Genomic DNA, 72,089 nt, shown 5'->3' with positions numbered 1-72,089 from the left:
AGTTGACTTAGTTTGACTTCTAGAGTTCAGTTTGGAACTAAGTGTTTTATTGATATTAGTAGCTCGGGGAGCTAGTGGAGCAGCGGTTCAGAGAGTGGTCGGACAACAGCCAGAGGTTTATTAGCAAAGTTCAGCAGTACGAGGTGAGTTTCCTCATTGTTTGTATGGGTCTACGGCCACAATGCCGACCCATTTAGTTTATGTATGGTAGGAAGACCCGGGGGTTAGCTCTAGGCATTATGCATGAAAGACCAGGAGGAGGCTCCTGGCACACAGTATGTTATTATGTATGGTAGGAAGACCCGGGGGTTAGCCCTTGGCATTATGCATGAAAGACCAGGAGGAGGCTCCTGGCATACAGTATGTTATTATGTATGGTAGGAAGACCCGGGGGCTAGCCCTAGGCATTATGCATGAAAGACCAGGAGGAGGCTCCTGGCACACAGTTCGTTATTATGTATGGTAGGAAGACCCGGGGGTTAGCCCTAGGCAACATGTATGAAAGACCAGGAGGTGGCTCCTGGCACACTGTATACTATTATGAATGAAAGACCAGGAGGTGGCTCCTGGCACACTGTATGCTGAGTAGCCTAGTAGAGTAGTATGTATAGTTGTCTTTGTGATGCTTGCATGGAAGACCAGGGGGTGGCCCTTGGCACTTGTCTGTAAGACCCAGGGAGTGGCCCCAAGACTTGACAAGCAAGACCATGTGCGGCCCGTGGCAATACAGCAAGACTATGTTTGGCACATAGCACTTTACTTGATTATGGATATGTTTGTTATGTATGGCTCATGGTTACGTATGGCATGTATGGATCAGTTGGTTTGTATGGTGTGCGGTATCTGGGGAACTCACTAAGCTTAGTGCTTACGGTTTTCAGTTTTGGTTTCAGGTACTTTGTTTTCAAGGAAAGGAGTCGGCTCGATCGCAGTGCATCACACTATGTTTTCTGCACATGAGATCTTTGGGATCACACTCTGATATGGTTTTATGATAATATGTTTTGATTACTGACACTTTGGCTTAACACGAGATTTTATTATGAATGTTTTTATACTGATGGTTTATGTAATAACTTATTTAAAAATGAAATTTTTGGCCTTGAATTTTGGGATGTTAAAAGTTGGTATCAGAGCCTTGGTTTGAGGGATTCGGACATACTCTTAGGTGTGTCTGAACTCAAACTAAGGGCTTGGTATGAAAATTTTCAAAAGGAAAACCATTTTTATAAAAAAAATGAGTTTGAAAAGAATTTGAAAGGAGAAAAGAACTTTGAGAAGATCAAAGTGTGTGATGCGTGCAATCAGCCGAGCTCAAGTAAGTTTACCCCAAGATACCCATACAAGTTTATATTATGTTTATCAGTTTCAGTAGAACAGCATGCTAGAATAGGACTACGGATCTAGGAATGATGCCTTATGTGACTGCTTTATGTGCTTCAGCTTATGAGGATTGCATGCTAGTATTGAGTAGACAGTAATAAGATAGCCTGTTTAGGTTATGCTTGATTATATGAGCTTAGCATCGCATGCTAGTATAGATTCTTGTTTTGTGGATACAATTGCTTGATTATGTTCTGGTTAGATTTCCCCTTTTGTCTGAATGCTACTTGCTTTGTGCTTTGTGGGACTCTGAGTGATGAGAGTTAGCCATTAGGTGAATACGCCAAGTCACATGTGATCAGGGTTGAATAATCTCAGAGTGTTGGATTTGGCCCTATTTCGCAGCTCTCGTGTGAGTCTAACCGTTGTAGGGACGAGTCCTTTACCCGAAGGATTATCTGAGCTTCGTCACATGTGATGGTATCCAGGTAGTGGCTAATTGGAATTATAAAGATGCCTTCAGTAGCTGAGGACTGGGTGCGGGTCGGGGGTTACCCTAGGGCAATCCTAGGATGAGAGTAGTGCTGGGAGCTGTGTTAGTAGTAGTGAAAGGGACTTGGTGAAGTTGAAGCAACCCTTGAGGAAAGTACGGATAGATGTGGAAGGTAGTATGGGCCCGTACTACTGGAAGCAGAGGATCCGTACTCGAGTCAAGGAGGGCCGAGATGGAACCAGGAATCTTGGATAATGTGTGAGACCTCTCGGGGTATGTTTTGATCCGGACATTTATGTGTTTATCTCCAGTATGGTGACCACGCGACATGGAGCAGGAGGCTCAGGATCTGGATCAGGATCGGGTTGGGGCGCGGGATCCGAGCAAGTTGATGATGGGCTACGCGAGTTCATCGCGTCCGAGATTACGAGAGGCATCCTTGAGGCGACCCCGGTCATTTCGGGTCGATCAAGGAGGGGATCATTGAGCTGATGGAGGATTGTCTCCGAGCTTTCAGGAGTGATTTGGCGTCTGGCCAGGTGAGTACGCGCACACTGTCCTTCAAGGACTTCAAAGGGAGTGGTGCACCGGATTTTCACGGGGTGAAGGACCCCATTGCTGCCAGGAGATGGATCGCAGACATTGAGTCTGCGCAGTTGACGAGCTTCTGCCCGGAGGGGTCGAAGGTCCGCTTTGCGGCGGGATGTTTGAGAGACAGAGCTAGAGATTGGTGGGAGGTGGTTGGTGACTCATTGGGAGCCTCGGTCGTCGAGGCTATGACCTGGTCAGACTTTGTGACCAACTTTAGGGCGGAGTTTGCGCCGGCGGTGGAGCTTCAGCAGCTGGCCAGAGAGATCCTAGACATGAGACAGACGACAGAGTCGGTGGTGGAGATTACCGCCAAGTTTTGGGAGAGGGCCTTATTGGTGCCTCAGTATGCAGGGGATGATGAGATGCAGAGGACCCGCTATCATGACATGTTGAGAGCTGATATTCTGGAGCATGTCAGCTTCTCGGCATGCCCAACCCTGGACTCTATGATTGCCAGGGCACGGGAAAGGGATATTGATTTGGAGCACATTGCGAAGAGGAGGTCGGATCAGACGTATACTTTGGAGGGTCCCGGGAAGAGACCCAAGACTTCAGATCAGCGATTAGTAGGTCGGCAGGTCCGAAGTCAGTGCAGCACATGCGGGAAACCATACGAGGGAGTTTGTCGTTCCAGGGGTTCAGGCTGCTACAAGTGTGGCAGTGATGGTCACGTTAGCAGGGACTGCCCACAGGGGGCAAGCCCATTATGTTTTCACTACAATCAGGTGGGACACAAGAAGGCCGACTGCCCAACGGTGAGGGGAGGAGCAGGGAGTGCGTCTGCCCCGACAACTTCGAGGATTACGGATGGGTGAGAGGGTAGGGCCTTGCAGTGACAGATGAGGGAGATCTGGATTACAGCAGGGAATGTTGCAGGTACGTATCTATGGCTATTTTCGATTCTATGTGTACTAGGGTTGTTCTTACCCCGGACTCAGGTAATAGTATGTACGAGTTGTCTCTCTGCTTGTATTCGGATTGTACTTTCAGAATTGTCATATGCCAATTGCATACCGGGAACTATTAGTAGCTAGTGTAGGGTCATCCATCACTTCGGGTTCGAAGTGTCCAGTATTATCTCGATTATGACCAAAGCGGTTCAGGAGCGTTGCATGGAGGTTGGTGGACAGAGTCCATGGAGTAGCCCCCCACCATCATTAGGGTTTGGTGGTTCTAGTCTTGGTACTTGGGATAGCTTTTGCAAGCATCAAGGGAAGTGGTCTATCACTGATAGGGTTGCTCTGAGCATTAGTTATTCGGACCTTAAGGGCATTAGTTGGAGCTCAGGGGATTATCAGTATCGGGGATGCAGGAGGTGTTCATCTAGTATTCGGTAATCGTACGGTATTTGGAGCGGACTAGTGATGGATCGCTAGCAGCATCAAGGCGATGATAGTTATCATGCCTTTTGTGCAAGGGGTGAAGGAATGGAAATCCTCGGGTTTTCGCGTGCAGGAAAGACTTAGCTGAAGCTAAGTGGGGGAGAAACAATCATGTTATGGGAGCAGAAGCGGTTTTGAAACTAGGATAAGTTTCGCTCTCCTGTCAGGAAGGAAGACGGCCCAGGTGGTTGTATGAATTGAGGACAGTGTGAATTGGAAGTTTGGAAAAACTTGCCAATTGTGAGACCTCATTCTCGAGATGTCTGGTAGCAGATCACAGAGGAATCGGTTGGGAGTCCCAGTTGGGAGATGAGTACCACTTGGGGGGTACTAGATTGTGCTTGTATGCTCGACTATGGGTTAGTCGTAGCATCCACTAGCAGCCAGTCGGTGTGGAAAGGTGTTATCAGACTACTGGATGGCCGTAGCATTCACCAGTGGTCAGATAGTAAGAAGAGTGTGGTAAGACTGCAGGGCAGTCCGTAGCACTGGTTAGCAGATAGCGTCGAAGTGTGGTGCGACTGCGGTGTGGCCCGTAGCAATCGTATGTGAGGATAGTAGACTGCGGTGTGGCCCATAGCATTCGTTTAGTAAGACTGCGGTGTGGCCCGTAGCATTAGTTTAGTAAGACTGCGGTGTGGCCCGTAGCAATCGTATGTGAGGATAGTTAGACTGCGGTGTGGCCCGTAGCATTAGTTTAGTAAGACTGCGATGTGGCCCATAGCATTAGTTTAGTAAGACTGCGGTGTGGCCCGTAGCAATCGTATGTGAGTATAGTTAGGCTGCGGTGTGGCCCGTAGCACTGGTTTAGCAAGACTGCGGGGTGGCCCGTAGCTTTAGTTGGCTGGCAGCGCAGAAGTGCTGTAAGACTATGTGAGTGGCCGTAACATTCACTAGTTGATAGAGCGAGTATAGTAAGACTACAGGGTGGCCCGTAGCATTCGTCGGTCCCTATTCGCTAGTGCGAATGTATCAGGTGTGGGATTCAGTGGCAGGGTTTTTCAGATAGTTAAGTTCAGGACGGGGCAGCCGCCCGGATGTGAGTGGGCCACATTATGGTTGGGTCCGGAAGACGGTAGGTCATTGGAGACCAAGAGTGGCATAAGACTGCGGGTAAGCCGTGACATTCATTAGTAGCTTAGTTCGCGGAGTGTGGGCGGGGGCCCGTATCTCCGAGGTAGCATGGGGGAAACCGGTATTCCGGGTAATGGTAGATCAGTTGGGACCAGGGCGGTCTCGGTTCACCCGGTAGGCGGATGGGAGTCAACAGGACTACAGGCAGGAATGATGGTAAGGGTTTCGGTGTGAAAGGCCGTGAGCTGATCGGATGATGCTAAGCTGCTCATCGCGGGATCGAATGATCTCAGAGTAAAGGATTTGGCTCGGTGACGCCGTTCTCGTCTGAGCCTTAAACGTAGCAGAGAGGGATCTGCTACCCGAAGGATTGTCTGAATTCTCACAATTGGGTGGAGTTTTCAGTATTGGAGCATGGTATGGGGGTTATTCCGTAAGTATTGGTATGATGGCCGGCACTGGGAGTGGCCGGGATTGCGGTTTCAACAGAGGATCGGTCCTCGAAGGAAATTGGGAAGGTTGTTGCTTGTGGAAAGTGCCTTAGAAAGGCCAGTGACAGTGTAGGGTAAAAGGGTAAATCCCTTACGAATCAAGGGTAAGTGTATCAGGAGTATCGGTATGATTACCGGCTGGATAAAAGCGTTGTACTCGAAGGTAGTAAGTAATGGGTTATTCTGAAGATGACATCTTCAAGGTTTGGATCGGATAGGCGGAGTTTGTACCTAGTGGTAAAGTGGCGACCAGATGATAAGGTAGTTGGCCGTGGCAGACTTCGAGGACGAAGTCTGGTTTAAGTGGGGGAGTGTTGTAACACCCAGAATCAGAAAGACCAAGAAAAGAAAGGAAAGACTCTAAGTCAAGAGTCAACTCGTCGAGTCCAGGGAGGAACTCGACGAGTCGGAGCGGGATCCGGGGCATAGAGTAAGTGACCGACTCGGCGAGTCGGCTAGTGGACTCGGCTAGTCTAGTCTGGACGAGAAAAACCCTAATCCCGAGGGTTGTGCCCTATTTAAAGAACATTACATCCCTTCCCTGGCCTCTTTGCTACCCTTGTGAGATCCAGAAACCCTAAATCGTGAGTGAGAGTCCTTGGAAGCAATTTGGAGCTTAGATAAGTGGTTTTGTGAAGAGATCTTGAAGATCAAGACGCTTGGATCAAGGGGGTTTGCAGAGATTTGGATTAATCTTCAGTGGGAGGTCATCTTGGAGGTAATAAGCTGTTACCTTCACCCTTTTTGCATCTAGATCTATTCTTGAATGAGATTTAAGGTCTATTTCGGGTTTGGGGCTTAGATATGAGGTTGCTACTTCAGATCTAGGGTTGTGATGGTCCAGAATGTCTTAAAGCAGCAGTCAATGAGTCATTGGTGAAGCCCCTTTGTCTTAAACCCGAGCCCTAGAGTGTTTTGGGCCTATATCTCCTTGGTTTCACGTAAAGTTTGCAACTTTATGTGGGGGATAGACTGTAGAAGAGTGGATCTATGGATTGGAGCCCCTGCATGGTTCGAAAAGCCACTGTTTGGATTGAGAACTGGAGAGACTCGGCGAGTCACATGGGTGTACTCGACGAGTTGTATGAATATGTGCATGGAATCGGCGAGTTGGAAGAACAACTCAGCGAGTCTGTTGAAGATTGCCTAGGACTCGGCGAGTCTGTTCTTGGACTCGACGAGTCAGGTCGCAGAACCCCCAACCTCTTCTGGTTAAGACGCAGATCAGTGAGTTGAGTGGTGACTCAGTGAGTTGGACAGGATGGGACTCAGAGATCGTTGAACTCGACGAGTCCTGGGGTGACTCGGCGAGTTGGGTCGTATTTTGAGAGCTTCTGAGTTTAAGGACTCGGCGAGTCTACGGGTTGACTCGGCGAGTCGAGTCAACTGGAAGGTTGACTTTGACCAGGACTTTGACTTTAACCAGAGTTGACTTAGTTTGACTTCTAGAGTTTAGTTTGGAACTAAGTGTTTTATTGATATTTGTAGCTCGGGGAGCTAGTGGAGCAGCGGTTCAGAGAGTGGTCGGACAACAGCCAGAGGGTTATTAGCAAAGTTCAGTAGTGCGAGGTGAGTCTCCTCACTGTTTGTATGGGTCTACGGCCACAATGCCGACCCATTTAGTTTATGTATGGTAGGAAGACCCGGGGGTTAGCCCTAGGCATTATGTATGAAAGACCAGGAGGAGGCTCCTGGCACACAATATGTTATTACATATGGCAGGAAGACCCGGGGGTTAGCCCTAGGCATTATGCATGAAAGACCAGGAGGAGGCTCCTGGCACACAGTATGTTATTATGTATGGTAGGAAGACCCGGGGGTTAGCCCTAGGCATTATGCATGAAAGACCAGGAGGAGGCTCCTGGCACACAGTATGTTATTATATATGGTAGGAAGACCCGGGGGTTAGCCCTAGGCATTATGCATGAAAGACCAGGAGGAGGCTCCTGGTTATTATGTATGGTAGGAAGACCCGGGGGTTAGCCCTAGGCAACATGTATGAAAGACCAGGAGGTGGCTCCTGGCACACTGTATACTATTATGAATGAAAGACCAGGAGGTGGCTCCTGGCACACTGTATGCTGAGTAGCCTAGTAGAGTAGTATGTATAGTTGTCTTTGTGATGCTTGCATGGAAGAAGAGGGGGTGGCCCTTGGCACTTGTCTGTAAGACCCAGGGAGTGGCCCCCAAACTTGACAAGCAAGACCACGTGCGGCCCGTGGCAATACAACAAGACTATGTTTGGCACATAACACTTTACTTGATTATGGATATGTTTGTTATGTATGGGTCATGGTTACGTATGGCATGTATGGATCAATTGGTTTGTATGGTGTGCGGTATCTGGGGAACTCACTAAGCTTCTTGCTTACGGTTTTCAGTTTTGGTTTCAGGTACTTTGTTTTCAAGGAAAGGATCCGGCTCGATCGCAGCGTATCACACTATGTTTTCCGCACATGAGATCTTTGGGATCACACTCTGATATGGTTTTATGATAATATGTTTTGATTACTGACACTTTGGCTTAACACGAGATATTATTATGAATGTTTTTATACTGATGGTTTATGTAATAACTTATTTAAAAATGAAATTTTTGGCCTTGAATTTTGGGATGTTACACTCCCACTAGCCTTGACATATACACAAGATTCATCTTCGCTCCTCGAGAAGCCAAACTCTTTGACTTTCTCATCGAAACAAAGATTCCATCTGCGAGGTGCTTGTTTTAATCCATAGATGGATTTCTCAAGCTTACACACTCTATTAGGGTATTCTGTGCTGACAAAACCCTCCGGCTAACTCATGTAAACATCTTCAGCCAAGCTCCCATTAAGGAAAGCGGTTTTTGACATCCATTTGCCATATTTCATAATCATGAAATGCAGCAATGGCTAACAGGACCTTAATAGACTTAATCTTTGCTACTGGTGAGAAGGTCTCATCATAATCAACTCCCGGAGTTTGAGAGTAGCCCTTCGCAACCAGACGCGCCTTATAAGTGTGTACATTACCATCCGTGTTGGTCTACTTCTTGAAGATCCATTTGCACCCTATTGTCTTACGACCTGGTACATTGTCAACCAAGTTCCAAACTTGATTGTCATACATGGATTGTATCTCACTATCCATAGCCTCTTTCCACTTGGCTGACTCAGGGCCTGTCATGGCTTCCGTGTAGCTGTTAGGTTCATCCACACTTACCAGTGTGTTATCATTGATAAGTGTATCACCTTCTGCAGTAATATGGAAACCATAGTAATGCTCAGGTGCATTCCTAACTCTAGTGGAACGCCTCAGAGGTATAGATTCTTCTGTCGGATCAACAGGAGTTTCCTCCTCAGGTTGATTGCTAGGGTTTGAGGTTCCTTCACCACTTGACTCTTGAATTTCTTCAAGGTCAATTTGCCTCCCACTGTTTCCTTGGCTTATAAACTCTCTTTCTCGAAAGACTCCTCTCCTTTCTACAAAGACCACATTGTCACTGGGTCTGTAGAAGAGGTAACCAAAGGATTTCTGTGGGTAGCCGATGAAAATACACCTTTCACTTCGGGTTCAAGCTTATCGTGAGTCTCGCGCCTCACGAAAGCCTTATAACCCCAAATCTTGATGTGGTCTAGATTTGGTACTTTTCCAGTCCACATCTCGTGAGGTGTTTTGGCAACCTTTTTAGTGGGGATGAGATTAAGGATATGGGCGACAGTCTCTAGGGCATACCTCCAAAAAGAGATTAGTAGCGAAGCTCGACTCATCATGGAACGAACCATGTCCAACAAGGTTCGATTGCGCCCCTCAGCTACACCATTAAGTTGTGGTGGCCTAGGAGGTGTCAATTGTGATACACTCTCACATTCCTTAAGATAATCAAGGAACTCAGTACTAAGATACTCACCACCTCGATCGGATCGAATCATCTTAATGTTCCTGCCCAATTGATTCTCTACTTCTTGCTTAAACTCTTTGAACTTTTCAAAGGTTTCTGACTTATGCTTGATTAAGTAGATATATCCATATCTACTGTAATCATCAATAAAAGTCACATAGAAGCGGTTAGCATCTCTTGTGGCTGTTCTAAAGGGCCCACACACATCAGAATGTATGAGGTCCAACAGACCCTCACCCCTGACACAAGTACCAGTGAAGGGTGACTTTGTCATTTTTCCAAGCAAACAAGATTCACAATTATCATCTGACTTTAGGTCAAATGATTCCAAGACTCCATCCTTTTGGAGTTGGCCTATGCGTTTCATGCTTACATGTCCAAGACGACAATGCCATAATGATGCTTTATCCAAGTTAGTGGAAGAATCAACACACAATACATTATTTCCTAAATTATTTACAACAAATACAGTTTCATACACACACCATCACAAGGTAATGCTTTAAAATAAAGAACATTATTAAAGAAAGCATTAATACCACCATTTTCATTATCAAAAGAAAATGTAAAACCTTGTTTGTACAAACTGTGAAAGGAAATAATATTTCTTGCCATTTCAGGCGAGTAATAACATTTATTTAAATCTAAACTAAACCCACTACTTAGCAGCAAAGTATAAACTCCAATCTTGGTGACAGGTGAAGCTTTCATATTCCCCATGATCAAGTTTATCTTTCCATGCTCCACATTCTCACTTCTTCTTAGTCCTTGCAAATCAGAACATATATGAATACCACAACCGGTATCAAGGACCCAATACTTAGAATGGGGTGAGTTATTAGACAAAATAGTGTAAATACCTGCATGGTTGGGTTTGACTTTCCCATCCTTCACATCTTGCAGATACTTTGGGCAGTTTCGCTTCCAGCGTGATTTTTCATGGCAATAGAAGCATTCAGCCTCATTAGGGTTAGCAGAAGGAGTGACAAAGCCTTTCTTGGCTTTGTTTGAAGAGGAGCCTTCAAGGGACTTTCCCTTAGTACCCTTCGAAGGGCTCTTCCTCTTCTTTCCTTTGCCTTGCCTAATTGCCAAGACAGGGGCGGCGGTAGGAGTAGGATTTGTAACAACCGACTTACCCTTGAGACCACTTTCTGCGGTTTTCAAGAGTCCTTGAAGTTTGCTGAGTGTAACTTTCTCCTTATTCATGTGGTATGTCATTCTGAATTGATCATAACATGAAGGCAAGGAGTGCAAAATAATATCTATTGCCAACTCCTCGGGGAAGTTCACATTTAGTTTCACCAAACAGTCCACGAATCTTTGTATTTTCTGGATGCGGCCCGTGATGGGTTCACCATCCTTCATTCGGCTTGTTATCATGGAGGAGATTATTTCATACCTTTCTTGACGAGCACTTTGATGGTATCGGTCCATAAAATCTTGGTACATCTCGAAAGGATAATAGTCCTCATAGGACTTTTGGAGTTCAGCGGTCATTGTGGCCATCATGATGCATGCTACCTTGGTAGCATCCCTTTCATGTGCCTGAAATGCAGCGATCTCATCAGGAGTAGCAGTGGTCTCATCAATCTCCTTAAGGTCCTTGTCAAGGACATACTCTTTGTCCTCGTAACGAGTGACCATCCTGATGTTTCTGATCCAGTCCATAAAGTTGGATCCATCAAAGATGACTCTCCCACAAAGGTTCATGAGAGAGAAGGAGGCAGAAGGGTTTGAGTCAGAAGCAGCATTGTTAGAAGACATCTGAAACAAATGACAAGTTTAAATTAGATATAGGATAGTCCTTAATAAAACACCCAAATGTAATATTAAGGCTAGGACCCAACACAATATTTTATAACTTAGAAGAGGGATGCCGTAATCCAAGCTATAAAATATTTGAAGGTAGGTGAATGACGATTCACCAATTTCCACCAATAAATGAAATGAATTATTAGGTTTTTAATTGGTTTTTGAAACTCCTATATTCTTTTGAGATTCATTGAACTTTTCAATGGCATGTTTCAATCTCGAGTATGCCCTTTAGGTTTTGTGACTAGGATGCCGAGGATCACAAAACAAGGTGTGAAGTAACAATGCAAATTACTTGGTACTCTTAAATGTTTATCACTCACCCGATGTGTCGGTTAACCACACAGGCTCCACCGGCCTATGATAAAATTTAAGAAACCCTTTCCCTACTTTGTTAAAACCAATTAGTGTGCCGGTTAACCACACACGCTCCACTAACGCTTAAACAAAGTGCAAAGTGTAATTTCATGGATTAGCACCTTATTTACATTTTCCTAAAGTAACTAAGAATGGGAATTTATAAAAGTTTTAGTTACTTTATAATATTCATCATACTTTTAATAAGAATTATAGTCCTTGTCCTACCCGTTTGGCTAATGACCATCCACCAGTCAAGGAAGCGGTGGGTGAGAATGGACACCCATTAAGTTTCCATTTTATAGGCAACAACCTTATACCCCCTTATAGACCGGCTTCGTGAATGAGGCCTACTAATGGTAAGACGACTTGATCTTATATATATATATATATATATATATATATATATATATATATATATATATATATTATTAACTTATAATATTATAAAGTATAAGGGTTGAATTTTAACTTTCAAAATTCTAGGGATTGGAACTAAAGTTTTAAGGTGACTTTACATGTTCCAAAACTTGAGGGCAAGTTTTGTAACTTTCAAAACTTTTCATCTTTCATAACTTATGAGTTATTGTTTATTAAAAATGAAGGCTCTATTTTTTGTAACTTATGTGTTCTTTAAATGGAATTCTTAAAGTGTGACTTTTGGTTATCCATAACTTAAGAACTAGTTATGGACTCCACTAAAACACATCAATGATCAAGAATTAAACTACCAAGTAATAGCACATAATTCCTATGATCTTCTAAACTCATATGTTTATGAATGTTCATATCAAGAATTTCAAGAATCATAAACAACACATATAAAACTTGAAATTTTGATAATAGCTATTGTAAATGGATTAGAATAACCATTACACAATCAAAAACAAGTTTTACATGTCCAAAACAGTTTAGGGTAATGATTCTAGTTCATTTACAGCAGCAAAAATCAAAAATCTGGTCACAGGGGCTTCTACTTGTCGAGTGCATGAGCTGACTCGACGAGTAACATGCTTTTCTTCATGGACTCGTCGAGTCTCCCCATGGAATCGGCGAGTTCATACGTGTTGTGACCAAAAAACTTTGATTTTCAAGCATTTTGCATCAAGTATGTAACACCCATAAAATTCAAGACAATTTAAAACTTTTCAAAACATTTAAAACCATTAAGTTATTACAGTTTGTTTTCAAAATAGTTCGAACATCAGAGTATCCCCAGAACCAAATTACAAAATCTTGAAATATGAGGAGCTGTACGATCACGCCTTTGCCTTCCTGCGATCATCAGAAGTACCTGAAATAGTAATCGATAAATGTAAGCTCGAAGGCTTAGTGAGTTACCCCCAAAATACCAACCTCATAGTACTATAACCATATCATATATCAAATACAGAACAGCCATGCATATCGAGTCTACAGTGTGACTGGACCGCCCTCACCGGGCCTTCAGTCTATCTGGCCCACTCTCTGAGCCTCGGCACATCTGGACCGCCCTCTCGGGCCTTCAGCCTATCCGGACCGCTCGCTGGGCCTTCGACCTGACTATGTGCCCTTCCGGGTCTGCAGTCTATCCGGTCCGCCCTGGGTATGTTGGCCTGCAGCACGAAGCAGGACCCACCTCAACCCAACCGCCATACCAACAATCATGTGCACATAAACAAATAATCACATAACAGTCCATATATAAACAAACCGATCTAGCAGATCATATAACATAACAACATCCTAACCAGGATACTGACCTAACCAGGTCACTAAACATAGCATCATCCTATATACCAGGATACCGACCTAAACCAGCTCACAAAGCATAGTACCATCCTAACTACCAGGATGCCGATCTAACAGATCAATAAGCATATCAAGCCAAAACTAGCATACAATGTGAGAAAGGGCCGGCCTTGGTGCCTTAAACCCTGTTGATATAGTGAGGATAACTCACCTAGCAACTGTCGAATTGAACCACGAAATTACACTCCCAAAGCACTGCCCGAGACTCCAACACCTATAACCATCAATGGTCCATTGACATAAATATCCAAATTACCAAAATGCCCCTCAAAAGTCAAACTCAGTCAACCTCGGTCAAGGTCACGGTCAATGGTCAAGGTCAACAGTACATGTTGACCTCAACTCGTCGAGTACCCTCAGCTACTCGCCGAGTTTCTTGCATAACTCATCAACTCGCCGAGTCACTAGAGTGACTCGTCGAGTTCCTAATGTCAGTGGCTGCCACTCCTTGGCCAACTCGCCGAGTTTTCCCCTTTACCACTCGATGTGTTCTTACATGACCATAGGTTGGGAAAACCCCAACCGACTCGCCGCGCCACTCACCCGACTCGCCGAGCTCATGGCAATCTTCATCGGACTCGCCGAGTTGTTCATCCAACTCGTCGAGTTCATGTCCATTTTCATTTGACTCGCCGAGTCGACCATGCGACTCGTCGAGTCCCTTCAGTCCTTTATCCATACAGAGACTTTTTAAGCCATGCTAAGGCTCCAAATTGTAGATCCAGCTTCCCAATACATGTTTATCACGTAAAGTTGCAAGATTTACATGTATGCAAGGCTCTAGAGGCTCTAAATGACAAATCCAAGCTTGTTATGGGGTTTAACTCCTTAAGAAGGGTTCATTCTATGCAAAGGCTCAGACTTTATGATCTTGTAACCCAAGAAGGGTCCAGATCTGAAGTTGCAACTTTCAGATCTAGCCTATACACCAAGAAATAGCTCCATAATCAATGTAAAAACCCTAACTTCACCCAAGAGAGATCTAGAAGGAAAATAGAGCTAGGATCACGAATTGATACCTCAAAACGAAGCTAGAGGAGGCAAGTTTATAGATCCACACGAGTTTCTTGCTGCTAGCTTCTTGATCTTCAAGCCAACTTCACCTTCCAAAGCTCAAACACACTCAAATGAAGTTCTCACACGAAACTAGGGTTTTCTGGCTCTCAAGGGGCTGCAAGGGAGGTTAAGGGGTCTTATGATCCTTTAAATAGGATGCAAAAACCCTGAAGATTAGGGTTTCATCCTCCAGCTCCTACTCGTCGAGTCCCCTCTTGGACTCGACGAGTAGGTCACTTAAACTCGTGGACCAACCCGTTGCTACTCGGCGAGTCAGGCGACCAATTCGTCGAGTAGCCCTGAACTCATGGTAATTTATATCCATAAATTGATCCTCGGGGAATCGAGGCGTTACAATTCTCCCCCACTTGAACTAGACTTTGTCCTCGAAGTCTGCTGCAGTGAACATCCTCGGATAGTGCCCCCGCATCTCTGCCCCCGGCTCCCGCGTCCGCTCTTATCGTCAATGGTGCTTCCACCGTACCTTTACTAAAGGTACCTCCTCGTTCCGCAGAACCTTTACCTTTTACTTTCGGTATGGCCACAGGCCTCTCAACAGATTCCAGGCGCTCATCGATCTGAACATCATCCAACGACACTATTGCTTCCTGTTCCATGATGCACTTTGGCAACTACGAAACTTGAAAGGTGATGTAATCCCAATCGAACCTTTCCTTGAGATCTACCCCTCCTGCTACTTTGCCATCTTGACAATGACTTGATGATCCATCGTATCCAAAATCCGTCTTTTCCTCTTCCTGAGGCGAACCCCTTGCGGACAAGACACTGGTCCCACAATATCATAAAATCAATCTACTAGAACACAAATACTCATGCTTGGCCCATTCAGCCTCGGGCTGGAATACCAAACATGCCTATGACACATTTAAACATCCTTAGGATGGAATACCGTCGCATTCTTCACACCAATCCCAAACCATACCCGATTTCATCCTTTCATACTATAAAATGATGTTTCCCAGACGAAGCCCAAATCCCTCTGGTCTCAACTTGTCTGTCCACCACCGGAAACGCCGCACGCCTCACCGATTACTGAACCCAAAGGTCCACACATCAGCAGAACCTGCGCTACCTGCTGCTAACATAATGAGTCCTACCTGTCCCAAGGCAGCCTCACTTCCTACCGAGCCCTTGAGCTTTCGTGCCTACGACTTACAGTCGGCCCGCACGGGGTATCTTGGCCTACTGCATAGAGCAGGACCGCCTCAACCGTACCCACATGAAATATGTTGCCATGAATAACCAGGAGAAGATCTAATCTGAACGCGCTCCCATAAAGTACATAACCAACAAAATCTCTATGCCCACAACCTATGACTGGGATGCTCCCGATAAACTGTCGACACGACTGTTGTCCCAATGCTCCATCCTTGAGATCCTCACTTCCTCCATTTGCCCAAAGGGCCTAATCATAGTCCTTCACAACACAAACCAGCGTCACAGCACTGAAACCTCATACTATCCACTTGTAGAACAAGTTGCTACCTAGTAACACCTATAAACTCAAAACCTGATTACCTAGCTATCAAACCCACACAATGCCTTCAACATATCTTACTAACATGTGTTGGATATAGTGTCTAAGTCCATAACTTTATTTGGTATGTACTTGACCCGACCCGGCATGGTCCATTTGGGTTGCATGGCATTGCAATACTTGGATAGACTAAATGAGAGAATAAGGCACTTATGATTATTAATATATTATAAGTTCTAATATATTAATAATAATATTATTTAATTAGTATTGATCAAGTATTAATCTAGTATTAATTTGGTGATCAAAGTGAGACTAATTAAATATATAGGGTTGATTATGACAATCATCAATTCTTTTATGGTGGATTAATGATCCATGGTTTATGGGTTATGGATGTAACCATTTGGAGCTCCATGGATAGTCCATGGGAGTTACAAACCCATGGGTCATGAGAAATCAAGAGTCATGACAATTAAGGGCATTCATGTGTAAACCCTAATTGTGACAACACTATAAAAGGAACCCTATGGCTAGCAAAATAGTGACCTAGTGTTACTAGAGAGGGCATAACCGATTTTGAGTGCTAGAAGTATTCTCTCAAGTTATTCCAAGTCTTGTGGTGTTGTGTGAAGCATTTGAGGCACAACATTTGGGGTGCTAGGCTCACAAAGTCTTGAAGGAATCCAAGCAACAACAAGGTATGTATTTCTACTAGTTTTTATGTTTTATGTAATCCCCATGCCATGCTAGTTAGGAGGAAATAACCTTGAAAAAGAAATTTGCATGTATATAGAGAAAACATAGATTCAAGGTTATTAGGGTTGCATGTACACTTAGGAAGTGTTAGAATGCTCAAAACACATCAGTGGTATCAGAGCCTAGGATTGTTTTCTATATACTTGATGCAAAACTGCTTAAAAATCGAAAATTCTGCACTCTGACGACTGGACTCGCCGAGTCCATGGGGAGGACTCGCCGAGTCCATGAACAAATTCATTCTACTCGCCGACTAGAATAATGCACTCGGCGAGTAGGTGCGTGCTGGGCAGTTTTTTTTCGAGTTTTGTTGCTGGAAATGGATTAAGATCATTATCCCAATCTGTTTTGGACTTGTAAAATCTATTTTTCAAAAATGATAATGATTATGTTAACCCATTTTACATGACTTTTATCAATTTTCAAGTATTGTATATGTTTATATGATTTTCTTGAAATTGCTTGACATGAATTTGTGTTCTTATGAGTTTTAGAAGATCATAGGAATTATGTGTAACCTCCATGTGTGTTTAATTCATGATCTTAATGGCTATGATGGTGTCCATAACTTGTCCTCAAGTTATGGATAACCAAAAGTCACTTCTTTTAATTATGATTAAAGAACTAAAGAGGTTTCATAAAATGAAGAGTCTTCATTTTTATGAACCATTGAAACTCATAAGTTACAAATTGAAGAGACTTGGAATAGTTTCAAATCTTTCCCTCAAGTTTTGGAATTTGAAAAGTCTTACACTTTAATACTTTAATTCCAAATTAAACCTTAGATTTTTAAAAAGTTTAAAAATCAACACTTATACTATTATTATAATTTTATTATATAGATATGTATAAGAATATGTCATTCTTACCGTTAGTAGGCCTCATTCACGAAGCCGGTCTATAAGGGGGGTATAAGGTTGTTGCCTATAAAATGGTGACTTAATGGGTGTCCACTCTCACCCACCGCTTCCTTGATCGGTGGAGGGTCGTTAGCCGAACGGGTAGGATACGACTTTAAATACTCGTTCAAAGTATAATGAATTAAAAAGTAACTATACATTATAAATTCCCAATCTTAGTTACTTTAGGAAAATGTGAAATTGGTGCTAGCCCATAAAATTACACTTTGTACCTTACCAAGTCGTTAGTGGAGCGTGTGTGGTTAACCGGCACACTAACATGGACTAGTAAGAGTGGCAAAGGGTAACTTGACTTTATTATAGATCGGTGGAGCGTGTGTGGTTAACCGGCACATCGATTAGGTAATATTGTTAAGGGTACCAAGTCAATTTGTATGGTTATTCACACCTTGTTTGTGATCCTCGGCATCCCAGTCACAAACTTGAGAGGGCACAATCGAGATTCAAACATGCCATTGAAAAGTTCAATGTATCTCAAAAGATCTAGGAGTTTCAAAAACAATAAAACCTAATAATAAAATATTTCGTTCTTATGGTGGAAATTGGTAAATCGTCATTTACCTACCTTCAAATATTTTATAGTATGGATTACGGCATCCCTCTTCCAACTATAAATAGTTTGTTGGATCCTAGCCTTAATATTTCATTTGGGTGAATTATTAAGGATTCCTAATCTAATGAAACTTGTCTTTGTTTCCTTTCAGATGTCTTCCAACAATGCTTCTGGCTCAAACCCAACAGGCTCCTTTTCCCTTATGAACTTGTGTGGTAAGGTCATCTTTGATGGATCCAATTTCAATGAGTGGATCAGAAACATCAGAATGATTACCCGCTATGAGGACAAATAATATGTCCTCGATAGGGAGCTTAAGGTTGTGAATGAAGCCACTGCTACTCCTGAAGAGTTTGCGGAGTTTGTTGCACATGAAAAGGATGCTACTAAAGTAGCATGCATCATGATGGCCACCATGACTCCTGAACTTCAAAAATCCTATGAAGATTTCTACCCCTATGAGATGCACCTGGATCTGATGGAAAGGTACCATCAGAGCGCGCGTCAGGAAAGGTATGAAATCATCTCCTCCATGATAACCGCAAGAATGAAGGATGGTGAACCCATCACCGGTCACTTGCAGAAGATGCAAAGGTTCGTTGACCGGTTGCTGAAGCTAAATGTTGACTTTCCTGAGGAAATGGCGATTGACATCATTCTCCATTCCTTACCTCCAAGTTATGATCAGTTTCGTATGACTTATCATATGAACAAGGAGGAAGTCACACTTAGCAAACTTCAAGGACTCTTAAGGACAGCTGAAAATGGCCTTAAGGGTAAAGCGGTTGCTACTTCTACTCCGTCAATAGCCCCTGTTCTGGCTATTGGGCAGGGAAAGGGTAAGAAGAGGAAAAGCCCTTCGAAGGGTACCAAGGGTAAGACTCTTGATGGTTCCTCTTCAAGTGGGACAAAGAAAGGTCCCATTACTCATTCTTCAAACCCAAAGGAAGCACAGTGCTTCTATTGCCAGGATAAGGGACACTTCAAGCGAAGCTGCCCTAAATATCTGCAAGATGTAAAGGATGGGAAGGTTAAACCCACCCATGCAGGTATTTACACAATATTGTCTAATAACTCATCTAATGCTAATTCTTGGGTGCTTGATACAGGTTGTGGTATTCACATCTGTACTGATTTGCATGCACTAAGAAGAAGTGAGCAAGTGGAGCACGGGAAGATAAACTTAGTCATGGGCAACAGGAAAGCATCACCTGTTACCAAGACAGGAGTTTATCCTTTATTGCTTAATAATGGGTTAATGTTAGATTTGAATAAGTGTTGTTACTCGCCCGAAATGGCGAGAAATATTATTTCTTTTCATGGCTTGTACAAACAAGGTTTTTCATTTTCATTTGATAATAAAAATGGTGCTATTAATGTTTATTACAATGATGTATTTTACTTTAAAGCATTACCTTGTGATGGTGTATATGAAGCCGTGAATGTTGTAGACAATCTAGGAAATAATGTGTTGTATATTGATTCTTCAGATAGCTTGGATAAAGCATCCTTGTGGCATTGTCGTCTTGTACATGTTAACAAGAAGCGCATAGGCCAACTCCAAAAGGCTGGAGTCTTGGAATCATTTGACCTCAAGTCAGATGATAGTTGCGAGTCTTGTTTACTTGGAAAAATGACAAAGTCACCCTTCACAGGTACTTGTGATAGGGGTGAAGGTTTGTTGGACCTTGTACACACGGATGTGTGTGGGCCCTTCAGAGTTGCTACAAGGGATGCTAATCGCTATTATGTGACTTTTACTGATGATTACAGTAGATATGGATATATTTACTTAATCAAGCATAAGTCAGAAACCTTTGAAAAGTTCAAAGAGTTTAAGCAGGAAGTGGAGAATCAATTGGGCAGGAACATCAAGATGCTCCAATCCGATCGGGGAGGAGAGTATCTTAGCATTGAGTTCCTTGACTATCTTAAGGAATGTGGGATTGTCTCACAATTGACACCTCCCAGAACACCACAGTTGAATGGTGTAGCTGAGAGGCGCAATCGAACCTTGTTGGATATGGTTCGTTCCATGATGAGTCGAGCTTCGTTACCAATCTCTTTCTGAGGGTATGCCTTAGAGACTGCCGCCCATATCCTTAATCTAGTCCCTACTAAAAAGGTTGCCAAAACACCTCACGAGATGTGGACTGGGAAAGTTCCCAATTTGGACCACATCAAGATTTGGGGTTGTGAAGCTTTCGTGAGGCGTGAGACTCATGATAAGCTTGAACCTCGAAGTGAGAGGTGTATTTTCATCGGCTACCCACAGAGATCCTTTGGTTACCTCTTCTTCAGACCCAGTGATAATGTAGTTTTTGTAGCAAGAAGAGGAGTTTTTCGTGAGAGAGAATTCATAAGCCAAGGGGACAGTGGGAGGCAAATTGACCTTGAAGAGCTTCAAGAGTCAAGTGGTGAAGGAACCTCAAACGCTATCGAACAACCTGAGGAGGAAACTCCTGTTGATCCGATAAGATGAGTCTGTACCTCCGAGACGTTCCACTAGGGTGAGGAACACACCTGATTTTTATTATGGTTATCACATCACCACTGAAGGTGATACATTTATTAGTGACAGTACACTAATAGATTTGGATGAACCTAATAATTACAGGGAAGCCATGGCAGGCCCTGAGTCTGCTAAGTGGAAGGAGGCTATGGACAGCGAGACTCAGTCCATGTATGACAATCAAGTTTGGAACTTGGTTGACAATGTACCAGGTCGTAAGACAGTTGGGTGCAAATGGATCTTCAAGAAGAAGACCGACATGGATGGGAAGGTACATACTTACAAAGCGCGACTGGTTGCGAAGGGCTTTACTCAAACTCCGGGAGTTGACTATGATGAGACCTTCTCACCAGTAGCTAAAGAACATTCTCAAGTCTGGAACCCTAGCAAGGCACACTGGACAGCGGTAAAGAACATTCTCAAGTATCTGCGGAGGACTAAGGATTGGGTCCTTACCCTCGGAGGCAGTGATGACTTGAGAGTGGAAGGATATAGCGATGCTAGCTTCCAGACTGATAGGGATAATTTCCGCTCTCACTCAGGCTGGGTCTTTATCCTAAATGGAGGGGCAATTACTTGGAAAAGTTCCAAGCAGGAGACAGTAGCTGATTCTATTTGTGAATCAGAGTACATAGCAGCAAGTGAAGCAGCTAAGGAGGCGATATGGCTAAAGAACTTCATTGGAGACCTTGGAGTTGTACCAGCTATAAAAGAGCCAATGGAAATTTTCTGTGACAATAAAAGTGCGGTTGCTTTGGCTAAGGAACCGAGAGATCACGGGAGATCTAGACACATTGACAGAAAATACCATTTCATCAGACATCGAATAGAAGAAGGACTCCTCGTGGCTAAGAGGGTATCATCAGATGAGAACCCGGCAGATCCCCTCACGAAGGGACTGAGCAGGGTTAAGCATTTACAGCATGCGAGGCGCATTAGGCTGAAGGATGATATTAGTTTCAATAATTAGATTCCTGAAACTTGTAAAATGTAATTGACATTTGATGATAAATAAAAGCTGTTATTTATTTATGAGTAGGGTGTTACTATCTTATGTTGATTGTTTACTATGTTTCAATTTTGCATGTTTTTACTTCCAGAATAATTATGTTATTATTCAAACCATCCACAGTCAGTCAAACTTTGGAAGTAAGTATTGATTTAAGACTGTCAAGAATTTGGCTTGTATGATTTGTCTAAAAGTGCTTTGGACAATGCAATGGTTGCTACAACATTCATGAGTACTCATAAGGGCTGAGTATTGGATCCAACCCACGCTCACTTGCATCACATCATGGAATTTATCTCGAGTGATCGTGAGACGGTAATATCATATAAATCTTCAAACCTAGAGATATGAGTTGTTGACTATGAGTTGGTTATTCATTGATTGTACGAAAACGCATTGGTAACTCGATGTTATAAAACGTGCCTTTGTGAATAATTCAACAAGTAGTTAGTACAAGCATATCAGTCGAAGTTTATTTGTTCCTTCTAGAAATAGAAGCGATATCTGGGCCCCTCGATGATTTGGTTTTGACCTATATACCGGGCCCGGTCAGAACCTAATTGATGTGTTCAATTTAGTTCTATGTCGAAACAAATCAGAGATCGAGAAACAAATGCTGGACAATAAGTAAGACCATGTTCCATGTGTTTGTCCGGCTGATATCATGAGAACAGAGGATTATATGATCACTTATCTTAAATGGCGTATCATCATCATCTCAGTTCCGAGAGACTTTGAAAGAGCTACGATTGCTAGTCGGATTTTGAAGTCATATTTGCAAATATAGTTATTAGACTTATCCAAGTGGGAGACTGTTGGATATAGTGTCTAAGTCCATAACTTTATTTGGTATGTACTTGACCCGACCCGGCATGGTCCATTTGGGTTGCATGGCATTGCAATACTTGGATAGACTAAATGAGAGAATAAGGCACTTATGATTATTAATATATTATAAGTTCTAATATATTAATAATAGTATTATTTAATTAGTATTGATCAAGTATTAATCTAGTATTAATTTGGTGATCAAAGTGAGACTAATTAAATATATAGGGTTGATTATGACAATCATCAATTCTTTTATGGTGGATTAATGATCCATGGTTTATGGGTTATGGATGTAACCATTTGGAGCTCCATGGATAGTCCATGGGAGTTACAAACCCATGGGTCATGAGAAATCAAGAGTCATGACAATTAAGGGCATTCATGTGTAAACCCTAATTGTGACAACACTATAAAAGGAACCCTATGGCTAGCAAAATCGTGACCTAGTATTACTAGAGAGGGCATAACCGATTTTGAGTGCTAGAAGTATTCTCTCAAGTTATTCCAAGTCTTGTGGTGTTGTGTGAAGCATTTGAGGCACAACATTTGGGGTGCTAGGCTCACAAAGTCTTGAAGGAATCCAAGCAACAACAAGGTATGTATTTCTACTAGTTTTTATGTTTTATGTAATCCCCATGCCATGCTAGTTAGGAAATAACCTTGAAAAAGAAATTTGCATGTATATAGAGAAAACATAGATTCAAGGTTATTAGGGTTGCATGTACACTTAGGAAGTGTTAGAATGCTCAAAACCCATCAACATGTTCAATACTTGGGGCCAGACCTACTGATTTCTATCGCATAGCAAGATTCTCAATACTCGAACATAGATCTATAGCACATACAGTGTCTTCAGCATGACTGGACCGCCTCACCAGGCCTTCAGTCCATCTGGACCACTCCCTGAACCTTAAACATGCCTGTCTAGACCGTTCTCTGAGCCTTCGGCCTGACTGGTACGCCCTACTGGCCTTCAGCCTATCCGGACCGCCCAAATTTGTTGAGCATCACCCTGGACCTATCCCAGTGCTTTCTCCCATATAGCCGGTTCTCACCCACTTGGGGTTTCGAACTCCCGATCCCTCCTGTAGACTATAAAGCCAGTCTAAACCTAGGCCTCATTCCGATTGTTCACCCTTTCGAAAACCCGTGGTCTGATCCCTGACCCGCGTATCTACCACGTACGCTAAATTCCCGCATACACATGCTGGGGTACTGCCTGACCGTGGCAGTTAATCGAATCCCTCAATGATTGATGCTCCATCTGAGAATTTCCAATTCTCCCCCACTTGGGACACTAGCTACTACCTGCTGATGGCGAGAACGACACAGCTTATCTGTCCGTACTGGATATTATCATCCTTATCTATGGATCGATTAACCCTGGAGTGCACAACCTTCGCAAAACAACCTTTCCATCATGATGCAACCGAACTTCAGAAGGACCCACATCTCATCTGAACACTTATGTATCTTCGATTTATGACTACTAGCCTTGGAAAAGAGTTCTTAACTTCCGATTACCAACACCCTTGGATACTAACTGCCTAAAATCCCTCGGAACTAATTTCCTCATCTCTCCTATGTTGTTATGACTTATGCATAAAGGGATGGAAGGGAATTCACAATATCATCATAATCGATAAGATAAAAGATAGAAACATACCAGCAACCACATCTGGTGTTGTCCTGGTCTCCACTGCTGTAAGCTGGAAGGCACGTCCATGAGCCCTCGGAGGCTCTGCTCCACCCTGACCCCCCGCCAGTAATCCTCAATGTAGCCGGCGCTGGAGCCTGCACCGGTCTTGCAACCAGCTGAGGGCAGTTGGTCCTTACATGACCAACCTGATGGCAATGATAACAAATCCTCATGTCCTGCACCGGGGCCAACTGGCGACAATCCCTCGCATAGTGCCCCTCCTTTCCGCACTTGCAGCACGCACCGCCGGACTTACAAACTCCGGTATGACCCTTCCCACACTTCTCACAAGTGTGGCCGCTCTGCCCTCCAACCCTAGAATCCACGGTCTTGGACCACTTTGGCGCCGGCTGCGACTGCACCAGTGCCTGCCTCTACTCTCGCAACTGCAACTCAATCTCAAGCTCACGCCGCCTGGCGGCCTCCTGCAACTCCAGCAAGGTATCACATCTCTGCCTGGACACGAACTGCCTGATATCTGTCTTGAGCATACTCAGGTATCGGGTCATCTGAGCCTGCTCTGAAGCAAACTCGGGGCAAAACATCGCCCTCTTAGTAAACATGCGAGTGATCTCCGTGACCGACTCTGAATCCTAGCGCATATCCAAGAACTCCTGCGCTAGCCTCTCCCGCTCAACTCGCGAGACGTAACGGGTACGGAACATATCCCAAAATCGATCCCAAGTAACCGCAGCACGCTGCTCATCCGAATATGATCTAGTAATCAACCTCCACCAATCCTTTGCTCCGGACCTCAGCAGGTTCAGAGCACATCTGACCTTCTGGTCAGCAGGACAAGAACATGTGAAGAAACATCCCTCCACGTCAGATAGCCACCTCATGGCTACGATCGGATCCTGGGTACCATCAAATGTCGGGGGCTTCGTATTGTCGAAGTCCCAATACTGAAAAGCTCAACCAGCTCCCACCCCTGCCGCTGATACAACTGTTGTGGGTGCTGCGACAGCCGCCTCAGTAAGGGCTGCATAACGATCATCGAAATACTCCACCATAGCGGTCTTGATAGACCCAAACATCTCTGGCAAATGAGCCCGGAACATAGTTGCAACCTCATCATGCAGGATCTCCCGGATCCTGTCATCCATCTCATCTGGCTGATAGTCTCGGGCGCTGTCGATGCCTCCTGTCCGCCCTCTCCTGATCCTGACCCGGATCCAGTCACGAATCGTCGTGTAACCACCATGCTGAAAACATACCGAAAAACATCAGATACTCCTCATAACCATCCGGGAACCAACTCCCAACCAAAAACCCCAGGGGTTGTGATTTCCTTGCTACGCGTATGGGTCTTGTACTTTCAGTAGTACGGGCCCATACTACCTTCCACACCTACCCATATTTGTCTCAAGTATCACCACAACACCCTAACCATATACAAGACACTGCGAGCGCTCATTCCTTACTCCTAGAGGAATACTATATATCACATATCTGGCCTCCCGGCCACTCACTACCCACCCATCCATGAAACTTCCACCAACCCTGCAGCACTAGTGTATGCTAGCCATACATGATGTTGGACCCTATAGACTTTCGAATATCCAATCCTACCCTAAGCCCTAATCAATAAGAACAGAACATAAGGCCGGATCAAACATTCTCAGGCTATACGATCTTAATTATATACAGCTGTGATGCATACACAAGTAACTACAGTAATGATGTCAATTTCATATAAAGGAGACCCTAGGCTAGCAGGCATCATGTAATCAGGCAATTCTATCATGCAATTCCTGAAGATCCCTAGCCTAGTACTAGCATGCTGTTCTAACATATCACATAATCAAATAACTTGTATGGTATTTTGGGGCCTACTTACTGGCTCCGGCTGATCGTACACTCTGCATCCTCCTTTGCTTACTTTGAAAACCATTTTGAAATCATTTTAAAAATCTTTTTCCTTGATTTGAGACTGGATTCACACGAGTGTTCCTCCAATTCACTCAAACCAAGGCTCTGATACCAACTTGTAACACCCATAAAATTCAAGACAATTTAAAACTTTTCAAAACATTTAAAACCATTAAGTTATTACAGTTTGTTTTCAAAATAGTTCGAACATCAGAGTATCCCCAGAACCAAATTACAAAATCATGAAATATGAGGAGCTGTACGATCACGCCTTTGCCTTCCCACAATCATCAGAAGTACCTGAAACAGTAATTGATAAATGTAAGATCGAAGGCTTAGTGAGTTACCCCCAAAATACCAACCACATAGTACTATAACCATATCATATATCAAATACAGAACAACCATGCATATCGAGTCTACAGTGTGACTGAACCGCCCTCACCGGGCCTTCAGTCTATCTGGCCCACTCTCCGAGCCTCGGCACGTCTGGACCGCCCTCTCGGGCCTTCAGCCTATCCGAACCGCTCGCTGGGCCTTCGGCCTGACTATGTGTCCTTCCGGGTCTGCAGTCTATCCGGTCCGCCCTGGGTATGTTGGCCTACAGCACGAAGCAGGACCCACCTCAACCCAACCCCCATACCAACAATCATGTGCACATAAACAAATAATCACATAACAATCCATATATAAACAAACCGATCTAGCAGATCATATAGCATAACAACATCCTAACCACGATACTGACCTAACCAGGTCACTAAACATAGCATCATCCTATATACCAGGATACCGACCTAAACCAGGTCACTAAGCATAGTACCATCCTAACTACCAGGATGCCGATCTAACAGATCAATAAGCATATCAAGCCAAAACTAGCATACAATGTGAGAAAGGGTCGGCCTTGGTGCCTTAGAACCCGTTGATATAGTGAGGATAACTCACCTTGCAACTGTCGAATTTAACCACGAAATTACACTCCCGAAGCACTGCCCGAGACTCCAACACCTATAACCATCAATGGTCCATTGACATAAATATCCGAATTACCAAAATGCCCCTCAGAAGTCAAACTCAGTCAACCTCGGTCAAGGTAACGGTCAATGGTCAAGCTCAACAGTCCATGTTGACCTCAACTCGTCGAGTACCCTCAGCTACTCGCCGAGTTTCTTGCATAACTCATCAACTCGCCGAGTCACTAGAGTGACTCGTCGAGTTCCTAATGTCAGTGGCTGCCACTCCTTGGCCAACTCGCCGAGTTTTCCCCTTTACCACTCGATGTGTTCTTACATGACCATAGGTTGGGAAAACCCCAACCGACTCGCCGCGCCACTCACCCGACTCGCCGAGCTCATGGCAATCTTCATCGGACTCGCCGAGTTGTTCATCCAACTCGTCGAGTTCATGTCCATTTTCATATGACTCGCCGAGTCGACCATGCGACTCACCGAGTCCCTTCAGTCCTTTATCCATACAGAGGCTTTTTAAGCCATGCTAAGGCTCCAAATTGTAGATCCAGCTTCCCAATACATGTTTATCACGTAAAGTTGCAACCTTTACGTGCATGCAAGGCTCTAGAGGCTCTAAATGACAAATTCAAGCTTGTTATGGGGTTTAACTCCTTAAGAAGGGTTCATTCAATGCAAAGGCTCAGACTTTATGAACTTGTAACCCAAGAAGGGTCCAGATCTGAAGTTGCAACTTCAGATCTAGCTTACACACCAAGAAATAGCTCCATAATCAATGTAAAAACCCTAACTTCACCCAAGAGAGATCTAGAAGGAAAATAGAGCTAGGATCACGAATTGATACCTCAAAACGAAGCTAGAGGAGGCAAGTTTATAGATCCACACGAGTTTCTTGCTGCTAGCTTCTTGATCTTCAAGCCAACTTCACATTCCAAAGCTCAAACACACTCAAATGAAGTTCTCACAAGAAACTAGGGTTTTCTGGCTCTCAAGGGGCTGCAAGGGAGGTTAAGGGGTCTTATGATCCTTTAAATAGGATGCAAAAAACCCGAAGATTAGGGTTTCATCCTCCAGCTCCTACTCGTCGAGTCCCCTCTTGGACTCGACGAGTAGGTCACTTAAACTCGTGGACCAACCCGCTGCTACTCGTCGAGTATCCCTGAACTCATGGTAATTTATACCCATAAATTGATCCTCGGGAAATCGGGGCGTTAGAAAGTATCAAGAAAACATGCCTAGGCTCTGATACCACTGAAGGGTTTTGAGCATTCTAACACTCCTATGGTGTACATGCAACCCTAGAAACCTTGGATCTATGTTTTACTAAGATACATGGAAATTTGTTTTTCCAAGGTTCTTATCCTAACTAGCATGGCATAGGGAACATTAAAACATAAAGCTAGTAGAAGAACATACCTTTTTTTGTTGCTTGGAATCTTTGAGAACTTTGTGAGCCTAGCACCCCAAGTGTGATGCCTCAAATGTTTCACACAACACCAATAACTTTGGAATAACTATTTGAGAGAAATACTGCTCTTGCAAAATCGGCTAGTCCTCTATTCTCTTCTTAGTGCACGATTTTGATAGCCAAGGGGTTCCTTTTATAGTGTTTTCAATTATAGGTTACATAATGTAAACCCTAATTGACATGGCTTTTCATAATCCATGATCCATGGGTTTATAACCTCCATGAACTATCCATGGAGCACCTTATTGGGTTTAGCCCAATCTAATAAACTATGGATCATTAGCCCACTGTTTAAGAATATATGATTTACATAATCAACCCCAAATATTTAATCAGTCTCTTTTTGATCACATAATTAATTCTAAATTAATTATTGACCAATACCAATTAAATATTATTATTAATATATTAGAACTTATAATATATTAATAACCTTAAGTGTTATTTCTCTCAATTAGTCTATCCAAATGTTATGATGCCATGCAACCCAAATGGACCATGCCGGGTCGGGCCAAGTACATACCAAATATAGTTATGGACTTAGACATCTAATCCAACAATTACCTATTCCACCCCTTTTTAGTAAAACTTCTAGAGCCATCACAAAAGATTGGAGTTAGGATCCATCAGTCCCCAAAGTTCATTTTTTTATTCTATTATGTCCTTGATTTTTCCCTTGACTTGATGTTGATTCAAACTAGGGTGAAAATCGTCATTTTCACTGACCGGTCAGATATTAGCTTCATTGATACCCCATTTTGTAAAATCCATAGTAAATTGTAGAAAAATCGTATGGACCTGTACAAGTAGTCCTTAGAAAGCTAAAACACTATACTACTGGAATATTGACACATATTGTAAGTTATTCAAGCTTTAGTGGTGTTAAAGTGGCATTGAAAAGGATGTTGTTTCGGGTCTAAATTTGGAAATTTAGTCTAGTAGTTCGTTTAAATGTTTGGGGAATAGAGTAGCCTTTTTAATCTTGAAAATGTCTAGTAATGTACTTGTTTGTTTGGTATTAGGGGAGATTGTGATACCTCAAGTGCTTACGATATTTGAAGTGGGGAAAGAGCATTTCTTAACAAAGGTGAGTCAATCTTTGCGGAAATTTAAGTACTTTTTTAAGGAATTCCTTATCTTAGAGGAATTTAAATTAACCCACGTTTTATAGGTTCCATGTACCCCTATTATGAATGATATGTTATTGGTAATGACGATTACTTTCTGTGTATGAGAATTTAGGGTGCATTATATTCTAGATTCTTATTTTTGATGTGAGATGTGTGTTAAGTCCATGATAAGAAGATGGTTTTGTGTTGATTATGTGTATTGTAATGCATGGTATGATTTCTTGCAAAAACTTTTCAGTAATGATTAAGACAAAGCATGCTAGTGATGTGATATGCCATAATGGACTTTTAATGATATGTGCATGATATTTTATGTTGATGTGAAATGGTTAACTTGTAATAAATAATTTGCATGCCTACATAATGAGTAACTTGAGAAGTAATTTGCTCTTAGAAGATGATAATAATTATGCATTCATAGTTAGTGAGGTTTAAAATGTATTTCTTTGAGTGACCAATTAATAATTTATTAATAAAAAGGGGAATACACTTAGCGGAGTTAAGGGTACATATAGGATAAGAGCTTAAACCAAAAAGTCATCAGGTGGTTTTTCTAGATAACTACTTAGGGCATAGTCTAGGTTAGCCAGGACTAGAGTGATTTTAAAAATTAATGGAACATCGGTGGAAACATCACAAGGGATTTGGGAGGTGTAACCTGATGCAATTGGCATCGTTTGTACCGATCCTTAAAAAGAACGGGTGTACTAGTATATGAACATCGGAGTAACAAATGCAGCAACAACCTAGGACAATATTACGGATGTGATTCGCACCTCACTTAGTGCATTTGGTCATGTCGGTCATGTTAGTAGCAAACATGATACTTAACTTAGGGTTTGAGGGATATATAGACGTGTAAATAGGATGTATTATGATAACAATTACAAATATGACTAAGAGGAGAGTAAATGTTAATGATGATAATAAAGATTAATAGTATAGTGATGTATGAAGTACTAATTAGTTACAAAGATATAATGAAGTGTAACTAAATGTAAAAGCTGTAAAGAAGAATAATATTATTTGAGCATTATTATGTTGTTTATGTGATGCATCTGATAACATCGTACTTATGATTGTCTCATTTAGCGTATGTTGACACTTGTTTCTTTGCTTTTTGCTTTTGCCCTACATCAGTACAAGTAGCATGATATGGTGGCTTGGTGAGGATGAGGACTTTTGGGTAGTTACATTTAGTATAGCTTAGTAATGATACCATTATGGACATGCCGTTGAGTTTTCATTAACGTTTGGTTTTCAGAACTTTTATTTTGATGGAACTTGTTTTGGTAATAAAGTAAAATTGGTGATGTTTTCGTAATTAATTAAAATAATTCTCCCGATAATGTATTCAGGTTAAATAGTTTTTAAGAAAAGAAAATTTTAAATGAAAAATAATGGTGTTACATTGAATCTAAAAAATATTAGAGCTTACAACTGAGAAGTAAATGTTGGAAATATTAAATGTCTTAAGTAAATGCAGGAAAATTGAAACATTGTAGTTGTTATGAAGACATGTCAAGAGAATTATTATTTTTCTGAGTAAACTTTGAATCAATCTTCAACATTAGTATTATCGATGTTAAACAAAAAACAAATGTTGAAAGCATTTTGAGCTAAAGGTGCAAAGTAATGCATTCACAATTTAAATAGATCTCCAACAATAGCTTTATGTAACAATTGATAAAAATTGGTCAGAGTTCGCGGTCAAACCACCGCAAACCGCTAGGTATTCATGACCTACTATGTGTAACTTTATGTTTATAATGTATATTTAATATATTATATTTATAATTACCTTTTAGAACATCCTAAACTGCTTAAACGATTGAATAAAAAAATTTAACAAAAATTAAATATGTTTGTGGTGTTAAAAATAAATTTTTGCATTAAATATATTTGAGAATTATGGATAAGAAATTTGAGTAGATTACGTTCTCCTGATTTCGTGGATATAAAGAACGTCGAAAATGAAGATCGTATGAAGAAGTTACGTCCATTTTAAGTTACGAAAATCAGTATTCATACTGTTTCGTTTGGAATAGCTACGAGTATGTAAACTGTTTTTGAACACGTTTTTAAATACAAATTATGGTATATTAGTTTATTATATTTTTATAATATTTTTAACTTTGACCAAATCAGATTCGAAAAATCTATAGAATCCGAAGCGATTAATCGCCAAAGTTTAAACATTGATTTTCAAAGTTTAGTATGTCGGAATGTAAACCGTCAGCGTTTTTGAAATCACCACGATTAGGACTATCAGCAGACGATTTCATGAAAATATTATGGAATCGGATCAATGGCACAAAAATCGAGAATCGGAGATTTGTATCACCAAATAAATAAATAAATAAATAAAATACCTATCATTCGGTTTACATTAAAATATCTCTCAAAAATATGATTTTTGCACAGCAAATCAATCAAAATATCTCTCACATTCGACTTTCCACCACCGAACTAAAATTCACCACCTCTGCCTTCGATTTTCTTCCTCTTTCCTGGATCGAACTCCTTAGAAGCACCCCTCATTTGTTGTTGTTCGATTTTCGATCGACCTTCCTTCCCCTTTGACGTTTTGCTGCCGATCGGAATAGACAATCAGGAGACCGTCGGAGCAGCTCTTACTACCGTGGTGGTCAGCAACAGTTGATCGCCTTCGACATTTCCATTCTTCTCCGATCAGCAGAAGAGTCGGAGCTCCCCATCAATTCGACTGCCGGTCCCTTTCTCGATCTGGTGGAGACGAAGACGCAACCCACTTATACATTGGGTGATTTTGACCAAAAATGTTCCGTGTAATTGTAGCCTTAATTTAAAAATCAGCCTTTGACCTATATCGTCACAAAGCAAGTCCAATTTGATTAAATCATTTCAAAAATGGTACCTACCTTGTTTTAAAAGAGCAAAATGGTTCCTTTTTTATATGATTTATTACAAAAACAATCATTGTGTTAGATATATTACAAAACAACAGTTTTTAAATGTAAAATATTTTAAAAAAAGTCCTTTTGATTTAAAATATTATAAAAATAGTTTCGGCTTTTGTTTTAACTCAAGGACGCCAAGATGCGGTTATTCATGAAAAGCTTCACAAAAAAGAACCGGGATCGAATATGAGTTTCTACGGCCCCTTTTTTACCGTTTTAATAAAAAAAAATTTTGGGGGGGGGGGGGGGGGCGGGGGGGACATAGCCCCCTAGACTATTGAGGGTTACACACTTTATTCATATCCTAGACCCTACTTTATATCACATTTTCTACCGACAATAATAATTATACAAAGACAAATTACAAATAATTATAATGACAAATAATTACAATTCCTTCCACAATGAAAGGACGCGTGTTTTCAATAATGTCTTCAATACGTCATTGCTTTCGTCATTCCTTCCGCCACCGAAAGGACAATTATTTCTGAATGATGTGTGCTTTGGTCATGGCTGACGTTAGTCTTCCATGAACAGTGTTTCTTCCATATTTGAGTAAGGATGTTTTTAGTTGTTGCGCTATGATGGCTTCCATTCTCTTGTCAATGTGTCTGCTATATGATTGTTGGCGCTTTTGATATACTTGAGGTATGGATGAAATTGATGTAATTGTAATTGCCAACGAATCAATCGTCCTCGACAATAATCTTCTTGTAATTTATATCGCCAAAAGCCAAGTAGATACTTAGAATCTGTGCGTAATTCGAATCTGGTTTGAAGTAGCTCGATTTTCCATTTTTTCAATGTTCTGAGACATGCTAGTGTTTCTCGTTCATGCGTGCTATAATTTTGCTCCGTTTGGGAGAATGTTCCCGATATATACTTGCATAGTTTTTGCTCATATTTATCTGTTTTTAATACTTCAGATGATACATCCGTATCAGTGTATGCTTTTGGTGATATTTTCATATCACTATATACTTTATCATTGTTTACTTCGAATGTTATTTTCATACCAATGTATGCTTTATCATTGTATACTTTTGATGAGTTAGATATGAGGTTTCCCTCACTATCTAATCTCAATAATACTTTTCCACGTATAATTGCTTTTAGGCATCCTGCCCAAGTGTCTTGTGATGCATCTGTCTCCACAATTAGAAAATCGTCGATTTTTGCATTATATAAAGTGGGGAGAACTTGTATTTTTTGTTTTATACTTTGTACCAAAATAGTATCTGTATTGGTCCAAGACCAATGTATTTTTTTCTGATATTTTCTTTTGTAAAACTTTTCTTACTTTTGCTAAATTTTTCAGAAACCCTTTGTTCTGCAATATAGTTTAAACAACCAAGAAATCGTTGTATTTGTTTTCTATTTTCAAGTTTATCAGGAAACATATTTAATTTTTCTCGTATATTGTCTGTTAACGATAATTGACCATTTTCTCCAATTTTTAATCCGAGATATTGAACTGTAGATTGAAAAAGTTTTGATTTCTTTTTTGATAAAACTAAACCCTTTTCTTTAATTCTTTGTAAAACCTCGATGACTGCATGAATGTGTGTTTGTTCATTTCCTTTTGTAAAAACAATTATATCATCAATATATGCAAGACAAATATGATCTAAACCATTTAAAGTTTCATCCATGAATCGCTGATATATTGCTGGTGCCTGTTTTAAACCGAATGGAAGGACATTCCATTCATAGTGCTTCTGAGGAGGACATGAAAAAGTTTCATCCATTCTTCGTAGAAAATGTGATATAAAGTAGGGTCTAGGATATGAAATAAAGTGTGTAACCCTTAATAGTCTAGGGGGCTATATTGTAAATATGTATGTCGTATTGCAATCAAACGATTGCAACTCAATTATGTAACCGGCTCTCTTGAGCCTATAAATAGGGCCTTTGCTCGTATGAATAAACAAGTTAAGTTTGAGTGTCTAAGACTTGAGTTGATCTCAAAGTTCTTCCTCTGTTGAAATAGTTGTTCTATTTCTGAATAGCAGAGCCCCATCCAAACATACCGAAGATTATCCATATAATCATTCTTATAATTTAAACAATCCATCTCGACGCATCATTCAGGTATAATCATATCCTAACTTTCTATTGATTCCGTCATGTCTTTAATTTTGTTTTTATGCACAAAATATCATCATACTTTATTATTGGTCAAAAGTATATGAATTATGAATCTAAATTGTATAAATCATATAAGTTAAACTAGAATACTATAAATGATATAAGTACACCTTATCGTGAAATATTAATTAATATTAATAAAAATCAAAAGATTATATGTAGATTATTATAATAACACAAGTTGATATTATAAATCACAAAAATGATGATTCAATATGTATAAGTTAAGTATCGACCGGAAGTATGAAACGATATACAACTGACCAAAAATATTATTCGATTATAAAACGAAAGTAAATTGTCATAAATTGTGGAAAGACTAAGTTTATGAAATTGTGTGATTATTATTTAAAATTATCAAATTTAACTTTTAATATATAAGATTGTGTAACAAAGAATGAGAAATGTATTAATATATTTTTTTATTAATTATAAAAATATAACTCAATTTACTAATTTATGGATTGTTATTGCAATAAAAAACATGATCGATGTCATTACTTAAGGGTTGTTATTTGCGACATATTTACATTAGATTAATCGTGTGAATCATAAATATTATGGAATTTTTGGTTTCACGTTGACTAAAACCTGGAAAATATTATAAAAGCAGCTATTATAATGCCCAAATTCCATCGTGACAAATAATAAAATCTGGAAATATGTTAAGTTTTACGAATCTCAAATACCATAAGACTTCAATCAATAATAAATCCTAAACATCAAAGAATTATAGGTGTCTGGTATACTTATAATGGAGAGTTAGGATTAGGATACCTAGACTCATTGTTAGGATCCGTCACATGCACGGGACGTTCTATATGAGCTACGTTTATTTCTAAAAGCTTTATGAGTTAGGATCATTTCTTAAGCTGCATGGGCTATGTTTGTCATAATTCTAAGACCGTACATCTTAGAGGAAATTCCTATGTGTCATAACCATTTATTCGTATAGAACGAGGAACGCCCAGTATAAGTTCAATATTAGAGACTTATATGGGTTGACATCTCGCCTTCAGTTGCTAGCTACAACCATCGGATGACAAGTCGAAACGAGTGTTGGCATTTCCTAAACAATGAAGTCCACCAGAATGAACAAACTTGGTTGTGGACTTTCAGCACTAAAACTTGTAAGTGCTGGTGCATAGGTGTTCGTCACAATTCAGTTATGACCTCATTATATATCCCAGGTTTGCCTTGTTACCGTATAGAATCGACATTGGGTTATACGGGATTTTGTTCAGCGATACTAGTGGAAAGAGATTGTATGTAGTGGGATAGCTATCTATTGAGTTTTGTATACTACAACATCCTATGGTGCACATACAACCCTAAATGCTTTGGATCTATGTTTTCTCTAATTATACATGCAATATTGTTTCCAAAGTATGAAGCCTACAACTAGCATACAATTGACATAAACAACATAAAAATGAGTTATTGAATTTCCTCTCGTTGTAGCTTCTTGTGTTTGGCCTATAAGAACTTAGTGATGGGTTTTGAGCATTCTAACACTCCTATGGTGTACATGCAACCCTAGAAACCTTGGATCTATGTTTGACTAAGATACATGCAAATAATTATTTTTCCAAGGTTCTTATCCTAACTAGCATGGGATGGGGTACTTGAATCAAATAAAACTAGTAGAATTACTTACCTTGTAGTAGTAGTTGATTGCTTGGAGTTTGAGAGCCTAGCACCAATAATGCGGATGCCTCAAATGGAAGTCACAAATCACCACAAACTTGGAAACTTGAGAGAATAGTCACAAACTTCTTGAAATCGGCCCTCTTAGTTTACACACATCAACTAACTGTAATTTCAAGAACCAAAGCCTCCTTTATATAGTGTGGTGGATTAGGGTTACATCCATGTAAACCCTAATACCCATGTCTTTTTATTTCCATGAGATCCATGGGTTAAAGCTCCATGGACTTTCCATGCAAGCCTAGCCCATTCCAAATAAGCATTAGCCCACACTATATAAATACAAGAGCCCATATTTAATTAGTCATACTTTTGATATCTAAATTAATTCTAAATTAATTATAGATCAATACTAATTAAATAATATGATTTTATATTAATATATTAGGACTTATAATATATTAATAAATCATAACTTATACTATTCACAAACGATTATCCATAAATTGTTCGGGTGAAGTGCAACCCAAATGGACCATGCCGGGTCGGGTCAAGTACATACCAAATATAGTTATGGACTTTGACACTATATCCAACAGTCTCCAACTTGGATAAGTCTAATAACTATAGTTGCAAGTATGACTTCAGGAACCGATCAGCAATCGTAGCTCTTTAAACTCTGTTGAACTATGAAGCGCCATTTTAGATAAGTGATCATATAATCCTCTGTTCTAGATATCAGCCGGACAAATACATGGAACATGGTCTTGCTTATTGTCCAGCATTTGTTTCCCGATTTCCGATTTGTTTGACATAGAACTTAACTGAACACATCAATTTAGCTCTGACCGGGCCCGGTACATAGGTCAAAACAAAATCATCGAGGGGCCTAGATATCGCTTCTAATCCTAGAAGGAACAGATAAACTTCGACTCATATGTTTGCTCTACTACTTGTTGAATTACGCACAAAAGCACGGTTTATAACATCGAGTTACTAATGCGTTTTCGTGCAATCAATGCATAACCAACTCATAGGCAAAAAATCATATCTCTACGTTTGAAGACTTATATGATATTACCGTCTCACGATCACTCGAGATAAATTCCATGAAGTGATACAAGTGAGCGTGGGTTGAATCCAATACTCAGAACTTATGAGCACTCATGAGTGTTGTAGCCCCGCTTTGACTAACATCTTAGACCTCTACAAGCCAACCCATGACAGTCTTGATTCATATCTACTTCCAACATATGACCGACTGTGGAGAGTTTGAATAATATGATATAAACCATAACATAATTATTCTGGAAGTCAAAACATGCAAAAAGAAATAATAGTAAACGATTGACAAGAGATAGCAACACTTACTCATAAATAACAGCTTTTATTTATCATCAAATGTCAATTACATTTTACAAATTTCAAGATTATCTAACTACTAAAACTAATATCATCCTTCAGCCCTATGCTCCGAGCATGCTGGAGATGCTTAGCCCGAGTCAGTCCCTTCGTGAGGGGATCTGCTGGGTTCTCATCCGATGATACCCTCTTTGCCACGAGGATTCCTTCTTCTATTTGATGTCTGATGAAGTGATATTTTCTGTCAATGTGTCTGGATCTCCCATGATCTCTTGGTTCCTTGGCTAAGGCAACCGCACTATTGCTGTCACAGAAAATCTCCATTGGCTCCTTTATAGATGGTACAACTCCAAGGTCTCCGATGAAGTTCGTTAGCCATATAGCCTCCTTTGCTGCCTCGCTTGCTGCTATATACTCTGATTCACAAGTGGAATCAGCCACTGTCTCCTGCTTGGAACTTTTCCAAGTAGTTGCCCCTCCGTTTAGAGTAAAGACCCAGCCCGACTGAGAGCGGAAATTATCCATGTCAGTCTGAAAGCTAGCATCACTGTACCCTACAACTCTCAAGTCCTCACTGCCACCGAGGGTAAGGACCCAGTCCTTAGTCCTCCGTAGGTACTTGAGGATATTCTTTACCACAGTCCAGTGTGCCTTTCCAGGGTTCCCCTGATACCCGCTAACCATGCTCAAAGCAAAGGCTACATCAGGTCGAGTACACGTCATATCATACATGATCGATCCTACAGCTGAAGCATAAGGTATTCGACTCATTTATGCTATCTCAGCCTCAGTACTAGGGCTTTGTGTCTTACTCAATCTGGCGTTACTCTGGATGGGTAACTCTCCTTTCTTGGAGTTATGCATGTTGAACCTTTTCAACACTTTGTCCACATAGGTGCTTTGACTAAGTCCAATTAGTCTTTTACTCCTGTTTCTCAAAATCCTTATCCCTAGGATATAGGCAGCTTCTCCAAGGTCCTTCATAGCGAAACACTTCCCAAGCCAGGACTTTACTTCCTGCAGGGTTGGGATGTCATTTCCTATGAGTAGTATGTCATCCACATACAGTACCAAAAGGTGACTATACTCCCACTAGCCTTGATATAGACACAAGATTCATCTTCACTCCTTGAAAAGCCAAATTCTTTGACCTTCTCATCAAAGCAAAGATTCCATCTGCGAGGTGCCTGTTTTAATCCATAAATGGATTTCTCGAGCTTACACACTCTACTGGGGTACTCTGTACTAACAAAACCCTCTGGCTGAACCATGTAAACATCTTCAGCCAAGTTTCCATTAAGGAAAGTGGTTTTGACATCCATTTGCCATATTTCATAATCATGAAATGCAGCAATGGCTAACAGAACCCTAATAGACTTAATCTTGGCCACTGGTGAAAAGGTCTCATCATAATCAACTCCCGGAGTTTGAGAATAACCCTTTGCAACCAGTCGTGCCTTATAAGTGTGTGCATTACCATCCATGTCGGTCTTCTTCTTGAAGATCCATTTGCACCCAACTATCTTACGATGAGGTACATTGTCAACCAAGTTCCAAACTTGATTGTCATACATGGACTGTATCTCGCTATCCATAGCCTCTTTCCATTTAGCAGCCTCAGGGCCTGCCATGGCTTCTGTGTAGCTATTAGGCTCATCCAGATTTACCAGTGTGTTATCACTGATAAGTGTCTCACCTTCTGCAGTAATATGAAAACCATAATAATGCTCAGGTGCATTCCTAACTCTGGTGGAACGCCTCAGAGGTATAGATTCTTCAGTCGGCTCAACAGGAGTTTCCTCCTCAGGTTGAGGGCTAGGGTTTGAGGTTCCTTCACCACTTGACTCTTGAATTTCCTCAAGGTCAATTTCCCTCCCACTGTCTCCTTGGCTCATGAATTCTCTCTCTCGAAAGAATCCTCTTCTTGCTACAAAGACCACATTATCACTGGGTCTGTAGAAGATGTAACCAAAGGATTTCTGTGGGTAGCCGATGAAAATACACCTTTCGCTTCGGGGTTCGAGCTTATCATGAGTCTCGCGTCTCACGAAAGCCTCGCAACCCCAAATCTTGATGTGGTCTAGATTGAGAACTTTTCCAGTCCACACCTCGTGAGGTGTTTTGACAACCTTCTTTGTAGGGACTAGATTAAGGATATGGGCGGTAGTCTCTAAGGCATACCCCCAAAATGAGATTGGTAGCGAAGCTCGACTCATCATGGAACGAACCATGTCCAACAAGGTCTGATTGCGCCTCTCAGCTACACCATTCAACTGTGGTGTCCCAGGAGGTGTCAATTGTGAGACAATCCCACATTCCTTAAGATAGTCAAGGAACTCAGTACTAAGATACTCACCACCACGATCGGATCGAAGCATCTTAATGTTCCTGCCCAACTGATTCTCCACTTCTTGCTTAAACTCTTTGAATTTCTCAAAGGTTTCTGACTTATACTTGATTAGGTAGACATATCCATATCTACTACAATCATCAGTAAAATTCACATAGAACCGATTAGCATCTCTTGTGGCGGTTCTGAAGGGTCCACACACATCCGTGTGTATGAGGTCCAACAAACCTTCACCCCTAGCACAAGTTCCAGTAAAAGGTGACTTTGTCATTTTACCAAGCAAACAAGATTCACAACTATCCTCTGACTTTCGGTTAAATGACTCCAAGACTCCATCCTTTTGGAGTTGGCCTATGCGTTTCTTGCTTACATGTCCAAGACGACAATGCCATAAGGATGCTTTATCTAAGCTAGTGGAAGAGTTAATACACAATACATTATTTCCCAGACTATCTACAACAGATACAGTTTCATACACGCCATCACAAGGTAATGCTTTAAAATAAAGAACATTATTAAAGAAAGCATCAATACTACCATTATTATTATCAAAATAAAAGGTAAAACCTTGTCTATACAATGCATGAAAGGAAATAACATTTCTTGCCATTTCTGGCGAATAATAACATTTATTCAAATCTAATGTAAACCCACTATTTAGCACTAAGGAATAAACTCCTATCTTGGTGACAGGTGAAGCTTTCCTGTTTCCCATGATCAAGTTTATCTTTCCCTGCTCCACATTCTCACTTCTTTTTAGTCCCTGCAAATCACAACATATGTGAATACCACAACCTGTATCAAGGACCCAAGACTTAGAATGAGGTGAGTTATTAGACAATATAGTGTATATACCTGCATGGTTGGGTTTTACTTTCCCATCCTTCAAATCTTGCTGGTACTTTGGGCAGTTTCGCTTCCAGTGCGACTTTTCATGGCAATAGAAGCATTCAACCTCATTAGGGTTAGCAGAAGGAGTGATAAAACCTTTCTTGGTTTTGCTTGAAGAGGAGCCTTCAAGGGTCTTACCCTTGGTACCCTTAGAAGGGTTCTTTCTCTTCTTCCCTTTGCCATGCCCGATTGCCAAGACATTGGCCGCAGTTGGAGTAGGAGTAGGAGTAGTAACAACCGACTTACCCTTTAGACCACTTTCGGCGGTCTTCAAGAGTCCTTGAAGTTTGTTGAGGGTGACTTCTTCCTTGTTCATGTGATATGTCATGCGGAATTGATCATAACACGATGGCAAGGAGTGCAAAATGATGTCTATTGCTAACTCCTCAGGGAAGTTCACATTCAGCTTCAGTAAACGGTCCACATACCTTTGCATTTTCTGCATGTGGCCCGTGATGGGTTCACCATCCTTCATTCGGGTTGTTATCATGGAGGAGATTATTTCATATCGCTCTTGACGAGCACTTTGATGGTAGCGGTCCATCAAGTCCTGGTGCATCTCAAAAGGATAATAGTCCTCATAGGACTTTTGGAGCTCGGCTGTCATGGTGGCCATCATGATGCATGCCACTTTTGTAGCATCTCTTTCATGTACCTCATATTCAGCAAGCTCTTCAGGGGTAGCAGTTGGCTCGGGTACCTTCAGCTCCTTGTCGAGAACATATTCTTTGTTCTCATACCGAGTGACCATCCTGATGTTTCTGATCCAATCTGTAAAGTTAGACCCATCAAAGATGACTCTCCCACAAAGATTCATGAGAGAGAAGGAGCTAGTAGGGTTTGAGCCAGAAGCATTGTTATTGGAAGATATCTGAAGAGAAGAGGGAATAGATTAGATTAGATATAGAGATAGTCCTTAACAAAACACCCAAATGTAATATTAAGGCTAGGACCCAACACAATATTTTATAACTTAGAAGAGGGATGCCGTAATCTAAGCTATAAGATATTTGAAGGTAGGTGAATGACGATTCACGAATTTCCACCATGGAAAACGAAATATTTAATTAGGTTTTAATTAGTTTAGAAACTCCTAGATTCTTTGAGATTCATTGAACTTTCTTCAATGGCATGTTTCAATCTCGAGTGTGCCCTTCAAGTTTTGTGACTGGGATGCCGAGGATCACAAAACAAGGTGTGAAGTAACCATGCAAATTATTTGGTACCCTTAATGTATTACCCCTCAATCGATGTGCCGGTTAACCACACACGCTCCATCGATTCTATGATAAACATTAAGTCACCCTTTACCTACCTTGTTAAGTTCAAGTTAGTGTGCCGGTTAACCACACACGCTCCACTAACGACTTAAACAAAGTGTAAAGTGTAATTTCATGGATTAGCACCTTATTCACATTTTCCTAAAATAACTAAGATTGGGAATTCAATAAAGTTTAGTTACTTTAGTATTATCATTATACTTTTAATGAGAATTTATAAGTCCTTGTCCTACCCGTTCGGCTAACGACCCTCCACCGATCAAGGAAGCGGTGAGTGAGAGTGGACACCCACTAAGTTGCCATTTTATATGCAACAACCATATACCCCCTTATAGACCGGCTTCGTGAATGAGGCGTACTAGCGGTAAGACGACTTGATCTTATACATATATAAATATTATTAAACTTATAATATTATAAAGTATAAGGGTTGAATTTTAACTTTTAAAATTCTAGGGGTTGGAACTAAAGTTTTTAATATGACTTTACATGTTCCAAAACTTGAGGGCAAGTTTTGTAAACTTTCAAAACTTTTCATTTCTCATAACTTATGAGTTAATGGTTATTAAAAATGAAGACTCTTCATTTTTTGTAACCTATGTGTTCTTTTAATGGTTATTTATAAATGTGACTTTTGGTTATCCATAACTTAAGAACTAGTTATGGACTCCATTAAAACACATAAAGATCAAGAATTAATCTAATCAATTATTAGAACATAATTTCTATGATCTTCTAAACTCATATGTTTATGAATGTTAATATCAAAAATTTCAAGAATCGTAAGTACATATACAAAACTTGAAATTTTGATACGAGCTTTTGAACAAAACTTCGATTTTCAAGTTTTTTTTTTTATTTATTTATTTATTTTTTTTTTTGCATCAAGTATCAAATAAACAAACCAGGCTCTGATACCACTGATGGGTTTTGAGCATTCTAACACTCCTATGGTGTACATGCAACCCTAGACACCTTGGATCTATGTTTGACTAAGATACATGCAAATAATTATTTTTCCAAGGTTCTTATCCTAACTAGCATGGGATGGGGTACTTGAATCAAATAAAACTAGTAGAATTACTTACCTTGTAGTAGTAGTTGATTGCTTGGAGTTTGAGAGCCTAGCACCAATAATGCGGATGCCTCAAATGGAAGTCACAAATCACCACAAACTTGGAAACTTGAGAGAATAGTCACAAACTTCTTGAAATCGGCCCTCTTAGTTTACACACATCAACTAACTGTAATTTCAAGAACCAAAGCCTCCTTTATATAGTGTGGTGGATTAGGGTTACATCCATGTAAACCCTAATACCCATGTCTTTTCATTTCCATGAGATCCATGGGTTAAAGCTCCATGGAGTATCCATGGATTTTCCATGCAAGCCTAGCCCATTCCAAATAAGCATTAGCCCACACTATATAAATACAAGAGCCCATATTTAATTAGTCAAACTTTTGATCTCTAAATTAATTCTAAATTAATTATAGGTCAATACTAATTAAATAATATGATTTTATATTAATATATTAGGACTTATAATATATTAATAAATCATAACTTATACTATTCTCAAACGATTATCCATAAATTGTTCGGGTGAAGTGCAACCCAAATGGACCATGCCGGGTCGGGTCAAGTACATACCAAATATAGTTATGGACTTAGACACTATATCCAACACTTAGCACCTCAAGTGTGATGCCTCAAATGGTTCACAAACACCATGAACAAAGGAGGACTTGAGAGAGAGTATTCTAGCACTCAAAATCGGTTCTATGATCTCTAAGAACACTAGGGTTAACCGATTTTAGGCTATAGGGTGTCATATAGTGTAGGAATCCAAGGGTCATGGGTAAACCCTAATCCATTCACTTGGGTTATGATCCATATTTCATGTGGGCTAACTCTTCATGGATACTTACATAAAATTAGCCCATCGTGGATCAATAGCCCAAACAATATATATATCACTGATTTACATAATCAGTCCCCGTTAATTTAATTAGTCTCTTTTGATCACTAAATTAATTCTTAATCAATAATAATTAAATAACATGATTTCATATTAAATATATTATACTTGTAATATATTGATAAATCATAAATAACCTCTTCTCAAAAGTCCACTCTATCAAATTGCGCTGGTGAAGGCAACCCAAATGGATAATGCTACCCTCGGGTCAAGTACATACCAATTATAGTTATGGGCTTAGACACCTAATCCTACAGTCTCCCACTTGGATAAGTCTAATAACTATTATTGCAAGTACGACTCCACAACCCGACTAGCAATCGTAGCTCTTAAAAGCCATTGTCGAAGTCTGACCTAGTCAATGACGCATCCATTAAATAAGGGATCATATATTCCTCCATTATACAAGATATCATATGGACTGAGACATGGATTATAACCATTCTCTCTGTCTATCAGTTGTTTCCCGATTTCCGATTTATGACGACTGACTAATTAAACAAATCAAATTAGTCCAGGCTTGACCAAGTGCTTAGGGTTGTCATCACTAAATTATCGAGGGGCCCACAGATATCGCTTTTATCCACATTGGGTAAAAGGAACGGATAAACTTCGACTCAAATGCTTACTTGTAAATTACAACTTGTAGAGTCGAAATGTTGTAAAAAGTCGAAGTGTGTATTTTGATGTTTTGTTTGTTTTATGAATTTGCTAAGTCACTTTGTTTACGGAGCGTAATGTCTAGACTTAGTATTTTTTGTACTTCCAGCCTCCTATAAATAGGTGTGGAACCTAGAGTTAGATAGAGAGTTCTTCCAACTTCTTTGTCTAAATTTTGTACTCTGTGTTCTTGGAAGTAAATGAGCTAAACAGAATTATTTACTTCTTGTGTTCATCACTTACTTTACTCTGATTCTATTCGATTTCTCGTTACAATTCTACTACAATTGGTATCAGAGCAGGATTCAAACTGCAATGATCTGATTTTCTTCTGAATCATCTGTTTTTGAGTCATAACTGTGTCTCAAAAGTTTCCACACAATTCGATTCTGAAAATCATCATAGATCTACAGTTTTGATTTGATTCTGCGTTCGAATTGTATAATCGAGTAATCGATTAAGTGATTCTGATCAATTCAACTGTTCAATTTTCAAATTCTTCAAGTTTTTTTTTTAAATTCTCATCCGTACAACAATGGAGAACTTCAACATGAACACAATGACTTCATACTCTCATCTGCTTGGATCATCAACAAAAATACCGATGCTGATTCCTGACTACTACGATCAATGGGCGGATCGTATGGAAGACTATCTCAACGGGTTGGATGAAGAACTATGGAGCTGCATCACTGGAAATGTTCAGCCTCCACCAAATGTTCAAAGCATTGGATCATCTGGATCTGCAGCTGCTGTTTCTGATCAATCTTCTAGGATGAAAACTAATGAAAATCGTTGTATGAGAGAATTAAGAGGTGCTTTTGCCACCTGTTGTTTACAATTGCGTTCGTGGTTGTGAAACAGCAAAGGAAATCTGGAACACTCTTAAGGAAAAGTATAAGGGGAGTGAGAAAACGAAGATAAACTCTATTCAGCAATGTCTTTTGGAGCTGAAAGAGTTCAGACAAAAGGAGAGTGAATCGATTGAGGTTTACTATGATCGTCTTAATGAGCTGATCTATAGGTGCAATCGATATGGGATCATCAGGTCAACTATGGAGTTCAATCTCACTTTTGTGATGGGACTTCGTAAGGAATGGAGAAGTGTCAGTATGATGGTGAAGAATCAACAAAGCTTTGATAGTTCATCTCTGAATGATGTGTATAATCTGTTGAAAACTCACGAAATTGAAGTAAATGAGATAGCTGAAGAGAAGAAACTAAGTTTGGGTGGGTCGTTAGCTCTAGTTTTGAAAGTGTCTGAGAAAGAAGCAGTTGAGAAAGAGGATTCAGATGAAGAAGGTTTTATTATGAATTCTGATGATGAGGCGGTTGCTTTTTACTCTAACAACCGAGTTAAAAAGTTCTTTAAGAAACCGTTTAATCCCAAGGTGAAGCAGAACGAAATAAAGGGAAGTTTCGTTAATAAGTCTGGTGTTGAAGAGAAGAATAAATTTTAGAAGAGTGATGAGAAGGCAAGAGAGTCGAAGAATGAAAAGAAGCTCAAGGGAGATTCAGGAATCGACTGTCATTATTGCAACGGAGCAAATCATTTAGCCAATGATTGCATGCTTTATAAGAAAGAAGAGAAGAAGAATAAGATCATGGACGAAGCTTATTATGTGGAAAAGTTAGAGGAAGTTCGTGCAAAGGCAAAAGGGATGTCTTTGGTTGCGCAAGGTGAAGCTGAAGAGGATGGGACTTATCAAATCTGGTCCTCAGGTTCTGATGATGAAGAAATGCGAAATCAAACACATGGAGCAATGTTCACACAGTTTGAGGAGGACGAGGACGAAATGGTGTCTGGTCGTTGTTTTATGACGAAATCAGGCGATAAATCACCAATGACAACAAAGGTACGTTCTATTCTTCAATCTTTTAACATTCCTTTACAAGCTTATGATTCTGAGATAATTGCATTTGACGATACTGTTGCTTACTTTGATACTATTGTTGTGTCTGCTAGTAACGAAGCCAAGAAATTAAATACTCAACTGCTAGAGACCCAAAAACTTCTAGATTCGAAACGTAGCAGGGTAGAGTATTTAGAATTACAATTGAACAATGTAAATAATGATAGAGAAAATCTTGATAGAGATGTAAGAATGTTATTTGCTCAAAGGAATATATACTGTAATTCAGCAAAACGTCTCTATGCTAAATTGACTACATTGCATCACTCATCTGATATTAGTAAAGATCAACATAGGAAATTGTTGCCTTTTCTTATTTTTGAACGAGAGAAGGTTGACATTTTGTCCTATGATTGTGAGCAAACAATAGCTGATTTTGACAAAGTGCCTGATGATAGATTTGCATATGGCATTGTTAAAATAGATGAATATTTGAATGCTGATGAATTGGTAGAAATAGTGAATGATACTTTGATGAAAAGTGAACAAATCAAAATTTTGAAAAGAACTAAGAATTCGAAACTTGACTCTCAATCCAATTTTGCTGATATCGAAGATAATTCTGATATTTTTAGCGAAATCAGTGAAATTGAGGAGGAAGAAAGTGTCGATTATTCTCAGTTATCTGTCATTAATGTCACATCTAAGTCAAAAGGTAAAGAAATTTGTGATGATTCGATGGTTGAGGATGACACTAATAAACCCTCTACTTCGAAAGTTTGTGATTTTGACGATGTGGATGTAAGAGACAGTCAAACAGATAGTAGTGATGATGAGGATGAAGAAGAAGTTTTGAACAATTTTGAGTCAGAAAAGCATGTTTCGAACGAAACATCCATTCCACGAGTTGTTATGGATCAAGTGTTTGGAGACACTGAAAATTTCGATAAAGTGTTATCTGAAAAAGGTGCTCATTATCTGGAAACGAACAGTGTTGTGTATCCAAATTTTATGTGCACAGATGATGTTGTGTTCCCGAATCAAGTGTTTGTCACTGCTGGGAATGTCGAAAACATCAAACCAGAGTTCAACAAAATGGTTGAAGAAGATAACAAGAAGACAACAGACGAAGGATTCTTTTCAAACCAAAGCACTGTCGAAAATAATCTAACCAAAAATTCGTATGTTTTCCAAAGACAAAAACCACAACGAAAATGGGTTGAAAAACAAGAAAAGTCAAAAGAGATTTTAAAAGAGGATTTTGTTGAAATAAATCAAACTATAAAACTACATTCACAAGATTTTAAAGATCTTGTTGAAAAATTTTCGAAAGAAAAAGGGATTTCGAAAAGACAGGCACGAAAGAAATTTTTTTGGCAAGTTGTGACAAATGAAAAGCAATCAAATGAACCAACAAAGAAAAAGTCTGAAAATATTTTGTCTAAATCTGCTCAGACAAAGTTTTCAATTCATTCAGACAAAAAGAAAAATCCCGCTCAATCAATTTCGTCTGATTCTCAAAAATCAAAACTAAAAGATATTTCAACGAAGTTTTCAAAACCAACATCCTCAAGGACTTTTCAAACAAATAATAATCAAAAGAATTTCAATCCTAAAAATCAACAAAGATTTTCAAATACAAAATTCTTTAATCATACACCAACAAATGTACAAAACAAATTTTCTTCAAACCGACATGTTCATGCAACAAATCAAAAATTTGAAAATGTTTGTCAATTTGCGAATACTCGAAAATTTGACAATGTTCGAAAATTTGACAATATTCGAAAATTTGAGAATGTTTGAAAATTTGAAAATGTTCAAAAATATACGAACAATCAAATATTTGTGAATAATAAATCCAAACAATCTGCGAAATTTACTCCACAAAAACCGAATTTTCCAAATCCATCTGTGAATAAAGTCACTAAAGTTTCGTACACAAAAGGTTCTTCTGAGGTGCAAACAATCAATCATTGGCTTGAGGGAAAAGGGAAAAAGTACCAATCAAGAAAGTTTTCTCAACATCAGATCAAAAATGCTTATGAACAATATTTGAATGAATCTTCATCTGGAAGTTCATCTTCGAAAGAATCAAATACTCCAGTTCATAAATGGCAACCGATCACCAAAGTAAAACAAATTGAGAAGCCTGAGGTGAAATCTAGTGAAAGTCCTAAACTATCGAAAAATTATGTTTTGATATCTCTAACAGATGATGTCGACTTAATTGATACTTTCAAAACAAAAGTTCAAAATTGGGCGTTAAGTTCTAAATTTCACTCATTGTTTCAAGCTAATAACCAAGGACCCAAACAGCCTTGGGTACCTAAATTCTTTAATTGATTGTAGGTACTATGTGACGAGCAATATGATGAGAAGTGGTACATTGATAGTGGTTGCTCACGTCACACGACTGGAAGAAAGGAGAATTTGCAAGATTTTAGAAGTTTGGAAAATGCTGGAGTTGTGAAGTTCGGGAATAATCACAAATGTCAAGTCGAAGGATATGGGAAAGTAACGAATGGATAGTTTACTGTTAATCGTGTTGCTTATGTCGAAGGTCTTCAACATAATTTCTTAAGTGTTTCGCAACTTGTTGTGGGTACTGGCAATCAAGTTGTGTTTAACGAAAAAGGAAGCATCATTTCCAATGTCCAAACGAAGGAAGTCTTGTTGAAATCAAAAAGATATGGCGATATGTTTACCCTCGACATCAAACCCATTGTTGGGAAACCCTCAGTTTGTCTACTTTCAAAAGCTCCAACTGATGTTAGCTGGTTATCGCATCGACGTCTATCTCATTTAAACTTTCGGAATCTGAATAAGTTGGTTGTAGAGGATCTTGTTCAAGGCTTACCTGTGTTAAAGTTTGAAAATGATACTCTATGTGCAGCTTGCGAACAAGGAAAACATCATCGTAAAGGGCATCCAATTGTCATAGATTCGAAAATTGTTGAACCGTTGGAACTTCTTCATATTGACCTTTGTGGACCATCAACTGTTGAAACACTCAACAAGAAATGATACATTTTGGTTATTGTTGATGATTTTTCACGATTCACTTGGGTGTATTTTCTCAGGTTAAAATCTGAAGTCGCTCAAACAATGATCGAATTTATCAATAAAATTGAAATGAGCCTAAAGAAGAAAGTTCGAAAAATCAAGAGTGATAATGGTTCAGAGTTTAAAAATTGTGTCCTAGATTCGTGTTTAACTGAAAAAGGAATTTCGCATAATTTCTCTTCACCATATACACCACAACAAAATGGTGTGGTCGAAAGGAGGAATATGTCTCTTTGCGAAGCAGCACGTACCATGTTGACATATGCGAATCTTCCTCAATATCTCTGAGCAGAAGTAGTTTCGACCGCATGTTTTACTCAACATCGATCATTTATTCATCGACGTTTCAATATTACTCCGTATGAAATCATAAATAACCGAAAATCTAATGTCAAATTCTTTCATGTTTTTGGCTGCAGGTGTTTTATCATGAATCTCAAAGATCATCTTTCGAAATTTCAAGCTAAGGCAGATGAAGAAATCTTTTTGGGATATTCACAAAATTCGGTTGCATACAGAGTATTGAACAAACGAACACAAAGAGTTGAAGAAACGTTTAATCTAACTTTTGATGATTATCATGTTAAACAAGTTGAAAAATCTTTTGATCAAAGGCCAATTATTAATGAATCAAAAGTTGAGTCTGAAAGTTGTAATTCATTTGATTTTGATTATGATTTAATTTTTGGTGTTCCAGATAGGGCTACTGATGCTGAAGTTAATGCTTCTGATTATCAAACATCTGAATCTTCGAAACACACTGATGATTCGACAATCACATCAGATTTAACTGCTAATGGCGAAAGTATGCTAGATGCACAAGTAGAGGGGGAGCACTTGAATACACCTTCAAATGTTGAGGGGGAGCATCCTTTCGAGGGGGAGAAGGGCAGTATGAATGATGATTTCGAGGGGGAGCATGAAAATGATAATTATGTTGAGGGGGAGCATAATGATACTGATACGATAAGTCTTAATCAAAATGATGAATTTCACGAACTTAGTGATAATATTTCTATTGCCGGTTCCGAAAATGAAGAAATGTACGAAGATGCACCATTGGAGTTTGATCCAACATATCCTCCAATGGAAAAATGGACTAGAGATCACCAGAAAGAACAAATCATTGGAAATCCACAAGATGGAGTGTTGACAAGAGCTCAGATTCGTGTAAAGAATGAGGTACTTAATGCTCATCAAGAGTTTTTCATGTTTAATGTTTTCATTTAAAAAATAGAGCCAAAAACAGTTAAGGTTGCAATGGAACACTCATATTGGGTTGTGGCTATGCAATCTGAACTAGCTGAGTTCGAACGAAATGAGGTTTGGAGATTAATTCCTAAACCTAAAATATGTTTCGATTGTTGGATTAAAATGGATTTTTAAAAACAAAACCGACAAAGATGGCAATATTATTCGAAACAAAGCTAGGCTTGTTGTTAAAGGATATTCGCAACAAGAAGCTATTGATTACGAAGAAGCCTTTGCCCCTGTCGCAAGACTCGAGGCTGTTCGAATATTTCTGGCCTATGCAGCTCATAAAGATTTCGATGTTTATCAAATGGATGTGAAGCGTGCTTTTCTCAATGGTGAACTCCAAGAAACAGTTTATGTAGAACAACCTCTAGGTTTCGTAGATGAAAAATATCCTGATCATGTTTACATTTTAGATAAAGCAGTATATGGGTTAAAACAAGCACCAAGAGCCTGGTATGCAACTCCTACAAATTTCTTAAAACAGTCGAAATTTAAATAAGGATCAGTTGACCCCACATTATTTCGAAAGAAAGTTAGGAATCATCTAATGCTTGTTCAAATTTATGTCGATGATATTATTTTTGGCTCTACTGACCCTGCTTTGTCTAGTGAATTCGAAAGTCTGATGAAAAGCCAATTTGAAATGAGTATGATGGGCAAAATAAATAACTTTTTGGGCCTAAATATTCATCAAAGCAGAGAAGGAATTTTCATCAATCAAGAAAAGTATACGAAGAATTTTCATCAATGGCGGTTGGAACAAGGCTAACACCTTCGTTAGATAAACCGACTGTTGATCTTACTTTGTATAGGAGCATGATAGGTTCGTTACTTTATCTTACAACAAGTTGACCTGATATCATGTTTTCTGTATGTAATTGTGCTAGGTATCAAGCAAATCCAAGAGAACCACACTTAACTGCAGTAAAAAATATTTTTCGTTATCTCAAGGGAACAATTTTGTTAGGATTATGGTATCCTTCGAAATAAGGATTTTTCATACAAGATTTTTCAGATGCGGATCTTGGAGGATGTACTCTTGATAGGAAAAGTACAAGTGGAGGATGTCAATTGTTGGATGGGAAGCTTGTAAGTTGGAAATCGAAAAAGCAAACTTGTGTTGCAATTTCAACTGCTGAAGCTGAGTATGTTGCAGCTGTTGCTTGCACTTCGCAAATTATCTGTATCCAAAGCCAATTGCGTGATTATGCAATTAACATGAAAAAGTTACCATTGTATTGTGATTCGCAAAGTGCTATACGCATTTGTCATAATCCAGTACAACATTCAAAAACAAAACACATCGCACTTCGTTATCATTTTATTAAGGATCATGTGGAAGATGGAAATATCGAAGTTCATTTTGTGAAAACAACTGATCAGCTTGCTGATATTTTCACAAAACCATTGGACGAAAAATCGTTTATTAGAATTTTGACAGGGTTGGGAATGATTGAATCAAGTTCTGTTCCAGGACTACTTTTGAAAGAATAACAAGGAAAGAAGAAGAAAAAGTGTCGATTCAGAGGCATTAGTGTATGATTCAGAGGCGTATAGTATTAACCATTCAGAGGTTACTGTTCACGTTTAGCGCTTCGATACACTTCGTTTTCGACAATTGGGAAAGAAACTTTTCATTAGTTTGGTACACTCTTAAATTTTCGTCTGTTTTTAGTTTTCGAAAATTTTGAAAAACCCAAAAATATTTTCGTTCATTTACGTTCTTTTTCAAAAAATTTAAAATCACACAAATATTTTTCTTCTTTTTCAAAAACATAAAATCCAAAAAGATTTTTGTTATTTTGTACTTCGTCTTTTCTTTCTTAGTGCAGATTCTAAGGAAGTTTTACAAGGATCATGCTTGCATTTCTAGGGAAAGGTATACTATCGAAACTTTGTACTAGTTAGAATGTCCCTAGAAGCATGCTGCAGCATGTCGACCTAAGCCTCCACTGACTCAATGTGTGATTTCAAAAGCCTTAATGAAAATTTTCATCATGAAAATTTCTTCCCAATCAGGCTTACATTCACATTAGTCTACTGATCTACCTAACTCTTTTCAACTGAGTTAAGAGTTTTCTGTTTGGCCCAATCATAACAGAGGTACAATTGGATTCATAAACCAATCTTTTTCATCTCAAAATTCTAACACATTTCACACACAATGACATATGTCCAAGAGGTCTCTGATCAAACCAATCGACACTTAGACATATCAAAACTCTGTTTTAATGATCTTGATTCATGAGGCCGTGGAGAAAGTGAAACCCAATTTTCTAACCAATTAAGGAATTGACGGGGAACTATGTTCCAGATTTTAACGAAACATTTGTTTTAGTACCAATTTTTCGATACTCCAAATCATATTCTTTCGGTATGAGTAATCTTGATCAAATGTTCGAAGCCCACGACATTTGTTTCCCAACAGGATCCAGCTGAAATATATTTTTTTTAATATGATTTACGTGTGAGTATCAATTCTTATCTTTCGTCACTGTCAAATTAATCCAAAGCAAACTTGTCCCTGACCACACTGGCCAAACAAGTAACTTCTGTTGCAATTACTCACCTTATGTTTAGGTTGATATGTAACGAAATTCTTAAGCCACTCACGAAGCCTTGAAAAAGAGGCCCTTCGATACTTCTCTATAAGTATTCGATTGTAATTCACGGGAAACCACACAAGCAGCTGATTATCTCTTTTGATAATTAGTGAAGCAACCTTTTCCCGGGGTTTAACTGCTTTTGTGTCGAAATTTTAATTTTCGACATCACAGAATCCAAATTTTTGTTAATTTGCATCTTATCTCATGTTATTGGCACACTGCACTCACGAAATCCTTGAGGTTCTGAGTAATACCAACTCAAGCTGAAGATTTCGCAAGTCTGGCGTATGACTTCGTTTATAAGCCCAAAAACGAAAGAGCCTTGCCTCCATGCCGAAGGTTTTCATTCTTATCCAAAAAGGGGTACTCACGAACAGTTTTGATGTAACCGTTTGGCAACTTGATTCGAGTTTCAAGGTACTTTATCTGACATGGCGTGTTTAACGGCTAGTGGCATAAATTTCAAGGAGAGACATGGCCTACTCATTAATGACAACGTTTGAAATTCAATTAGGGTTACATATAAAAGGAAATTATTTTTCCTTTGTTCATTACGCATTCAAAAACTCTTAGACGACCAAAAAGCCCTAATTTCCAGTTTTCAAAATTTCCTTCAAGACTTCATCAATGGCTGTTGTTCTTAACTCCAACACTGAAGAAGTCGCATCACAACCACTTATGAAGATCCATAGCACAAACTATCAGGTTGAGGGTGATGTTACTTTATACCCTGAGGAGTTGAAGATGTTGATCGTCGCGCTTCAACATTCTGGATTGGCTACTGCTATGTTCAATTCTTTTGCAGTTCCGTTGTCTTGGCTATCCATGGCTGCCTCTTGGCTATACGGGAAAGCCACAAACATCATTACTTTCAATCTCGTCAATGAGAAGAGGATTCGACTTACCAAGAAGATGTTTACTCAAATCTTGGAAATCCCTAATTTCCTACCATTCTTCAAGCCCTCAAATGATCAAATCATGTTCATGTTCAATGAGATGGGTCATCAGCCCCCACTCACCAAAATCAGCGACTTCAAGAAGTATGGTTTACCCTGCATATGGAACTTCTTCTTTGGAATTTATCTTCGTTGCCTAACTGGTCAAAGTGTTGGTCTCAAAAAAGGAAGGATTGAAGTGTATGCAATGGTATGGGCTTGTACTATGATCTGAGTGTAGACTACACAACTCAAATGTGGAAGGAGTTTGTGAAAATCTTGGAAAATACTAACATGGTGAAGGGTATTTCTTGTGCAATATATTGGAGTCTCATTCTTGAGAAGATCTACGAAAAGGAAGGAATTCAAGTTCCTGCCGATGAAGTCAAGGAAGAATTTACAAAGTATCATTTTCCGAAGTTTGTTGAAGATGATTCGAAAATCTTTCCCAATGTTGCTCGAATTCCTGATGGGATGTTGAAGAAGGTTGCTCCAACAAACAAAGTCATGATTTATTACTTGAAAACTGTGAATTCTACGGTCCAAACTGGAGTGTTATTGGTTGATGATAGATCTTTAAAGAAAGTCAAGAAGTCGAAGAAGAACACTGTTGAAGTTGTTGTTCATGAAAGCACTAAAAAGGTTGAGATTCCTAAGAAAGAATGATGGTGATCAGGAGAAGGCTACAAAGAAAGTTGAAAAGCCTAAGGAGATTATTATTGAAGAATCTTCGAAGGAATTGATTCCTTCGAAATCTGGTGTACTTAAGAAATTAAGGAAGTTATCTCACACGACACGAACTTCATTAGATGATCAATCTCCAATCGTTCATAAAGCTCAACTGAATAGAAAGGGGGTAAAAGTTCGTGAGATTCCAGCACCAGTCTCACCATTGTCAAAGAAACGAAGAGCTGAGGAGATGGCCAAACATATAGCTAAGAAGACAAAGAAACGAAAGTTGATTGTTCGTGAAGGGTCATCCGAAAGTAAAATCGTTCTAGAAACTCCTTTGGGATTGACTTCTTCAAAGGTATCCACTCCAATTATTACTTCGACAGTTCCACCAACTGCAACCACTATTCCACTCGAAATTGGTGTAATCAAATCAGCTACTGAGGAGATTCCCATTTCTGACTTTCGTACAAACGTATCTGATACGGGCGTTGAAGTCAACATGAGTGTTGATCATACGAAGTCTGTTTCAGAAGGTATTCCTATTTTTTCCTCATCTATAGTGACTTCGACTGTAGATACATCTTTACCTCATTTCGTTACTCAAACAAAAACCATCACCACATCACCAACATTCGAAAATATCCTACAACAACCTATCACAACCCTCTTTCACTCACAATCCACCGACTCACCAAAGCCAAATTCCGATGATGAAACAGACGGAGGGGGTTTCGGAGGAACTCTTGAAGAATTACATTTTGATTTGGAAGAAGAGGATATTCCTGATCATATGCTAATGTCAGGAAAACAATTCAAGATTCTGAATAGAAAACTCAACTCTATTCTACAATCTCAAGCTGATTCTGGAGCTAAGAATTCGGTTTCAGGAATAGAGGTTGATGTAATACTAAAAGATGTTGAGCTTAAATTACAGAAGCAATTAGATATGGTCGATAAAAACAATGAGCTTCGGGTCAAAGCTGAAGGAGAGTTGTTTAATTCTGAAGTTAAAGAACTTAAAAATACTACAAAAGAACGTCATGTTCTTTTTGTACAAGACGTAAAGAAAGTTTGTGAAGATGTGAACTTGAAGTTAGAAGATATGAAGGTAAATGTTACGAAAGAAATTCAAGAACTTCATTCAAACTATTCTTCTCTTCAAGACAAGGTTGATACCATAGCTGCTGCGGTGACCAAGGTTGTCGAATGTTATCAATCATTGGTACCCAAAGTTGAAGCCAAGTCAAGTTCGGATGTTTTAGAGTTTGAGAAGCTGGGAGGTTTGCTAGATGAAGTGAAGGAAATTGTTTCGAAAGCCACTCCAACGTCTTTGCTTACACCTGAGTTTTTAACTCAGAAACTTCACGTCTTGGATCAAGCGATACAGAAAGCTGTGGCTCCAATCACAAAATTTGCTCAGATGTTGCCTACAAGTGCCCCACCTGCTGTCACAGGGATGCAAGGGGGAGAAAAGAAAGTTGGTGAAGGCAAAAGAAAATTTTCGGATGTCACGAAAGCAGCTGATAAGTTGAAGAAGGATGAAAAGGTTGTAACTACTAATATTCCAGCGAAAGTTGTTTCTACTTAAATTCCTACTCCCATAATTTCGAAAGTCACAATAGAAGCAATCAAAACAACACCAAGACCCATTGTAAAGGGAATTATTATTGGTTCTTCTATAGAAGGAGGAAGTTCAAGTTCGTTAAAACCAAAACATTCTAATGTTGGTAAAGGGAAGGGAATTGCTGTTGAAAAATCGAAGGAGGAGAAGAAAGTTGAGATAGAAGCAGAATTGGAGAAACAAAGACAAATCCAAAGCATACTTAGACTTCGTGAAAGTGATCCACCTGAGATGGAAAAGGGAGATCCGAAGAAGCTTTACAGTTACGAAAGTATTGAATCTAGGGTTGCGTTTAATCACATGCATGCTTTTGAGAAGAAGCCCAAGAAAAGTTATTCGATTGCAAACACTGATATGAGCCAACTTGATTTTCCTGTAAATGAGATGAGGTTCATCATGGCTCAGTACAAAATAATAGAGAAGTTCGACAACTAAGATGATTATATCCACATGAAGATCTGATTTCATGTTGTCGTTGGAAAAGAACCTGATGAGATTTGGTCACTTGTGAAGATAAAGAAAGTTGTTGGCATAACGAAGGATGTTTTATTCGAGAACATAATCCAAAACTTTCGATATCATGTTGTTCGTGCAAATAATCAAGTCTGTGATTTCTCAGTTGCTGATTTTCCCTTAATGAACTTAAACGACTTGATTCAAGTGGCATCAATTCTGAAGGATATGGAGGCTTCACAACTGAAAGGGACTGACAAAGACGTATTCAGACTTGGCCTTGAACATATCAAGATCTTCATAGACAATTACTATGATTATCTAGCATTGTCTGATGTGGAGTTACCATCAGCAATGGGAAGAGAAGTGAATGTGGCAATGGAGACAACGAAGCCACAAGCAGAGTTAAAGAAGTATTTTGACGGAGAAATATGCTTGAAGCCATTTGGTCTTGTATTTTCTGGAAAAGACAAGAAGGGAAAGGCGAAGAGATTTTTGTTTCAAGCTTCGGAGATCGAACGTTATACAACTTCACAATATACGAATTTCATAGTTCGTATGAATAGTTGTACAAAGAATAATGAAGGAGACAAGACCGAGTTAAGGAAGATTTTGACTTGGTATACAGAAATTCGAAGGATGATGAACTTCGCTGCTCAGATTCTCACGAATTGAGTAGTTCGACTTGTTTACAAAGGGGGAGATTGTAGAGTCGAAATGTTGTAAAAAGTCGAAGTGTGTATTTTGATGTTTCGTTTGTTTTATGAATTTGCTAAGTCACTTTGTTTACGGAGCATAATGTCTAGACTTTGTATTTTTTGTACTTCCAGCCTCCTATAAATAGGAGTGGAACCTAGAGTTATATAGAGAGTTCTTCCAACTTCTTTGTCTAAATTTTGTACTCTGTGTTCTTGGAAGTAAATGAGCTAAACAGAATTATTTACTTCTTGTGTTCATCACTTACTTTACTCTGATTCTATTTGATTTCTCGTTACAATTCTACTACACAACTCACATGTCTTGGTTTCAAGAATATAAGATATTATCGTCTCACAATCACTCGTGATAAAATCAATGAAGTGATTCAGATGAGTGTGGGTTTAATCCAATACTCAAATCTTATTACAGGAGTACTCATGAACATTGCAGCAAACTTGTGCTATGTCTAAACGCCTTTAGACAATCTACAGACCCATTAATGACAGTCTAGCTTCAATACCTACTTTGCAAAGTATGATCGACTGTGGATGGTTTAAATAACCTAGTTATTCGGGAATTCAAAACATGCAAAGTGAAACACAAGAATAATTGAATCCAATATGGTCTCAGAACTTATGAATATAAATAAAACACCTTTCATTTAATCACCATATTGATTACACATTATTCCTTGTATAATGTTTCGATTTATCAACTTAATACTTGAATTAAAACAATAGTTATCCCATGCTCCAAGTATATGTTTGCCTATGGTCCTTTCTTTGTGAAATAGATCGATTGAGCACATCTTCAATGAAGCTCATTTCACAATTCCAAATCTTTACCGTAAATGTAAGAATACCAAATTCTTGTCATTTACTGTAATCTGTTAGATTCTAAACTTATATGCAATGATCCTCTTGTAATAACTATGCACAAAAGTCACACAGACTTGGAAAAATACATAACAAAGTATTCCAATGGAGATCAATTCCATGGAAACGAAGTCTCACATTAAAAATACATTCCTTTGAACATCCTTCTTGCATTAAGTTTTCTAATCTTACGAAGATTTAAAGAATAACTTCCGCTGATGGAAACATTTCCATATTCTTATTTTGACTATCACTTCTGAACAAGAGTTACCTCTTCTTAGAGTATGTCAATATGTGTGACATCCCCATTTTTCACGGCCAGAAAAGACCGATTTTGTTTATGCTTTATAAAAATCAGAGTACTTCTTTTAATAAAAATGTTGCGGAATTTGTTCCCAGAAAAACATGATAAATACGTTATCAAAGCATTTCCGAAGAAATGTATTTTTATCCATTTTAAAACATTTGGGATGTCATTGTCAATACAAAAACATAAGCATAAACAGAACTTACATTCATTTACACTAGTGATCTACATCTCTTTTAAATCCCTCAGTGTAAAGTAGCTTCATATCGACACCTGTGATACAAATAAGCTTGAGTGGGTCAGGTTGGGAAACCTGGTGAGTACATACGGTTTTCAACCCACAATAATTTAATTATTATGTTTAAAAATCAAACAATCAACCCAATTACCCATCCCCATTATCTTCCTTACTCTTAAGGATCTACCCTAAGAATTATCTATCCTGCATTCGTTCATTTCGAAGCCCATTGCTTCCAGGGTTTATATGATAGGCACTAAGTCCATAGCTGCCAATGCTTGTTTGTAAAGCACTAATTCCATAGCTGCTAAAGTTCATTCATCGGGTACGAAATCCATAGCTACCGGTGTTTAGCTAATAGGTACTAAATCCATAGCTACCAACGTTTATTTAACAGGTACTAAGTCCATAGCTACCAATGTTTATTCTATAGGCACTAAGTCCATAGTTGCCGATGTTATTTGTTAGGCACTAAGTCTATAGCTGCCAATGTTCACTCATATCATCTTTCATCTCTCATCATTCATTTACCCATATTTTACCCAACACATTCGTAGATATAAAATACATATACATTTTAAATTATTTAAAACATGTATAAAATCGTTCATCCAACATAGAAAGCAAGTATTCAAATAATATGCACACATACCACGTAGTTTATATAAAATACTTCATATCAATGTGTAAGATGAAAGTAACTATGCACTCACTTGAAAAGGTGGTGAATCCGAACTCAGACAGCGCTTCGCTTCTTAAAAATAATTTCTTTCGACGAAACCTAGTATTATTACCACTAGAGTTTAGTCTATTATTCACCGAGACTAATTAATAGTCTAGCTATTATTACTATTATATAAGCGTTAAACAATACTTATATAACCCATAATAATATCCCAAGTATTTATTATAAGTTCCTAATAACGTTACTATAATTAAATAAACGATATATTAAAAATAGCGTAGGATTAGCTCACTTACAGCGGGTTTTATAGAAAACCGGGCTTTTCTTGGAGCAGCGTTCCCGAGCCGAAAATCTCTTCTTCTCGGAGCCGTCGAGCACTCTGGGGCTTCCGCCTCGTGCTAGGGAGGTTCCCTAGGCTTTTCGGGGGGTTTCGGGGCTAGAGAGAGGTTCTAGAGAGAGAGAGAGTAAAGAGAAGAAAGAATGGGAAAGGTGTAAAGAAAATGAGGATGGGAGAGGTTCTATTTATAGGGTGAAAAATGGCTGAACTTGGTGCCACATGTCACCATCTAGTGGCAAGACTTGGGGAGAAAGCAATTGCCTAGATTTTCCACATCACCCATTTTCGCACAGCACCATTCCGACTTCTAAAATCTGTAACTTTCACATACGACCTCCGTTTTTAACATTCTTTATATTCACGTATAGGTAAAAATAAGATCTACAACTTTCATTTTGACTCCGTCCGCTAATTCTCGACCGATCTTAAATTTAACAGTACGAGGAGCTTATACTGTTAAATGTCCGCGTAAAATTCATAACTTCTACATACGGACTCTGTTTTCGTCTGTCTTTTTACCGTTGAGTTCCTATTAATGAGATCTTCAATTCTCATTTAGGTCGCGTAGGCCAAAAACCGCTCGATCTAAAATTCGAGTTTCGGGCTGTACACTGCTAAACCAAATCTTAGAAAATTCATAACTTCCTCATACGAAGTCAGATTTGGGCGTTATTTTTTTTGTATGTTCTCAGTTTAACGTATACTACAACTTTTTATTTAGATTTCTAAGGCTAAAAAGTCCTCCATCGTAAATTCACTATTACGTCTCCCGGTGTCGTGTCGGTTTTGCCGTAAAACTTCGACGGACCATAACTTCTTCGTTATAACTCGGATTTCAACGTTCTTTATATGTACGGAACCCTTGAGACGTATTCTACAACTTGGTTAAGATTATTTATTCTAAATAATCTTTTGTCAAAAAGTCATTTTCGACCCCTATTATCTCTAAATTGACTAGCCCAGATCTACGGGCGTTACAATTATTTCCCCCTTAGGATGATTACGTCCCGGAATCATCAACGAAACATGGCTCACATGATGACTCCATACGTTATCTCTTCATCCTAAGTAATAACCGTAACTTTGATGTTTTTTCGAACGAATATCTAACTCTAAGACTTCCTGATTGCAGGCGGTGCTCGATCTTGCAGTTGCTCCCTATCTCACGTTAGACTCCAAATTATGACCTTCAAGTCACAATCTCGATCCTTACTGGAGACTGCTTCTTCTTCTTAACAAACTTAAGATAAGTTATTTTATTACTGAAATGGACCGATGTGTCATATTCTAATGACTTATCATCGTATGTTCCCACGCTTAGACTCAGGTCTCTTAGAGTCTTCCAGAACAGACTATACATTTCTTCATGTTCTAATCACATCTTAAAAGGTAGCATTTCTAGCTACAAGCAACTATCGCGATACCTTTACCGATCGCTTTGATTATCTTTTATTTCAATCTTCCGACTTAATTCAGATGCTACATCAAACTAGGTTCTCTAAACCACGTAACATACTTATCGTAGTCAGACTCAATTCAATATGACCACTAGGGTCGGAATAACAATCATCCTCTTAGTCATTACCGAAACGATGGTAACGACATATTTGAATAAAACGGTATCAATTACTAGCTTCTTGGTAACCTTGTGACTTTCCCTGATCCAAGCGTGAGTCCTGTGCTTCCGGTAGTATAGGCCTCTACTACCTTTCACACCTACCTATGCTCGTCCCAAGTATTGTCTCGCAGTTCACCCAAGTCACCATACAAGAAAATCACATAACAACTTGACACATTAGATAACAAAATGAAGGTTTTATATTATTCCTTGAAACGATTACATAGGTGTTCAAGTTCAACCTATACTATGCCTCTAATAGGCTATACCACGTGGTACTATTTACACGACTACTTCATAGATCCTCATTCCTGATCCCTTTCATTTCCATCTTCTTCGTCAAGGATCATATGGAACGCTCTTGCCTTCGGTTTCGGTGGAATGTTTGGTCTTGCCGCCTCTTTCTTCTTCGGGCAATCCTTAGCAACGTGCCCTTCTTCACGTCATTCATAACACACCCTTTTGCTGGCGGTGCACTCGTTGGTGTAATGTCCGGTCTTCCCACACTTGTAGCAAGTCACTTCCTCGCTATATTTCCCGAAGTGCTTCTTCTTGCACTTCTCGCACCATTTCACTTTGTTTCCTCCTTCGCTAAACTCCTTTGAACCAGACTTGATCTTCTTATTGGGCCTCGTAGACCCCTCAAACTTCCTCTTTTTGCCAACCTCAATCTTGTTGGTAGCTCTTCCCTTAATCATATCCTCCACAGACTTGGCAGCCCAGATAGCTGCCTCCAGAGTAGGTGTCTGACGCACCGGCACCGCGTACTCCCATGGAAGTCCCTTTGCGTACTTATCGATTTTCGTCAGCTCATCCGGAACAAGACGCAAGGCGAACTCCATCTTATATGTGGAGTTGTTGGTGTATTCATCAATTGACATGCTTCCTTTCTTCAAGGTCAGGAACTGGTTCTCTAGCTCGAGCAGGTTTTGGGCTGAGCAGTACTTGCGTTTGAACTGCACCAAAAACTCTGCCCAGGTCAGTTGCAGGGGTTCATTGGGGCTCAGAGTCTTCCCCAGGGTATTCCACCAGCGCACAGCACCTCCTCGGAATTGACGTACTGCAAAGGTGGTCTGTAACTTGCCTCTGCAACCACACGTCATGAAAGCTAACTCCATATCCGAGATCCAATCCATGACTCCGATCGGATCTTCCTTTCCAGTGAAAGTCGATGGCTTGCAAGTCAGAAAATCCTTGTACTTGCATCCATTCCTCTCTACTCCGTCATACTGGGTGTTTTGTCGAACTATTGGTGGGTTGGCTTGACCAACGGTCCCACTGTATTTACCTCCTTCTGACTGCCCATCGTTCAATTCGGGCTGTTCAACTGGCATTGTAGGTTCGTCCCTATTTTCATGCAACATTTGCCTCATCTCTTCCCGTTGTTCAGCCAACATAGCCCATATCATGACTTGTACTCCGGCCATTGTAATTGGCTCAGGAGCATCTGCTACAACAGGTATTTGTTCAATCACTGGTGGTTGATTCTTGTTCCCATTTGCATTCCCGGCTCCACTACGGGTTCTTGCCATTTCGATCTATATACCAAATCAGACGTTCGGTGTGCAATGACCGGAATTAAGATAGGAAAGATTTTATTTACGATCGACGTGTAATTCTCCCTATTTCTCCAAAAAGTTATATGCCAGTTCTAATACCGTAATTAAACGTTTAGAAATCTGAACACATAAAGTTTCCAGATCCAGTCGGCAGCAGACCATAGATCCGATCATACAATGCATATCATAAATCATTTAGCACATAAAAGCATGTTAGGCATTTTTCCCTAAATTAGCTAGTGCTTGTGTCTATTCAGGTGCTTTACCTAAATTTTATTAGACATACTCCTCACAATCCTTGCTTAGCATTCTAAGTTTAAGTCTAGAAATAAATCCATATTCCTAGTTCGCTTAAACTAATGCTCTGATACTAACTATGACATCCCCATTTTTCACGGCTAGAAAAGACCAATTTTGTTTATGCTTTATAAAAATCAGAGTACCTCTTTTAATAAAAATGTTGCGGAATTTGTTCCCAGAAAAACATGATAAATACGTTATCAAAGCATTTCCGAAGAAATGTATTTTTATCCATTTTAAAACATTTGGGATGTCATTGTCAATATAGAAACATAAGCATAAACAGAACTTACATTCATTTACACTAGTGATCTACATCTCTTTTAAATCCCTCAGTGTAAAGTAGCTTCATATCGACACATGTGATACAAATAAGCTTGAGTGGGTCAGGTTGGGAAACCTGGTGAGTACATAGGGTTTTCAACCCACAATAATTTAATTATTATGTTTAAACATCAAACAATCAACCCAATTACCCATCCCCATTATCTTCCTTACTCTTAAGGATCTACCCTAAGAATCATCTATCCTGCATTCGTTCATTTCGAAGCCCATTGCTTCCAGGGTTTATATGATAGGCACTAAGTCCATAGCTGTCAATGTTTATTATATAGGCACTAAGTCCATAGCTACCAACATTTATTTAACAAGTACTAAGTCCATAGCTACCAATGTTTATTATATAGGCACTAAGTCCATAGTTGCCGATGTTATTTGTTAGGCACTAAGTCTATAGCTGTCAGTGTTCACTCATAGCATCTTTCATCTCTCATCATTCATCTACCCATGATTTACCCAACACATTCGTAGATATAAAATACATATACATTTTAAATTATTTAAAACATGTATAAAATCGTTCATCCAACATAGAAAGCAAGTATTTAAATAATATGCACACATACCACGTAGTTTATATAAAATACTTCATATCAATGTGTAAGATGAAAGTAACTATGCACTCACTTGAAAAGGTGGTGAATCCGAACTCAGACAGCGCTTCGCTTCTTAAAAATAATTTCCTTCGACGAAACCTAGTATTATTACCACTAGAGTTTAGTCTATTATTCGCCGAGACTAATTAATAGTCTAGCTATTATTACTATTATATAAGCGTTAAACAATACTTATATAACCTATAATAATAGCCCAAGTACTTATTATAAGTTCCTAATAACGTTACTATAATTAAATAAACGATATATTAAAAATAGCGTAGGCGTAGCTCACTTACAGAGGGTTTTATAGAAAACCGGGCTTTGCTTGGAGCAGCGTTCCCGAGCCGAAAATCTCTTCTTCTCGGAGCCGTCGAGCACTCCGGGGCTTCCGCCTCGTGCTAGGGAGGTTCCCTAGGCTTTTCGGGGGGTTTCAGGGCTAGAGAGAGGTTCTAGAGAGGGAGTAAAGAGAAGAAAGAATGGGAAATGTGTGAAGAAAATGAAGGTGGGAGAGGTTCTATTTATAGTGTGAAAAATGGCTGAACTTGGTGCCACATGTCACCCTCTAGTGGCAAGACTTGGGGAGAAAGCAATGGCCAAGATTGTGCCACATCACCCATTTTCGCACAACACAATTCCGACTTCTAAAATCCGTAACTTTCACATACGACCTCCGTTTTTGACATTCTTTATATCCACGCGTAGTTAAAAATAAGATCTACAACTTTCATTTTGACTCCGTCGGGTAATTCTCGACCGATCTTAAATTTACCAGTACGCATAGATTATACTGTTAAATGTCCGCGTAAAATTCATAACTTCTACATACGGACTCTGTTTTCGTCTGTCTTTTTACCGTTGAGTTCCTATTAATGAGATCTTCAATTCTCATTTAGGTCGCGTAGGCCAAAAACCGCTCGATCTAAAATTCGAGTTTCAGGTTGTGCACTGCTAAACCAAATCTTAGAAAATTCATAACTTCCTCATACGAAGTCAGATTTGGGCGTTCTTTTTTTTGTATGTTCTCAGTTTAACGTATACTACAACTTTTGTTTAGATTTATAAGGCTAAAAAGTCCTCCATCGTAAATTCACTATTACGTCTCCCGGTGTCGTGCCGGTTTTGCCGTAAAACTTCGACGGACCATAACTTTTTCGTTATAACTCGGATTTCAACGTTCTTTATATGTACGGAACCCTTGAGACGTATTCTACAACTTGGTTAAGATTATTTATTCTAAATAATCTTTTGTCAAAAAGTCGTTTTCGACCCCTATTATCTCTAAATTGACTAGCCCAGATCTACGGGCGTTATAATATGGTCCTTCCAAAATTTACAATATACTTCCAACTATCCATAAGTAACCAATCTTTGGTAAACCTCATATTGTCCTCGACAATTGCTTAACCATTTCAGTCATATATCATTCTAGTCCCTTTTCCCTCTAAATGCCCTAGGCATTTGTAAAATTAGAACAGATTAATATTATAGCATATGTAATCGATCCTATATCCGAAGCATATGGAATACGATTCATACTGTCTTACATAAAGACATGATACTTTACCAGTCTTTCGCTATAATATTTCCATATATAGAATTTCCTTATGTTGAATCATTTCAACATAACATTCACATATGTCCATGACTAATTTCGATTAAAATCTCAGTCTAAGCTTTTAGATTTGAAATGAATTATGAATTCCTCTCCCTTAATTATAGCAAAACAACTTTTCAAACCCTGCAACTTTGCAAATTAAAACTTTTGTTTTCTATAATTAACATTGCTAACTTGCAACACTTAACGTAATAGTTGTGCTCCCACTAGCATAATAATTACATTCTTACTAGCATTACACTTATGCTCCCACTAGCTTTGACATGTACCCAGAAATCAGCTGGACTTCTAGAATTCAATACTTATCGACTTTCTTACCAAAGTTCAGATTTTTGATATAAGATGATTCAATAAGACTTTATCTAGGCTTCTCAAACTCATACACCTTTCCTTAGATAGCTCACATGTGTGTCTAAACAGTTTTAGAACTTACAGTAATAAGTTTGAGATGTTTAGACCTTTTTCCATTTCTCACAATTCGAACTATGAAGAGGGATGCCGTAATCATAATCGAATTTAAGAATGAAAATATCACAATTGCTATCTCCTTAAAATCTACTTAGTGAAAGAATTTCCTCACAATCATTTTCATGAATTGGAGAGAAACCTTATGATACTTAGATTTTTATGATTTATGTGTTCCTATCCATGTGAATTTGTCATAAGCATTATCACAAAACAAGGTTAGTGTAAAATCCAAACTCATATGGACTGAACTTGTTCAATCTTAATTTCTTGCCACTTGGCACCACAAGGGCCTACCATGTCTTCCAAGTCGTTAGGCAGTTCACCTATACTGATCAATGAACTTTCACTGATCATGGTCCTTTGCCTTATGCAAAACAATTAAGAACTCATAGAACTCACATGCATAGTCAACTTCAACTGGAATGGGCACAGAAATAAGAATATGTCAACGCGATAGGTTACAAACCTCAAGTCGTGTGCTAGTGATTAACAATAGGTTTACTCTTGATTAGTTCTTGAAACTTTTCAAGATATTTAAGACTCCCACTGACCTCTTGAAGTATAAGATTCTCTTTGTCAAGAACCTTCCTTGACAAACAAATATTCAAGAGTTAGTGTAGTTTCTTATCAAGACAAACACTTCACACAATTGGTCTCATTTGATCTTTGTTTTATCTAAAACATCACAACTTACCAATTTTAGATGTGCAAAAACATTTTACTCTACATTTGATAAGTGTTATAAACCTTTCTTAAAATTATGTCACTCAAGTTACAATCTTGGAGTATGACTCTAAGACTTGATTTTGGAACGAAGTATGATTCACCTTTTGATTTAACCATTTCAACAATCCCTGATTGATCTACTTATCCATACAAGTGCACTTTAGAGGATAAATTGTGATATGGGTTTCATAGTCATTAAGATGATCATAAAACACGGTACTCAAGTACTCTCCCTTCTTTTCAGATTGGAGAAACGTTTATCTTTCTGCCTAATTTGATTCTTCTTATTCGTTGTGCTATACATTGAAACTTTTTCAATGATTCAGAATTACACTTAATCTTGTAAGCATAACCATATTTACGAAACTTTTGTTAAATCATAACGAATAGTCTTATCGTTCTTTGTGGGGGACTTGAACAGTGCACAACCAAGTGTATCCGATCCCCCAGTCCTTCACTTGACTCACATAAACATGTGAACAAGGAATTAGTCTTAATTTCCCAAAGATTAAGGTTCTCTTACATCACACAACTCAAGTTGCATGATTCCAAGTTTCTATCCAACTGAAACTTGGGTGATGAGAATCTTTCCTTATTTGGTAAATTTTGACACTACCACAAACGAAAGAATTAAATCCATATTGCTAAAAATACTAACATACAAACATCAATGTTTCACAAATGCTATTGCAAGGAAATATAAAACAAGATAAATTCCAGTAATTTTCTTTATTTATAATATGTGGAAAAACTTTTCCTTACAATGCAATTACAAATGAAAACTATGTTACTAGATATTTCTAGGCAATTTATCATTACTCCGAGCATCAACTCAAAAATCCGATCAGCGAACCATGCGATCGAAATCGATCTCTTGGCGATCGGATTCAACTTACTATTCCCTTTAAGCTTCCTTCTTTCTCTTTGATTCTGCAAAACATCAAAATGTAACTTTACATCATGTAATAAGAATCAATAAATGGGAACTTAATAGAGTTAGATAATGAGCTTAACTGAAGTGGAACCATACAATTTGATTCTACCATCTCTTAGATCTTTCAGGTAGTCATGGCAGCTTTGCTTCCAATGTCCCTCTTCTTGGCAATAGAAACAAACAGACTCTTTTGGAATGGTGCACGGGATAATCACAAACTTAGCCTTTCCCTTTCTCTTGGAAAGAGAAATCTTTTTTGGATTTCCAATGTTTCCATTGTCAATGTCATGGAAGTTTGGGAAGTAGATCTTCCAATCAAATTTGCATTACCAGTGCGCCAAATCATTGATGATTCAACATCAATTAGCAAATATGTAAGATTGATAAGAGTCACGTCGTGATCTGTCATATAGTAGTCTTTAACAAACCGACTATACGATTCGGGAAGTGACTGAAGAACACAGTCAATGACCAACTTCCTTGAAACATCGATTAACATTCCCAACCGATCAACGTGTGACTTCATCTCCAAGATGTGAGTACACACTGACCTTCCATCTTGATGTTTCATTGCAAGTAGGGCTTGAGTGACCTTCAACTTTTCAAGTCTTTGACCTTGTGGGTTAGGGAGAATTATTGGAGGAGGTGGAGGAAGTGAAGTATGATTTCTGGGAACATCATCTTCACGTGGAAAGCTTTTTTCATAAGATTTGGGAAGACCATACTTGTCAGAACTAGACATCTACAATGGGAGAAATTCAAGTTAGTTGATTTATGTCCTTAATATAACACCCAAAATGAATATATTAAGGCTAGGACGCAACACAATATTCTACAATTTGGAAGAGGGATATCATAATCCAATTGTAAAATATTTGAACGTAGGTAAATGACGATTTACCAATTTCCACCATGAAAAACGAAATTGAATATTAAGTTTTAAATGAATTGAAATTCCTAGATCTTTTGAGATTCATTGAACTTTTCAATGGCATGTTTAATCTCGATTATGCCCTTCAAGTTTCTGACTGGGATGCCGAGAATCACAAACAAGGTGTGAATAACCATGCAAATTAGCTTGGTATACTTAATGTTACAAATCACCTAATCAATGTGCTGGTTAACCACACACGCTCCACTAATCCATGATTAACATCGATCTACCCATTTCCATCTTTCATTAGTCCCAGATTAGTGTGCCGATTAACCACAAACGCTCCACTAACAACTAATAAGGTGAAATGTGCAATTTCATGGGTTAGCATCAAATTCACATTTTTCCTAAGTAACTAAGATTGGGAATTTATAAAAGTATTTAGTTATTTGGTCTTTCATTATACTTTTAATGAGAATTAATGTCCTATCCTACCCGTTCGGCTAACGACCCTCCACTAGTCAAGGAAGCAGTGGGTGAGAGTGGACACCCATTAAACCACCATTTTATAGGCCCCCCTTATAGACCGGCTTCGTGAATGAGGCCTACTAATGGTAAGACTGACTTGTCTTATACATATATATAATTATTAAACTTTTAATATTATAATAGCATAAGGGTGTATTTTAAACATTTAAAATACTAGATGGTTTAATCTATTAATAAATTATACTCTTAATTTAATTAAACTTAAACCATGTCATTATGGAATTATTAATCTCTTTTAATTAAACATTTTAATTAATTTAATAAAGTCCATAAGGTGTAATTTGAACTATCAAAACATCAAGGTTCTAAATAAAAAATTCAAAATTAAAACTATTTAATTAATTTTTAGGTTATGAACCCAAGAGTTGCATTTTTTAATTACAAGAGTTTTAGAAATCCATATTTCATAATTTGAGAATTTTCAAATACCAAAACTTGAGGACAAGTTTTGTAACTCTTGAAAACTTTTGGTTTCCATAACTTATGAAAACTTATGAGTTTTAATGTTATTTTTATGGAAAAACTTTTCATGTTCCATAACTTGAGGACAAGTTATGGAAGACTTTAAAACATTTAAGATCAATTTTTTTTACCAAGCAAAATTATCATATAATTTTCATGATCTAAATTAACTCATATAGCAAGACAATTTACATCAAATAATACAAATAATTATCTTATTATCTTAAAATTTGACAATTGTCCTTTAATTGGATGAGGATCATCATTACCAAATCAGAAAATACATTTTTTTATGATTACAAAACAATTTGTGGTAATGATCCAAGTCCAATTCTCGCCAAAACTCGAAATTCTGCAACCAGAAGCATCTACTCGACGAGTACATGAACTGGACTCATCGAGTCGCTTTTTTTTTTACTGAGTGGACTCATCGAGTCAGTCACTGGACTCGGCGAGTTCATCAGTCAGAGTCCAGAAAATCGATTTTTTCAGCTTTGAAAAAAAACTAAGCATCAAATATAATAGAAAACAACTCATGTCTCTGATACCACTATTGGGTTTTGTATACTACAACATCCTATGGTGCACATACAACCCTAAATGCTTTGGATCTATGTTTTCTATAATTATACATGTAATATTGTTTCCAAAGCATGAAGCCTACAACTAGCATACAATTAACATAAACAACATAAAAATGAGTTATAGAACTACCTATTGTTGTAGCTTGTTGTGTTTGGCCTTTAAGAACTTAGCACCTCAAGTGTGATACCTCAAATGGTTCACAAACGCCATGAACAAAGGAGGACTTGAGAGAGAGTATTCTAGCACTCAAAATAGGTTCTATGATCTCTAAGAACACCATGGTTAACCGATTTTAGACTATATGGTGTCATATAGTGTAGGAATCCAAGGGTGATGGGTAAACCCTAATCCATACACTTGGGTTATGATCCATATTTCATGTAGGCTAACTCTTCACGGATACTTACATACACTTAGCCCATCATGGATCAATAGCCCAAACAATATATATATATATATATATATATATATATATATATATATATATATGTATATATATATATATATATATATATATATATATATATATATATATATATATATATATATCACTGATTTACATAATCAGTCCCCGTTAATTTAATTAGTCTCCTTTGATCACTAAATTAATTCCAAATTAATTCTTGATCAATACTAATTAAATAACATGATTTCATATTAATATATTATACTTGTAATATATTAATAAATCATAAATAACCTCTTCTCAAAAGTCCATCCTATCAAATTGCTCTGGTGAATGCAATCCAAATGGACCATGCTACTCTTGGGTAAAGTATATACCAATTATAGTTTTGGGCTTAGACACCTAATCCAATACTATCAACTTTTAAATTTATAAACCTAACTAACTTAAGTAACTAATGCTCCTATATGCAGTGTACCTAGTCGGATTATAGTATAGTTGGTTAAGTAGGGTGTCGATCACAGGGAACAGAATTCTAATTAATAAAACAACTACTAATAATTAACTAAATAAAACTAGTAAATTGGGAGTTTTTACTGATTTTGCAAGTTCAGCTAACTTAAATCAAACAAATAACAACTAAGCAAACAAAGAAAATGGTTTTACTTCAAATATAAAAGAGTACTCCTGTTAGTGCCGAATTCCCTTTCCCCTATG

Source organism: Lactuca virosa, chromosome 2, assembly GCF_052849685.1.
Source record: "Lactuca virosa cultivar CGN04683 chromosome 2, Lactuca_virosa_CGN04683_v6, whole genome shotgun sequence".
NCBI lineage: Eukaryota > Viridiplantae > Streptophyta > Magnoliopsida > Asterales > Asteraceae > Lactuca > Lactuca virosa.
This window is presented reverse-complemented; position numbering follows the sequence as displayed.